Raw genomic sequence first — 72,089 nt, forward strand, 5'->3', positions numbered from 1 at the left:
CACTACATATGCTTTACAAATAGTATGATCAAGGTTATGATGGCATGTCACTCCAGAAATTATCTTTGTTATCGTTTTACCTGCTCGGGACGAGCAGAACTAAGCTTGGGGATGCTGATACGTCTCCGACGTATCGATAATTTCTTATGTTCCATGCCATATTATTGATGATATCTACATGTTTTATGCACACTTTATGTCATATTCGTGCATTTTCTGGAACTAACCTATTAACAAGATGCCGAAGAGCCAGTTGCTGTTTTCTGCTGTTTTTGGTTTCAGAAATCCTAGTAACGAAATATTCTCGGAATTGGACCGCGCGCCGACCTATGGTGTGGGCCCCTCGTGCCGCCTCTTTACCTGCCCTTCCGCCTACAAATAGCCTCCATCGCGAAACCCCCAGTACCGAGAGCCACGATACGGAAAACCTTCCAGAGACGCCGCCGCCGCCAATCCCATCTCGGGGGATTCAGGAGATCGCCTCCGGCACCCTGCCGGAGAGGGGAATCATCTCCCGGAGGACTCTTCACCGCCATGGTCGCCTCCGGAGTGATGAGTGAGTAGTTCACCCCTGGACTATGGGTCCATAGCAGTAGCTAGATGGTTGTCTTCTCCCCATTGTGCTTAATTGTCGGGTCTTGTGAGCTGCCTAACATGATCAAGATCATCTATCTGTAATTCTATATGTTGCGTTTGTTGGGATCCGATGAATAGAGAATACTATGTTATGTTGATTATCAATTCATGTCTATGTGTTGTTTATGATCTTGCATGCTCTCCGTTACTAGTAGATGCTCTGGCCAAGTAGATGCTTGTAACTCCAAGAGGGAGTATTTATGCTCGATAGTGGGTTCATGTCTCCGTGAATCTGGGGGAGTGACAGAAACCTCTAAGATTATGGATGTGCTGTTGCCACTAGGGATAAAACATTGGTGCTATGTTCGAGGATGTAGTTACTGATTACATTACGCGCAATACTTAATGCAATTGTCTGTTGTTAGCAACTTAATACTGGAGGGGGTTCGGATGATAACCTGAAGGTGGATTTTTTAGGCATAGATGCATGCTGGATAGCGGTCTATGTACTTTGTCGTAATGCCCAATTAAATCTCACTATACTTATCATGACATGTATGTGCATTGTTATGCCCTCTCTATTTGTCAATTGCCCAACTGTAATTTGTTCACCCAACATGCTGTTTATCTTATGGGAGAGACACCTCTAGTGAACTGTGGACCCCGGTCCTATTCTTTACATCGCATACAATCTACTGCAATACTGTTCTACTGTTTTCTGCAAACAATCATCTTCCACACAATACGGTTAATCCTTTGTTACAGCAAGCCGGTGAGATTGACAACCTCACTGTTTCGTTGGGGCAAAGTACTTTGGTTGTGTTGTGCAGGTTCCACGTTGGCGCCGGAATCTCTGGTGTTGCGCCGCACTACATCCCGCCGCCATCAACCTTCAATGTGCTTCTTGACTCCTACTGGTTCGATTAAACCTTGGTTTCTTACTGAGGGAAACTTGCTGCTGTGCGCATCACACCTTCCTCTTGGGGTTCCCAACGGACGTGTCAACTACACGCATCAAGGAGGAGGAGGAGAACTTTGAGAACCACCAAGGCAAGCTAATATTCTTGCAAAGTGCAAAGCCCTTTGGGGCAAGGCACCATTATTCTTATCTTTTCTTACCATAAGCCTATCCCAAGTTTCTACCTTACAAGTTTTACTTGTTGTTTTCCAAGAGTTACTTTTATAGTTAACTTTGGTCTAAGTTAAAGATGGTTACTAGAGTAGTAAAGTTAGTCTCAATCTAGCAAAGCAAGATAGCACCCCTCATGATTTAGAGCTAGTGATAATGAATTAAAACTTGACTACTCTAGATGGGAACAATGTGACTTGAACTGAATTTTCAAACCTTGGAATGAGAAAGCATTCCATTGAATGATTTTTAAAGGTGAATATGACCAAGAGAAGATGGTGATTTTTGATAAAATGATATTGGTTTGAATGCGATACCTTTCCAATATTGAGTACCCCCACAATACCTGATTATGGGTAGGGCTTAACTGGAATTTTATGCATCTTAGTATGGGTTCCCTCTGAACACACATCATAGGGGTTATGCTTGAGGCTGCCTCCGTTGTTGAGAAATGATGTGAATTGAGGTGAATTGTATGGCCAAGCCCTGTGCAGTTCCCAGGTTGACAGTTGGTCTTCACTGGGAGGCCAAGCTCATGGGGAGAGGTGCTCATACTAGGATTTGTAAGTGAAAGGTTATGGTTGATGATCCGCGTACTGTGTTACGAGGATTCGGGGTAATCTCGACGGATGAAATCAAATGTTGTGGCACAAGTGTGCAACCTCTGCAGAGTGTAAATATATTCGAATAGCCGCGTCCACGGTTACGGACGGTTGGAAAGGCCATACAGTTTCCGATGTCAAATATTTGAAAATGATGGTGAAATGAATTGTGAAGTGGTGAATTGAATTGAAATCACCACTTGAATGGTGGGAATGACACTAATGTTCCCACTTGAGTTAGTTAGCACATGAATAAGCTTTTTCTCAAATACTTGTGAACAAAAATTGGCTTTATGCAAATAAACTAGAGCTTAGCAAACTTTACTAGAAATGTCTAGCACTTACACTAGTATTAGTTTGCGAGTACTTGAAGTACTCACGGCTTTGTCCCTGGCTATTCAAATGGCCAGAGTATGCAGATGAACAAGGAGATGACCAGCAGGACGCCTACGACAACTAGGAGTCTTCCGACGTCAAGCGTTGGCCTGTGGACTAGAGAGTCCTTGTATCTTACGCTTCCGCTATGAACTTGTGTTTGTTCGTTGATCAATAGATCAACTATTCGTGTAATATGGATGATGTGATTCCAATTGAAAGACAATATGGTTTGTAATGAATGATGACTATGATACTTAACTATTATGCCTCGCAACAACAATATTCCTGGGATTGCGATGTATGACATAATAGGCATCCGGGCTTAAAAATCCGGGTGTTGACAGAGAAATCCCCTTCAAGTCATCAAGAGTATAGCCAATAGCTCCTCGGTGTTTCTTCAGTATTTCCAATAACCTTTCTTCTTCAATGTCTCTGAAAGCTTAGAACTAATAATAATAGGATATATTTTTTTATCATCAATATGAGCATATTTAAGATTATCAGGCAGTGGTTTTAAATCAAAAACAGGATCTTCCTTTGGCGGTAGTGTTGTACCTAGATCTTCTACCGGCAAGTCATGTTTAAGAATAGGTTGACGAAGGAAAATTTCATCAAGCTCATTTCTTTCTTCCCTAAAAACTTCACTCTCACTATTCTCCAAATGTTGCTGCAAAGGATTATTAGGAGCAAGAGCAATAGATGCACACTGTTCAACTCTAAAATCATTATTAGGCGAATCAGCTTTATAAGGAGTTTTGGCAAATTTAGAGAAATTAAACTCATAAGATTCACCAGCAAATTTAGTCAAAATTTTCTCTTTCTTGCAATCTATTACAACTCCACAAGTATTTAGAAAAGGTCTACCAAAAATGATAGGACAATACTTACTAGCAGCAGAACCAAGTACTAAAAAGTCAGCAGGATATTTAATCTTACCACATAGAACTTCCACATCTCGAACAATACCAATTGGAGAGATAGTTTCTCTATTAGCTAGCCGAATAACAACATCAATATCTTCAAGTTCACAAGAACCAATTTCATGCATGATCTGCGTGTAAAGCTCATAAGGAATAGCACTAATACTTGCACCAATATCGCATAAACCATAATAGCAATGATCACCAATTCTAACAGATAGCATAGGAACACTAGTTTTCCTAGACTTATTAGGATGTGAAACAATATTAGAAGCATCTTCACAGAAAATAATATGACCATCTTCAACATTTTCAGTCACAAGATCTTTAACTATTGCAATAGCAGGTTCAACTTTTATTTGCTCTTCAGGTTCTATAGGTTTCTTTTCACTTTTATTAACCGCACTATTTATAACAGAATACTCCTTCATTTTAGCAGGGAAAGGAGTTTTTTCAATATAGGCTTCAGGAATAACATGATCAACAGTTTCAATTACAAAACATTTATTTATAGATGAATCAATTTTATCTTTATACGGTTCATGATACTTATCAAAATTCTTCTTAGGCAATTCATAATGAGAGGCAAAAGCTTTATAAAGATTTGCAATGTCGTCGTGGTGAACGAGCAGATGCCATAGGATGGCTTAGATTGGGGCCGAATGGACGCAAGAGGATTCGGGGGAGGGTTTGCGATCAGGTGGGAAGAGATTCCGGATGGTTTCCTCAAGAACTTGGCCAAGGCCAGAGGTTGAAGAAGAAAGGCACAAGGAAGAACTCCCTCTAGATCACCATGTTCATAGATTCACACAAGTTACAGGCTCTGCCTTCCTACATACACGCGTACATACTTTTTTTGTGAAGATGAGCTGCCCCCTCTCCTTATATAGGGGAGAGGGTGGCTTACACTGCAAGAAACCCTAATGGCATCTTTGACTGGACAAACTACTTTACAGAGTTACTGTACAAAGCTACTTTAGCGCTCTTGTACAAAGCTACTTTAATCATAGATGACACCGGGACCTTCTTTTATCATAGAAGCTGACGTCCCCCGGCTTCTTTCTCCGTCACCTCTCTCTTTGGCGCCAGGGCTCTGAATAAAGTTACTTGGCTTAGCTCATCCTTGTCTTCTTGCTCTGAAGAGAATCTTTGACCAGTCCTGCCGACAGGCTCTCCTTTCCGGTATCTTTTATACCGGGTCCCGGCATACCCCTTTGGGGATACCGGCTTAGCCTTGCTCTCCCGGATTCCTACTAGGCTTCCGGCAAGAACATTAAACCGGTATCTCGATGGCTCAAACCATCCGGTTTGGCATGCCTTTGGCATACCGGGGGTTATCCCCCCAACATTAGTCCCCGAAGCTGGTATAGCCTGGAGGATTCTATCCTACAGACCATGCCAGGTTTTCATCTTTCTAAGATACCGGTTTAGTCACTCATCTCTTGAGCTTAGTTCCGGCACCTTTACCCTTGTTCCTTTTCTTCTCTTTGCAAGGCTCGTTCCGGCATCTCTTTTTTCCGGCACCACGTGTCTTTGCTCCTTCCTCGGCGAAGTCGAGAATATATCGGGCCCCGCGCCTGTCAGTGACATGCGCACTGTAACTGACGCGCCAGTGTCCGCTGTCACATCGTTTCGACTCCCGCGCACGCATTTAATGCACCGCAGCGGATCCCACTACCTCTTCGGGATCCCGCGTGCGCCTCCGTGTGGCCTCCGTTTTCGCGCGTGTATCCCTCCGCCACGTGGCGGCCCAAGGCGCGAACCGTCGCGGGCCGCGAGGCGAACCGCCGCGGCCCAGCGGTTCCACGCCCACTTTCTCTCTCTTATATAAGCACAACTGCCCGTTCCCCTTCATCTTCTTCGCATTCTCCTCCTTCGCGCACAGAGCTCCACGCCTCTGCGCCTCCGCCGCTCTCCGTCCGCCGTCGCCCGTTCAAGCTCCGGCGCCGGCGAACTTACGCCGCCCTCCGCCGAACTTCGCCGTGCGGAGTTCTTTGGCAGCACCTTCCTCGCGTCCGCCGCATTTGTGCTTCTTCGCGAGCTTTTCCGCTTCGCCATCGACGGAGCTCGCCGGCGACCGCAGAGCCGCTCCACCGCCAGCAAACACTCCCCTCAGCGTCCGCGCCGCTCAAGGTTGGTATCAATTTCGCTTTACTCGCCGTTCGCTTGCTTTCCAGATCTTGAGCCTTTGGTGTTCTTATTTGCTCCTTTTCTTTGGTTTTCTTCTTACTCGTAGATCTTCACACGGGGTTGAAGTTTGGGATTCCTGTTTCTCCGCCCATCCTTGCGATGTCTGACGAGGGATCTTCCTCTGCATCCTCTTCTTCTCTTTCTCTCAAGCGCCGTAGACCTTCTCCCGGTGAATCTACGGCCTCAGATCCAATGGAAACCGATTCCGGCAACCAGCAGGAATCCGGTGACCCCCAAGAGTCCGGCGGCCACCTAGAATCCGGTAGCTTTAGCCAAGCTTCCGGTAGCCAAGAGGCCAGTGGCTCTGGTCAAGCCTCTAGCAGCTCCAGCCAATCTTCCGGCGAGGAGCCTTCCCCAACCACCCGCGGAGCCTGGATGGGCTCCTACGTTACTGAGTTTGAGATCGATTGGCTGTACCGGTCTCGGAGGATTCCGGAAGGAGTTGCCTGCCGGATTCCGGATAACGAGATCGAACCGGATCCGGAAGACGACGAGCATGTTGTTTTTCTCGCTCACTTTGAGCGCGGCTTCGCCTTCCTGCCTCTACTTTTTCCGGGATTTCCTGGATTTCTACGATCTCCAACCTCACCACCTTCCTGGCAACGCCCTTTTCTATCTTTCTTGTTATGCCACCTTCATGGAGGCTTACATCGGCATTCGTCCCACTCGTGAGACGTTTGCCCGTTTCTTCAACCTGCGGATCAACTCTGTCCAGGGCAAGGAGATCCCCAAGCCCAAGCCGCCCGTGCAGTGCGGCTCCTGCATCGTCGGCTCCCGCCAAGGGAGCACTTTTCTTAAGCTTTCCGGCCTCGAGTCTTGCCGCACCTGGCAAGGAACTTTCTTTTACGTGAAGAACACCGGCCGCGCTGATCGCATCAATCTTCCTCCATATCAAGCGGGGCCCCCAGTAGAACCAGCTGGAGCTACAACCCAAGGACGGAACACACCGAAACCAACCGGGTAGTGCGTTTCTTGGCCTCTCTCGAAGAAGGAGACCAACATCTGTTACGACGATATCATCCGGACTTTCATATCGCGCCGGGTGCTTCCTCTGAAGCGCCGCGCACATAGGATGAGCGAGATGTATGGCCCAGGCGATCCTACCAAGATCACAGGCCGCGCTCTCAGCAAGAAAGACGTTGTTCTCAAGGCCAAGCAGATTTGTCAAACTGCTATGCCTTTTGCGTGGGAATGGGGCCTCCTTCCCCTCAGTTTCTCTAACCGTCCGACCCAAGAAGTAAGAGATTGCGCAATTTGGGGTTGTCTTTGCCGGTACGTTTCTGCTTTTGCTAACCATCTTTTTTACCTTGTTTCAGGCCAGGGACCGCTTCCCCTCTATCCGGGCAGAGCCGCGAGGACCTCTCCGGAAGCGTGCCTTTGACTCCTTCGACCCGGATCCCTACATCTTTTGGAAGGATCTGAAGATGGGGAAGACTCCGGCTGCGCGCCTTGGCCGGGACCCGCCGGAGCCCACCGGAAATCCGGAGGAGCTGGTTGTGCTCGAGGTATTTTCTTTTCCGGCTTCTTATACTTTGCCATTATCGCTTTCTTGCGAATTGCTTCTTAGCCATATCCAACTCACAGATCCACGAGCGCGTGCCGCCCCTGCGCGCCGAGGCCGGCACTGAGTTTGTGGACAAACTCATGGCCCAGGGCCAGAAGAACAAGCAGCCGGCATCTACTGCCGGCTCCAGCCATGCTCCTCCCTCCAAGCGCTTCCGGACGGAGCCCGTGGGGGAGAAAGAAGTGGGCGTGCGCCGCTACGGGCGCAAAGTGATGCCAACCGCTTCCGGGTAATTTCATTTTCCGGCTTGCCTCCTTTTTTGCTAAGTTCTTTTTCCGGTTGCTTCTTCTCAACCACTTGTCTTTTTTCTTTTTCTCAGCCCCGCTCTCAAGCTTGGCCCAAGGCCATCGGGCTCTGAGGGATCCGCAAGGACCTCAACCCCTCCTCCTCGTTCAAGCCCGGCACCATCTGGTGCCGGCAACACCTCTGCCTCCCTTTCGGGGGGCACAACAAATTCGGGGCGTGCGGCCCCTTCACTGTCAGATCACCGCACGGAGGAGGATCTTTCCTTCCTCCCGGAACACCAAGACACCGGCGCCAGCAACACCGGCGCCGGAGAAGAAGAAGCTGCCGGGCGGGCGGAGCCTTTTGCTCCTCCCGTCCTCGAAAAGACAACTTCCGCGCCGGAATCTTCCGCGCCGGAAGGCTCCAAGACGGGTGACGCTCCTAGCGCTCCCCCTTCTCCACGCACCATCCTCATGCCTCCGCCTGAGGCTCCTCGCGCCCAGCCCTCCAAGGCCGCTCCTGGCGCGCCGCCGGCTAAGACTTCCGGGGCCTCTTCTACCGCGCCGCCGCCCAAACCCTCCAAGCTCATCAAGGGGAAGGCGACGGCCTCCAGCGCCCCTTCGGGCGGCCAGCAGCCCTTGGTGCTGCACGTCTCCAAGGCTGCCAAAAGCGCCAGCATGAAGGCCACCGGCCTCCTCGGCCGCATTACGGAGTTCCAGCGCCAAGGCCGGGACCTGGGGCACCTCCTGCCGTATGCCCAAAAGTGGAACGCCGCGGACATCACTCCGGCGACCCGCGGCATGGGCAAGGATCGGCTGCCGGCACCTGATCCTGTCGGGGATCGGTGTTCTGAGGAGCACTTCATGCGGCTCCGGGCTGCCGTAAAAGAGCTTGACAGCGCGTGGTACGATTCCACGAACAATCTGACGGTATGTTCTATTAACTTTCAACCTTTGCCGGTTTCTTTGTTTCCGGTTCTGCTTTATCTTTTCCTTAGTTTCATGCCGGTTTCTCTCTTGTCTATCTTCCCAGTCCCCGAGTTTTGTGGTGAGAGCGCAGCTCTTAGCGCAAAACTTAACTTAAGTTTTTAGCGTGAAACCGGCACTTCCGATCCCGAGTTTCGGGTTAAACATCTTCTCCTTAACACATAATTTACCTTAGAAATGCGCAAAACCGGCACTTTGCCCGATCCGAGTTTCGGGTTAAGAACTTTGTTCTTAGCGCAAAACTTAACTTAGAAACGCAAAACCGGCACTGCCAGTCCCCGAGTTTCGGGTTAAGAACTTGGTTCTTAGCACAAAATTTTACCTTAAAAATGCGCAAAACCGGCACTGCCAGTCCCCGAGTTTCGGGTTAAGAACTTTGTTCTTAGCGCAAAACTTAACTCATTTTTTCTTTTTCTTGAACAGGTCACCGCTGACACCCGGAAGGCCCTCTTCGAGGAGCTTTTATGGGAGCACCGGGAGCTCGCTGAGGCACACGACAAGTGCCAAGGTGAGTTTTTTTATTCTACCGGCATCTTTGCTACCGGAAACCTTTTTTCCTTGTGACACTTACAATTTCTGTTCAACAGTGATCCCGGAAGCTTCCATCGATGCTCTCAAGGAGCAGCTCGCCACGGCCCAACGTACTATTTTTTCCTTTCTCCTTTGAACTTGGTTTCTTTTCAGTTTTACTAGTGTAACCTTGCTAACACTCATTTTTCCGGTTACAGGGGAGAAGGATGAGCTCAGCCGGCAGCACCAGGAGGAGCTAAACGCCCTCAAGACCAGCTACCAGGAGCTCAAGTCTCAGTTGATTCAGCTGGGGCTTGACCACGCCAAGGCCCTCAAGGCCGCTGAAGTGACCGCAGCGGCCAAGTTGGACGAGGCTCTGGAGAATGCCTGCAATGCCACTGTGGTGTTGCGGGCAGAGCTGGAGGAGATGACCAAGGCCCGGAAGGGTGCCGAGGAGAAGGCCGCGCGGCTGGAGGAGGGGCACAAGGAGTGCGATCAGCTGATCCTGCAGACCGACACACTTGCCCTCCGTAAGTTGTTTTCTTTTACACTTTGACTACTGCATACGAGCCTTTTTTCCTTCGACCCCATTCTTGTTTCCGCTATCTTTCCGTCCGGTCTCTCTTCTTCCGGATTCTTTTCTCTCCGGTCTCTTTTTCTTCCGGTCTCTTTTTCTTCCGGTCTCTTTTTCTTCCGGACTCTTTTCCTTAAGCTTTTTCTTTCTTTGCACAGGCCTCTTTCCGGACTCGCAGAGGTATGCCGTCAAGAAGGTCGACGCGCAGCGCAAGGACAAAGGCCAAGCGGATCTTACCGTGCCATGGACGCCCAAGGACCATCTGGTCGCGCTTAACGCGCGGGTGTCCCATATGCGCTGCATAGACCGCAATCTTTCGGACATCCCTGATGTAGCTACCCAGCTATACAGGACTTTATGGCCTGGCGAGGAGGTGCCGGACACCTTCTCCCTCATCAACGACCGTCTGAAAGGTGCCGGCAGGAGGATCCGCGAGTGGCAGTGCTCTGCTGCCCGCGCTGGAGCGGACTCCGCCCTCCGCGTCGCCTGCTCCTGGTACCCGGAGCTCAATCTGGACGCCCTTACCGGCGTGCGCGAAGGCGCAGAAACGGATCTGGACCCGATCCTCTCCGCCAAGCGGCAGGATCGCGCGTACCGCATCGCGGAGTATGCCGACATGCGCACCTTCATCCCTCCCCCTCCTGGCGTCACGGATTATCTCGACGAGGAGGAGGGTGAAGCCGAAGAAGAGGTCCTGGGCGATGCTGGTGCCGGCGATGCTCCTCCGGAAGCCCCTGCTGCATGATGATTTCCTTTGAAGTGTTTGCTCATTATATCTGTTGGTCCTGTTGCTTTAAAACAATATCTATTAAATTCTGCCCCGGAATGCCGGGGCTTATGATGTAAAACTTAAGTTTGCCTGTGGTTGTGCTACAGCATTTCCTGCCGGTAAGTTATACCGGTAGCTAAGTACTTATGAGTTTGCCTTAGCATATTTTGCTTTTGGTTCCGCTTTTATCCTGCACTGCAAAGATTTCTTAATTGCTTCCGCATCCAATTTGATGCATACTTGGTTCTTTTGCCTTGGCTCTGCCTGCCTTCTCTGGGCGTTCTTTGGCGTATGAGCACAAGGTTCTTTCACCAAACAAGCATCTTCTTGAACTTAGAAATAACTTTGAAATTTTGCAAAAAACCGGTTTAACCGGGGTTAATTAAATTTTTCAGATTGTTCTTTCCTGCACTCCCTTTTCGCAGTTCATGTGCTTATCCCCTACCGGTTTATCTTGCTTGCCATGAAGCCGGTTTGCGGACAGCAGCAGAGTCGAAGACTCCGGTAGGATTTAGCACACTACTAAACCGGAAAGAAAAAACATTCAATAAGCAACCGGTAAACTGAAAAAATAGACAAGTTACATGCAACTTAAGTTGGGGTAGTCCCCGAGATTCACTCAAGGTTCCGGCATCTTTTATTCATAGCATATAAGGTACAAAAAGGAACTTCTTACACCACCACTTCAAGAGTAGAAAGGACGCAATGAGCTACGTTCCATGGACGCTTGCTCTCCTCGCCGGACCTGTCCGCCTTTCCTTTCTTCCATTCCTGTGCATCTATCAAGTAGTATGCATCATTGTGAAGCACCTTGCTTACAATGAAGGGACCTTCCCACGGTGGCAAAAGCTTATGCCGGCCTTCAGTGCGCTGCACCATTCGAAGTACAAGATCTCCTTCCCGGAAAACTCTTGGGTTAACCTTCCGGTTATGATAGCGTCTTAGGTTTTGCTGGTAAATGGCTGTTCTTGCCAAAGCCAGCTCTCTTGCTTCTTCTAGCAAGTCCACATCGTTTTCTCTGGCCTCTTTGACCTCTTGCTCAGTATAGAGCTGTACCCTTGGTGAATCATGGATGATATCGGTTGGTATCACCGCTTCGCTCCATAAACCATGAAGAAGGGAGTGTATCCGGTAGACCGGTTTGGAGTTGTTCTTATACTCCACAAGATCGATGGTAGCTCATCGAGCCAACATCCCGGTGACTTTTCCACCGCATCAATGAGTCTAGGCTTGATACCGGAAAGCACCAAGGCATTCATTCTTTCTACTTGGCCATTGCCCTGTGGATGTGCCACTGAGCACAAATCCAACCGGATGTTCTTTTCTTCACAGAACCTTTTGAACTCACCTTGAGCAAAGTTGGTTCCGTTATCAGTGATGATGCTGTGCGGGTATCCATACCGCAAAATGACATCTTTCAAGAATTTCACAGCTGTATGCCCATCACACTTTGCGATAGGTTTTACTTCCAGCCACTTGGTGAACTTATCCACCATGACCAAGATGTGAGTCATCTTTGCTTCTTGCGCTTTTGAATGGTCCAACCATGTCAAGGCACCAAACAGCGAATGGCCATGTTAGCGGTATTGTCTTTAAACCGGATCTTTGGGGTATGGTTTTGCTTGGCGGACCTGGGGCAGCCGGTGCATTTACTTACCACATCCTCCGCGTCCTCCAAAGCAGTGGGCCAATAGAACCCATGCCGGAATACTTTTGCTACCAAAGCCCTTGATGAAGCATGATGCCCACATTCTCCTTGGTGAATTTCCTCAAGCATTTCTTTTCCTTCCTCCGGTTCCACACATCTTTGAAGGACACCGGTAACGCTTCTCTTGTACACCTCACCATTGATGAATGTGTAAGCTTTGGACCTTCTTTGTATCCTTCTTGATTCATTTTCGTCAGCCGGCAAGGTGCCGCTGATCAGGAATTCCTTAATAGGTTTAACCCATGATGGTATTTCTCGAACCAAAAACACCGGTGCATCTATCTCCATGCTATCTACCAGCATCGTTTCTTCCGGTATGGGTACAGCAGTCCCCGAGCCTACCGGAGCAGTCCCCGAGCTTGCCGGAGCAGTCCCCGGGTTCCCTTCATCGATATCCATGGGTACTACGTGTGACTCTGGTACAAAAATTGATTCTGATTCCGGGCTCGGCTTGATCGATGGCACTCTTAGGTGAGCCAAAGCTATTCCGGGAGGAATTTCTTGCCTAGATGAGCCCAACTTGGACAAAGCATCCGCGGCTTCATTTTCTGCTCGCGGCACATGGTGAAACTCACATCCTTCGAAGAATCCGGCAATCTTTTGCACGTGAAACCGGTACGAGGCCATGTTGGCGTCTTTTGCATCCCAATCTCCTGAGCACTGCTGTACCACAAGGTCTGAATCGCCATAGCAAATGATCCGGTGTGCACCGATTTCTTTTGCGACCTTAAGCCCATGGATCAAAGCTTCATATTCAGCGACATTGTTCGATGCCCTGAAATGTACTTGCAAAACATACCGGAGGTGGTCTCCTTTTGGTGAAGTAAGCACCACACCGGCACCTAGACCTTCCTTGAGCTTAGATCCATCAAAGTGCATCTTCCAGTATTCTATCCTCTGATCTGGCGGTTTGTATTGCATCTCCGCCCAATCAACAAGGAAATCAGCCAAAGCACGTGATTTTATGGCATCTCTTCTTTCATATACCGGCACGTACGGTGATATACGGATCGCCCATTTTGCAATCCGGCCGCTGGCATCTTTGTTGCACATGATGTCGGAAATTGGTGCTTCACTCACCACCTTCATGGGGTGCTCCTCAAAGTAGTGCTTGAGTTTTGTGGCGGCCATGTACACGCCATAAGTCATTTTCTGGAAGTGAGGGTAGTTTTGTTTTGAGAGGGAGAGCACCTCGCTCAAGTAGTATACCGGCCTACGGACGGTTTTTCTTCCTCTTCTCTTTCAACCACAACCACTACACTCACAACCCGGTTTGTTGCTGCTATGTATAACAGCATAGGCTCCCTTTCTAGAGGTGAAGCCGGTATGGGTGCTGTGGCTAGGATCGTTTTTAGCTCCTTTAACGCTGCGTGTGGGTGAGGGGTCCAGACGTTGGTGTCTGATTTCTTCTTGAGAGCTTTGAGTGGCTGAGCTTTTTCTCCAATCCTGCTTACAAACCGGATCAGCGATGCCAAGCTTCCGGTAAACTTTTGCACATCTTTTAACTCTCGAGGGATAGCCATTCTTTCTATCGCCCGGATCTTTACCGGATTAACCTCTATGCCCCGGCTTGAAACCAGGAAACCGAGCAGCTTGCCGGCGGGGACACCAAAGGTGCATTTTGCCGGATTGAGTTTCATCCGGAACCGCCTTAGGTTATCGAATGTTTGCCGGATGTCATCGATTAAAGTGTTTTTTACCTTAGTTTTTATCACGATGTCATCCACATAGACTTGCACATTTTTTCCAATTTGATCAAACAAGCATTTTTGCATACAGCGGTACGTTGCACCAGCGTTGCGCAACCCAAAAGGCATAGTGACATAGCAATAAGCCCCGTGCGGGGTAATGAACGCAGTTTTTATTTGATCTTCCTTTTTTAAGGGAATTTGGTGGAAACCGGAATAGGCATCCGGGAAGGACAACAACTCACACCCAGCAGTTGAATCAATCACTTGATCGATTCGTGGCAAAGGAAAAGGATCTCTTGGGCAAGCCTTGTTCAGGTTGGTGTAGTCGATGCACATGCGCCACACCTTCGGAGCTTTTGCCTCCAGGTTCTCATCTTTCTTCTTTTCAACCATTACCGGATTGGCCAGCCACTACGTGTGCGTGACCTCCACAATGAATCCGGCAACAAGCAGCTTGGTTACTTCTTCTCCTATGATCTTTCTTCTGTCTTCAGCGAACCGACGCAGTGGTTGCCGCACCGGCTTGGCATCTTTCCGGACGTTTAGAGAGTGCTCAGCCAGCTCCCTCGGAACACCTACCAAATCATCGGGTGACCAGGCAAAGATATTCCGATTCTCACGGAGGAAGGCGACGAGCGCGCTTTCCTATGCTTGATCAAGGCCGGCGCCGATACGAACGGTGCGCTGCGGGTAAGCCGGATCCAGCACAATGTTCTTTGTTTCATTGGTTGGCTTGAATGCCGGTGTGCCCATGTTTTCACTCATTGCCGCCAAAATCATTTGTGAGGATTGAGCCAGCGCAACATCTGTCTGCATTCTTTTCTTTTCCTCCGCGATCCCCGGCGATTCTGCTAGGTTTGATCCGGCAGATGCGATTTCCGGTGAGATCTTATAGTTTCCCACCACAGTCAATGGCCCACGAGGTGCCGGCATCTTCATCTTGAGGTAAGCCGTATGAGTGGTGGCCATGAAAGCAGCCAACGCCGGTCTCCCCGGCAATGCATGGTAGGGACTGTCCGGATCCACCACCTCAAACTCCAGATTTTCCACCCGGCAATTGTCACGTCCTCCAAATGCCACGTCCACCCGAACTTTTCCTATCGGGGCACAGGACAAGCCAGGGACGATCCCATGGAACGTTGTGCGCGTTGGCTGAAGCATGTTTTCTGTTATGCCCAGCGTTTGCATGGTGTGCTTGTACATGATGTTGATGCTACTGCCATTGTCTATCAGCACCTTGCTGAACTTCACTCGAGTTTGCGGCCCTTTCATGATCGGGTCCACAACAAGAGCATATCCACCCGGATTCGGCATGATCTTTGGGTGATCCTTGGATGACCAGGTAATTTCCTGATTGGACCACATCATGTACTTGGGAACTGCCGGCATCACAGCATTGACCTCCATGGAGCGCCGGTGTACACTTTGCCGGTCTGTTGGCTCAGTGACAAAGACAACACAGCACAGATGCGGATCTTCGTAAACATTCCGGCCTAAAGGTGCCGGTGGAGGTGGCTGGTTATCATTTTGCTCCACCCGGTTAACTTGCTGGTACTGCTGCCGGTTTGGTTGCACCGGTAAGGCGTTTGCCCCGGTAAGTGGTGGTGGTGGCGGTAGCTGTTGTTGCTGCCGCGGCATGTCTTGCGGTGGCCGCGCATCTTTCACTGTTCCTTTTTGCATCAAGTACTTGGTCCAGGTACAATCCTTCGTCAGATGGTTTGACGGATGTGCCGGATTCGGCGTGTGCCACCGGCAAGGTTGATCCATGGCAGCTTCCATGGTGTATTTCGCGGGTTCTTGCCAGTTCTTCTTCTGGACCCAGGGTTTCTTTTCCACCCATTGTTTCTTAGGACCCGCCCATGGCTGCGATCCGGTTTTTTGCCTCTGGCTGTCGCTGGCCTCAAAGTTTTCCTGCACAGCAGCAACTTGCTGCGGACCGTACCTTCGATCCGGAAAATCTTCCCTTCTTTTGTTATTCCGGTTGTCCCGGTGTTGCTCGTGGCGCAGCTGTTCCGGCTCCGGTTGCACTGCCGGTTGCGTTGGGTCCCCCAACGCATAGCTATCCGCCACACGTATCATCTCTGCCAACGTTGTCGGCATGTTGCGCTGCAACTTTTGCCACAACGGTGAACCTCTTCTGCATCCACTGCTAAACCAAGCAATGGCTTGTGCCTCGATCACCCCCTCACAGGAGTTCCTTGTGGTGTTCCACCGGGCTAGATAATCCCGGTCTGTTTCGTTCGGGCGCTGCACGCACAGAGCAAGTTGCTGCGGCCTGTTTGGCCTCTGATAGGTGCTGCTGAAATTGCTCACAAAGGCCTCCTCAAAATCCAGCCAGCCATTTATGCTTCCTGCCGGCAAGTTGTTTAGCCAGATTCTTGCCGGTCCAACCAAAAACGATGGTATGATCCTCACGGCCCAACGCCGGTTTCCTCCTCCTGCTACGGTTCCTCCACCGCCTGCGACGTATACCGCGGTCACGTAATCCGCGAGCCAATCTTCCGGCTTCGTGGTGCCGTCATACGTCTTTGTGTCACGGGGCAACATAAAGTTGCGAACTGGTGGTTTTTCTTTCATGATCCTTGGGCCAAAACACTTTGGACCTGGAGGACCTTCCTCCTCGATCATTTCTGACAAGTATACTCTATCCAGACGGTGCCTCGCATCCCGTTCCGGTAAGTATCTCTCTCCCAGGCGTTCTCCCAATGGGTTCCGGTATGCTGCCAGTCTCGTGGAATCGGCTTCATCGTGACATTCCGGTACCGCGGCCCTTGCCTGCCGATACCTTGGGGGATCTATTTCCTCCTCCTCGTACGCTGCCCTTGCAGCTCGATAGTTTTGCCCGGTCTCATATCTACCGGCATGATTGTTTCCGGCATAGCCTCTGGCGTAGCCTCGCTCTGCCCCTTGGCTTTTTCTACCGGCATCGTGTTGCCCGGCTTGTTGCTTTCCGGCAAGAACCGGATCGTACACAGTCATCTGCTGCGCATTCACTTCTTTTTCTCTCCTTCTATCCGGATGGGGGGACGAAGCCTGCCCATGGGATTTGCTACCGGCATTCTTTGTTGAACGCGCGGATTTTGAGGCCGCTGCCTTGTTCAGCTTAGCCAGCTGCTCAGCATTTTGCTGCTCAATGGTTTCCAGCAGCTCTCTAACACGCTCTTGCTGCTTTACCAAAGCCTCTCCGGAAAGCGACTCGCACAGCTCTACAGCGGCCTTAGCAGCTTTTATAGTTTTATCCGGGCTGCTATACTTAGGCTTTTCCACGATGCTAACAGATGCAGAGGCGCTCTTGCCGGTAAGAATCTCTTTGCGCAAATCTTGATCTAGGTTGCGAGCTTTTAGCCGGTTTTCCGGCATCCTAGCAGCATGCGCGCTAACAGAAGCAAAGCCATGGGCAGCGTTATACTCACGTACGGTTAGGTTCAGCTCGCGCTGCGCCCTGACGATGTCCTTGCCGCTCTCCAGCATCTTCTGGCGCTGCGCCTCCAGCTCCGCCTGAGCCGCTGCCGGATCGATGTTCTGCGCGATGGGGGTGGCGAGGACGTTCATCGCCGCCTGGAGCGGTGTCTCCGGTGGCGCGGATGATGCTCCCGCTGCGCCTGCGCCGCGCTCCAGCGGTGGCTTAGCCGCACGGGTCGAAACCGCGCGACCGGCACCTTCAGCCGCAACCTCCTTTCCTGCACCAGCCACACCGGTCATCATTACCTCGACGCTGCCGGCGGCGCGGCCAGCACAGAGCCATCTTGGCGAGTCCGGTGCCACCAGCACTGGCGAGAGGCGCTGGCGCACGGGGACGGTGCCGAAGTAGACGCGATGGCTGCCGAACTCGATGATGCGGCCGTTCTTGGGGAAGACGCCGCCGTTGGCGAAGCAGCCCGCGTTGTCGTTGATGAAGTCCATGGCGTAGATGCTCTGCACCAACGCGGACACCGTACGCTCGCCGGAGATCTCGAGAACGCCCGCCCGAATGTGAACTCCATCAAGCGCCACTTCATGCCCCACGGTGGGCGCCAACTGTCGTCGTGGTGAACGAGCAGATGCCATAGGATGGCTTAGATTGGGGCCGAATGGACGCAAGAGGATTCGGGGGAGGGTTTGCGATCAGGTGGGAAGAGATTCCGGATGGTTTCCTCAAGAACTTGGCCAAGGCCAGAGGTTGAAGAAGAAAGGCACAAGGAAGAACTCCCTCTAGATCACCATGTTCATAGATTCACACAAGTTACAGGCTCTGCCTTCCTACATACACGCGTACATACTTTTTTTGTGAAGATGAGCTGCCCCCTCTCCTTATATAGGGGAGAGGGTGGCTTACACTGCAAGAAACCCTAATGGCATCTTTGACTGGACAAACTACTTTACAGAGTTACTGTACAAAGCTACTTTAACTGGCTACTGTACAAAGCTACTTTAATCATAGATGACACCGGGACCTTCTTTTATCATAGAAGCTGACGTCCCCCGGCTTCTTTCTCCGTCACCTCTCTCTTTGGCGCCAGGGCTCTGAATAAAGTTACTTGGCTTAGCTCATTCTTGTCTTCTTGCTCTGAAGAGAATCTTTGACCAGTCCTGCCGACAGGCTCTCCTTTCCGGTATCTTTTATACCGGGTCCCGGCATACCCCTTTGGGGATACCGGCTTAGCCTTGCTCTCCCGGATTCCTACTAGGCTTCCGGCAAGAACATTAAACCGGTATCTCGATGGCTCAAACCATCCGGTTTGGCATGCCTTTGGCATACCGGGGGTTATCCCCCCAACATGCAACGACTTGAGAATCAAGACCATAAGTAGCACTCATATTACGAAATTTATCAGTATCCATAAAAGTTTCAATGCATTTATAATCATAATTTATACCTGACTCTCTATCTTTGTCGTTCTCCCATCCTTCAGTATTCTCCTGGATCCGATCAAGAAGGTCCCTTTTAAACTCTTCTTTGTTGCGTGTAAATGATCCAGAGCAAGAAGTATCCAGCAAGGTCTTGTCTTGAAAAGAAAGTCTTGCATAGAAATTATCAATGATAATATTACCAGGAAGCTCATGAATGGGGCATTTGAGCATTAAAGACTTCAATCTCCCCCACGCTTGGGCAATACTCTCTCCATCATGAGGCCAGAAATTATATATGCGGTTCCGATCTTTGTAAATTTCACTTGGAGGATAGAACTTAGAAGGGCACAATATCATTCCATTCAAGAGAATCCCCATTATTCAGTAATTTATACCAATACGCCGCTTTACCAGACAGCGATATAGAGAATAGCTTCTTCCTCACTTGATCCATAGCAATACCTGCACAATTGAATAAACCGCATAATTCATGTAAGAACAGTAAATGATCTCCAGGATCGACAATTCCATCCCCTGCATAACGGTTATCCACAACACGTTCAATAATTTTCATAGGTATTTTGTATGGAACATCTTCCTCACCTGGCGCCTCATCCACTACCTTTGCAGTAGTAGTAGATTTTCCAAATAAAAATTCAAGAGAAGATCTCTCCATAATGAATTATAGCAGCAGGCAGGAATAAAATCAGCACTAACAGTAAAAGTTTCCCTTACCAATTCCACTTACCAATAGCGCTTCACTCCCCGGCAACTGCACCAGAAAATAGTCTTGATGACCCACAAGTATAGGGGGTGTATCGTAGTATTTTCGATAAGTAAGAATGTCGATCCCAGCGAGGAGCAGAAGGTGTTGACAAGCAGTTTCGATAAAGGATTCACTGTAAATGCTCACAGACAAGTATTCAGGGGGTTTTGATGTAGCAGATGAATAAAGTACGAGTAAGTAAAATGCGAGAGTAACAATTGCAGCGAGTGGCCCAATACTTTTTAGCACAAAGGACAAGCCGGTTTGTTTACTTATAATGACCAAATGTTCTTGAGGACACACAGGAATTTAGTCTAGTGCTTTCGCTTCATATAGCCGATTAATCTTCATTGTTTTGATAAGTGTTGTGTGGGTGAACCTATGCTAATGCACTGCCCTTCCTAGGACTAATACATACTTGTGATTATACCCCTTGCAAGCATCCGCAACTACAAGAAAGTAATTAAGATAAATCTAACCACATCATTAAACTCTGAGATCCTGCTATCCCTCCTGCATCGATATACCAACGGGGGTTCAGCTTTCTGTCACTCCGGCAACCCCGCAATTGGCAAACGAGTACAAGATGTATTCCCCTAGGCCCATAAAGGTGAAGTATCATGTAGTCGACGTTCACATGACACCATTAGAAAAATAACACCACAACTTAAATATCATAACATTGAATATTACTCAACCATAATTCACTACTAACATTTAGACTTCACCCATGCCCTCAAGAACTAAACGAACTACTCACGAGACATCATATGGAACATGATCAGAGGTGATATGATGATGAATAAAAATCTGAACATAAACCTTGGTTCAATGGTTTCACTCAATAGCATCAATAACAAGTAGAAATCAATACCGGGAGAGTTTCCCCTATCAAACAATCAAGATCCAACCCAAATTGTTACAGCGGTGACGAGGTGTGATACGTCTCCAACGTATCGATAATTTCTTATGTTCCATGCCACTTTATTGATGATACCTACATGTTTTATGCATACTTTATGTCATATTTATGCATTTTCCGGCACTCACCTATTAACGAGATGCCGAAGAGCCAGTTGCTGTTTTTGGTTTCAGAAATCCTAGTAAGGAAATATTCTCGGAATTGGACGAAATCAACGCCCAGGATCTTATTTTTCCACGAAGCTTCCAGAAGTCCGGAGAGGAAACGAAGTGGGGCGACGAGGCGGTGACACGCCAGGGCGGCGCGGCAAACCCCCTGGCCGGGCGGCCCTGTTGTGTGGGCCCCTCGCGTCGCCCCCTGACCTACCCTTCCGCCTACTTAAGACTTCGTCGATGATAACTCCAGTACCGAGAGCCACGATACGGAAAACCTTCCAGAGACGCCGCCGCCGCCAATCCCATCTCGGGGGATTCAGGAGATCGCCTCCGGCACCCTGCCGGAGAGGGGAATCATCTCCCGGAGGACTCTTCACCGCCATGGTCGCCTCCGGAGTGATGAGTGAGTAGTTCACCCCTAGACTATGGGTCCATAGCAGTAGCTAGATGGTCGTCTTCTCCTAATTGTGCTATCATGGTTGGATCTTGTGAGCTGCCTAACATGATCAAGATCATCTATCTGTAATGCTACATGTTGTGTTTGTTGGGATCCGATGAATAAGTGAATGCTATGTTATGTTGATTATCAATATTATCTATGTGTTGTTTATGATCTTGCATGCGCTCCGTTGCTAGTAGAGGCTCTGGCCAAGTTGATACTTGTAACTCCAAGAGGGAGTATTTATGCTCGATAGTGGGTTCATGTCTCCATTAAATCTGGGGGAGTGACAGAAACCTCTAAGGTTGTGGATGTGCTGTTGCCACTAGGGATAAAACATCAATGCTATGTCTAAGGATATATTCGTTGATTACATTACACACCATACTTAATGCAATTGTCTGTTGTTTGCAACTTAATACTGGAAGGGGTTCGGATGATAACCTGAAGGTGGACTTTTTAGGCATAGATGCATGCTTGATAGCGGTCTATGTACTTTGTCGTAATGCCCAATTAAATCTCACAATACTCATCATAATATGTATGTGCATGGTCATGCCCTCTTTATTTGTCAATTACCCAACTGTAATTTGTTCACCCAACATGCTTATTCTTATGGGAGAGACGCCTCTAGTGAACTGTGGACCCCGATCCATTGTTAATATCGAATACAATCTACTGCAATACTCGTTCTACTGTTTTCTGCAAACAATCATCATCCACACTATACATCTAATCCTTTGTTACAGCAAGCCGGTGAGATTGACAACCTCACTGTTACGTTGGGACAAAGTACTTTGGTTGTGTTGTGTAGGTTCCACGTTGGCGCCGGAATCCCTGGTGTTGCGCCGCACTACACTCCGCCGCCATCAACCTTCAACGTGCTTCTTGACTCCTACTGGTTCGATAAACCTTGGTTTCTTACTGAGGGAAACTTACTGCTGTACGCATCACACCTTCCACTTGGGGTTCCCAACGGTCGCGTGCTGTACGCGTGTCAAGCTAAATTTCTGGCGCCGTTGCCGGGGAGATCAAGACACGCTGCAAGGGGAGTCTCCACCTCCAATCTCTTTACTTTGTTTTTGTCTTGCTTTACTTTTATTTACTACTTTGTTTGCTGCATTATATCAAAATACAAAAAAATTAGTTGCTAGTTTTACTTTACTTGCTATCTTGTTTGCTATACTAAAAACACAAAAAAAATTTAGTTACTTGCATTTACTTTATCTAGTTTGCTTTATTTACTATTGCTAAAATGGGTACTCCTGAAAATACTAAGTTGTGTGACTTCACAACCACAAATAATAATGATTTCCTATGCACACCTATTGCTCCACCTGCTACTACAGCAGAATTCTTTGAAATTAAACCTGCTTTACTGAATCTTGTTATGCGAGAGCAATTTTCTGGTGTTAGTTCTGATGATGCTGCTGCCCATCTTAATAATTTTGTTGAACTATGTGAAATGCAAAAGTATAGAGATGTAGATGGTGATATTATAAAATTAAAATTGTTTCCTTTCTCATTAAGAGGAAGAGCTAAAGATTGGTTGCTATCTCTGCCTAAGAATAGTATTGATTCATGGACTAAATGCAAGGATGCTTTTATTGGTAGATATTATCCTCCTGCTAAAATTATATCTTTGAGAAGTAGCATAATGAATTTTAAACAATTGGATAATGAGCATGTTGCCCAAGCATGGGAAAGAATGAAATCTTTGGTTAAAAATTGCCCAACCCATGGACTGACTACTTGGATGATCATCCAAACCTTTTATGCAGGACTGAATTTTTCTTCGCGGAACCTATTGGATTCAGCTGCTGGAGGTACCTTTATGTCCATCACTCTAGGCGACGCAACAAAGCTTCTTGATAATATGATGATTAATTACTCTGAATGACACACGGAAAGAGCTCCACAAGGTAAGAAGGTAAATTCCGTCGAAGAAACTTCTTCCTTGAGTGATAAGATTGATGCTATTATGTCTATGCTTGTGAATGGTAGGACAAATATTGATCCTAATAATGTTCCGTTAGCTTCATTGGTTGCTCAAGAAGAACATGTTGATGTAAACTAGATTAAAAATAATAATTTCAACAACAATGCTTATCGGAACAATTCTAGTAACAACTATAGACCATATCCTTATAATAATAGCAACGGCTATGGTAATTCTTATGGGAATTCTTACAACAATAATAGGAATTCACCCCCTGGACTTGAAGCCATGCTTAAATAATTTATTAGTACACAAACTGCTTTTAACAAATCTGTTGAAGAAAAGCTTGGGAAAATTGATATACTTGCTTCTAAAGTCGATAGTCTTGCTGCTGATGTTGATCTTTTGAAATCGAAAGTTATGCCTAATGAAAATATTGATATTAAGTCATTTGCTACAGCAAACGCCATCCAAGTTAGAATTAATGAGAATATAAGATTGATGGCAGAATTGCGTGCTAGGTGGGAAAAAGAAGATACTGCTAAAGAAGATAATATAGCTAAAGTTTGGACTATTACCACCACTAGTAATGCTAATTCTCCACATGTTGTTGCACCTCCTACTATTAATGGTAAAATAATTGGTGTTGGCAATGTTTCCACTTCTAATGCAAAGCGTGAAAAACTGCCTGAAACTGCCTGTGATAAAACTGCTGAATTTTTTTCCAACATTGGGGACAATGACCCCATTGCTTTAGACTATAATGGTTTGGATTTTGATGATTGTCACATCTCTGAAGTTATAAAGTTCTTACAAAAACTTGCTAAGAGTCCTAATGCTAGTGCTATAAATTTGGCTTTCACAAAACATATTACAAATGCTCTCATAAAAGCAAGAGAAGAGAAATTAAATCGTGAAGCTTCTATTCCTAGGAAGTTAGAGGATGGTTGGGAGCCCATCATTAAGATGAAGGTCAATGACTTTGATTGTAATGCTTTAAGTGATCTTGGTGCAAGTATTTCCGTTATGCCTAGAAAGATCTATAATATGCTTGACTTGCCACCATTGAAAAAATGTTATTTGGATGTTAATCTTGCTGATAATTCTACAAAGAAACCTTTGGGGAGAGTTGATAATGTTCATATTACGATTAAAAATAACCTTGTCCCCGTTGATTTTGTTGTCTTGGATATTGAATGCAATGCATCTTGTCCCATTATATTGGGAAGACCTTTTCTTCGAACTGTTGGTGCTATTATTGATATGAAGGAAGGTATTAAATATCAATTTCCTCTCAAGAAAGGTATGGAACACTTCCCTAGAAAGAGAATGAAGTTACCTTTTGATTCTATCATTAGAACAAATTATGATGTTGATGCTTCGTCTCTTGATAATACTTGATACACACTTTCTGCGCCTAGCTGAATGGCGTTAAAGAAAAGCGCTTATGGGAGACAACCCATGATTTTACTACTGCAATTTTGTTTTATATTCGAGTCTTGGAAGTTGTTACTACTGTAGCAACCTCTCCTTATCTTAGTTTTGTTGCATTGTTGTGCCAAGTAAAGTCTTTGATAGTAAGGTTCATACTAGATTTGGATTACTGCGCAGAAACAGATTTCTTGCTGTCATGAATCTGGGCCTAATTCTCTGTAGGTAACTCAGAAAATTATGCCAATTTACGTGAGTGATCCTCAGATATGTACGCAACTTTCATTAAATTTGAGCATTTTCATTTGAGCAAGTCTGGTGCCTCTTAGAAATTCGTATTTACGGACTGTTCTGTTTTGACAGATTCTGCCTTTTATTTCGCATTGCCTGTTTTGCTATGCTTGATGGATTTTTCTATTCCATTAACTTTCAGTAGCTTTGTGCAATGTCCAGAAGTGTTAAGAATTATTATGTCACCTCTGAACATGTGAATTTTGATTGTGCACTAACCCTCTAATGAGTTATTTTGAGTTTGGTGTGGAGGAAGTTTTCAAGGATCAAGAGAGGGAGATGATACAATATGATCAAGGAGAGTGAAAGCTCTAAGCTTGGGGATTCCCCGGTGGTTCACCCCTGCATATTTCAAGAAGACTCAAGCGTCTAAGTTTGGGGATGCCCAAGGCATCCCCTTCTTCATCGGCAACATTATCTAGTTCCTCTAGTGAAACTATATTTTTATTCCATCACATCTTATGTACTTTGCTTGGAGCGTCTGTTTGCTTTTGTTTTGTTTTGTTTGAATAAAATGGATCCTAGCATTCATTGTGTGGGAGAGAGACACACTCCGTTGTTGCATATGGACAAATATGTCCTTAGGCTTTACTCATAGTGTTCATGGCGAAGGTTGAAACTTCTTCGTTAAATTATTATATGGTTGGAAACGGGAAATGCTACATGTAGAAATTGGTAGAATGTCTTGAATAATTTGATACTTGGCAATTGTTGTGCTCATGTTTAAGCTCTTGCATCATATATTTTGCACCTATTAATGAAGAAATACATAGAGCTTGCTAAAATTTGGCTTGCATGATTGGTCTCTCTAAGGTCTAGATAATTTCTAGTAAGGGTCGAACAACAAGGAAGACGGTGTAAAGTCTTATAATGCTTACAATATGTCTTTTATGTGAGTTTTGCTGTACCGCTTCATACTTGTGTTTGTTTCAAATAGCCTTGCTAGCCTAAGCCTTGTATCGAGAGGGAATACTTCTCATGCATCCAAAATCCTTGAGCCAAACGCTATGCCATTTGTGTCCACCATACCTACCTACTACATGGTATTTCTCCGCCATTCCAAAGTAAATTGTTGAGTGCTACCTTTAAATTTCTATCCTCTATCTTTGCAATATATAGCTCATGGGACAAATAGCCTAAAAACTATTGTAGTATTGAATATGTACTTATGCATTTTATTTCTTATAAGTTGCTTGTTGTGCGATAACCATGTTCCTGGGGACGCCATCAACTACTCTTTGTTGAATATCATGTGAGTTGCTATGCATGTCCGTCTTGTCTGAAGTAAGGGCGATTTACCATGAGTTGAATGATTTGAGCATGCATATTGTTAGAGAAGAACATTGGGCCGCTAACTAAAGCCATGATCCATGGTGAAAGTTTCAGTTTTGGACAAATATCCTCAATCTCATATGAGAAAATTAATTGTTGTTGAATGCTTAAGCATTAAAGAGGAGTCCATTATCTGTTATCTATGTTGTCCCGGTATGGATGTCTAAGTTGAGAATAATCAAAAGCGAGAAATCCAATGCGAGCTTTCTCCTTAGACCTTTGTACAGGCGGCATAGAGGTACCCCTTTGTGACACCTGGTTAAAACATATGTATTGCGGTGATAATCCAGGTAATCCGAGCTAATTAGGACAAGGTGCGGGCACTATTAGTATACTATGCATGAGGCTTGCAACTTGTAGGATATAATTTACATGATGCATATGCTTTATTACTACCGTTGACAAAATTGTTTCTTGTTTTCAAAACCAAAGCTCTAGCACAAATATAGCAATCGATGCTTCCCTCTGCGAAGGGCTTTTCTTCTACTTTTATGTTGAGTCAGTTCACCTATTTCTCTCCATCTCAAGAAGCAAACACTTGTGTGAACTGTGCATTGATTCCTACATACTTGCATATTGCACTTATTATATTACTTTATGTTGACAATATCCATGAGATATACATGTTACAAGTTGAAAGCAACCGCTGAAACTTAATCTTCCTTTGTGTTGCTTCAATACCTTTACTTTGAATTATTGCTTTATGAGTTAACTCTTATGCAAGACTTATTGATGCTTGTCTTGAAAGTACTATTCATAAAAAGTCTTTGCTATATGATTCAGTTGTTTACTCATTGCATTTACATTGCTTTGATCGCTGCATTCATTACATGTGCTTACAATAGTATGATCAAGATTATGATGGCATGTCACTTCAGAAATTATCTTTGTTATCGTTTACCTACTCGGGACGAGCAGGAACTAAGCTTGGGGATGCTGATACGTCTCCAATGTATCGATAATTTCTTATGTTCCATGCCATTTTATTGATGATACCTACATGTTTTATGCATACTTTATGTCATATTTATGCATTTTCCGGCACTAACCTATTAACGAGATGCCGAAGAGCCAGTTGCTGTTTTCTGCTGTTTTTGGTTTCAGAAATCCTAGTAAGTAAATATTCTCGGAATTGGACGAAATCAACACCCATGATCTTATTTTTCCACGAAGCTTCCAGAAGTCCGGAGAGGAAACGAAGTGGGGCAACGAGGCGGCGACACGCCAGGGCGGCGCGGCCCACCCCCTGGCCGCGCGGCCCTGTTGTGTGGGCCCCTCACGTCGCCCCCTGACCTACCCTTCCGCCTACTTAAGCCTTCGTCGATAATAACTCCAGTACCGAGAGCTACGATACGGAAAACCTTCCAGAGACGCCGCCGCCGCCAATCCCATCTCGGGGGATTCAGGAGATCGCCTCCGGCACCCTGCCGGAGAGGGGAATCATCTCCCGGAGGAATCTTCACCGCCATGGTCGCCTCCGGAGTGATGAGTGAGTAGTTCACCCCTGGACTATGGGTCCATAGCAATAGCTAGATGGTCGTCTTCTCCTAATTGTGCTATCATGGTTGGATCTTGTGAGCTGCCTAACATGATCAAGATCATCTATCTGTAATGCTACAGGTTGTGTTTGTTGGGATCCGATGAATAAGTGAATGCTATGTTATGTTGATTATCAATATTATCAATGTGTTGTTTATGATCTTGCATGCTCTCCGTTGCTAGTAGAGGCTCTGGCCAAGTTGATACTTGTAACTCCAAGAGGGAGTATTTATGCTCGATAGTGGGTTCATGTCTCCATTAAATCTGGGGGAGTGACAGAAACCTCTAAGGTTGTGGATGTGCTGTTGCCACTAGGGATAAAACATCAATGCTATGTCTAAGGATATATTCGTTGATTACATTACGCACCATACTTAATGCAATTGTCTGTTGTTTGCAACTTAATACTGGAAGGGGTTCGGATGATAACCTGAAGGTGGACTTTTTAGGCATAGATGCATGCTGGATAGCGGTCTATGTACTTTGTCGTAATGCCCAATTAAATCTCACAATACTCATCATAACATGTATGTGCATGGTCATGCCCTCTTTATTTGTCAATTGCCCAACTGTAATTTGTTCACCCAACATGCTTATTCTTATGGGAGAGACGCCTCTAGTGAACTGTGGACCCCGGTCCATTCTTAATATCGAATACAATCTACTGCAATACTCGTTCTACTGTTTTCTGCAAACAATCATCATCCACACTATACATCTAATCCTTTGTTACAGCAAGCCGGTGAGATTGACAACCTCACTGTTATGTTGGGACAAAGTACTTTGGTTGTGTTGTGCAGGTTCCACGTTGGCGCCGGAATCCCTGGTGTTGCGCCGCACTACACTCCGCCGCCATCAACATTCAACGTGCTTCTTGACTCCTACTGGTTCGATAAACCTTGGTTTCTTACTGAGGGAAACTTACTGCTATACGCATCACACCTTCCACTTGGGGTTCCCAACGGTCGCGTGTTGTACGCGTGTCAAGGTGCAGCGGTGGAGACGGCGGTGATGATGATGGAGATGATGGTGATGATGATGGAGATGATGTCCAGCTTGATGTCGGTGACGATGGCGTCGATTTCCCCCTCCGGGAGGGAATTTCCCCGGCAGATTTCAGCCTGCCGGAGAGCTCTTTTCTCTCTGGTGTTTTCCGCCCCGCAGAGGCGGCTGTGACTCTTCGCGACTATCCTCCGGAGGTTAGGTTTTCGGGACGAAGATGTACGCGAAGGAGAGGAGGCCGGAGGGGGTTGTGGGCCCCCTCCCCACATGGCGGCGCGGCCAGGGCAGGGCCCGCGCCGGCCTATTTGGGGGGCCCATGGCGGCCCTCCTTGGCTCCTCCTTTTGGCTCTCTTCGTCTTCTGGAAAAATAGGATTTTTCATATAATTTCCGTCAATTGTTGATCTTCCGAAATATTGCATTCTGACGGCGCTTTTTCCAGCAGAATCCTGACTCCGGTGCGCGATCCTCCAATAATCATGAAACATGCAAAATAGATGAAATAACATAAGTATTACCCTAAATATGAAATACATCAACGAATAACAGCAAATTATGATATAAAATAGTGATGCAAAATGGACGTATCAGGCGCCGCCACAACAGGGCCGCGCGGCCAAGGGTGGGGCCGCTCCGCCCTAGCGTGTGGGGCCCTCGCGTCGTCTCCTGACCTACCCTTCCGCCTACTTAAAGCCTTCATCGCGAATACCCCAGTACCGAGAGCCACGATACGGAAAACCTTCCAGAGACGCCGCCGCCGCCAATCCCATCTCGGAGGATTCAGGAGATCGCCTCCGGCACCCTGCCGGAGAGGGGAATCATCTCCTGGAGGACTCTTCATCGCCATGATCGCCTCCGGATTGATGTGTGAGTAGTTCACCCCTGGACTATGGGTCCATAGCAGTAGCTAGATGGTCGTCTTCTCCTCATTGTGCTATCATTGTTCGATCTTGTGAGCTGCCTAACATGATCAAGATCATCTATTTGTAATGCTACATGTTGCGTTTGTTGGGATCCGATGAATATGGAATACTATGTTATGTTGATTATCAATCTATCATATATGTGTTGTTTAAGATCTTGCATGCTCTCCGTTGCCAGTAGAGGCTCTGGCCAAGTTGATACTTGTAACTCCAAGAGGGAGTATTTATGCTCGATAGTGGGTTCATGCCTCCATTTAATCTGGGACAGTGACAGAAAGTTCTAAGGTTGTGGATGTGCTGTTGCCACTAGGGATAAAACATCAATGCTTTGTCTAAGGATATTAGTGTTGATTACATTACGCACCATACTAATGCAATTGTCTGTTGTTTGCAACTTAATACTGGAAGGGGTGCGGATGCTAACCTGAAGGTGGACTTTTTAGGCATAGATGCATGCTGGATAGCGGTCTATGTAATTTTTCGTAATGCCCAATTGAATTTCACACTACTCATCATAATATGTATGTGCATTGTCATGCCATCTTTATTTGTCAATTGCCCAACTGTAATTTGTTCACCCAACATGCTATTTATCTTATTGGAGAGACACCACTAGTGAACTGTGGACCCCGGTCCATTCTTTTACATCGAATACAATCTACTGCAATACTTGTTCTTACTGTTCTTCGCAAACATCATCTTCCACACTATACATTTAATCCTTTGTTACAGCAAGCTGGTGAGATTGACAATCTCACTGTTATGTTGGGGCAAAGTACTTTGATTGTGTTGTGCAGGTTCCACGTTGGCGCCGGAATCCCTGGTGTTGCGTCGCACTACACTCCGCCACCAATAACCTTCATGTGCTTCTTGACTCCTACTGGTTCGATAACCTTGGTTTCTTACTGAGGGAAAACTTGCCGCTGCACGCATCATACCTTCCTCTTGGGGATCCCAACGGACGTGTGCTGTACCGTCACAAGCACACACTAGTAGAAATGGGCCTCTCGTCCGGAGCTTTAGTCCCGGCCGTGTTTGGACCTGAGACCAATGTGAGCACTAGTCCCAGTTCCAATGGCTAGAATGCTGCACGGGCATGGCCAGCTCTAGTCCCGTGTCAAATGGGACCTTTGGTCCTGGTTGGAGATACCAACCGGGACTAAAGTCTGTCGTCCCTGTCCGAGCTACCAAAGGAACATTTAGTCCTAGTTGGAGACATCAACCGGGACTAAAGTCTTCCCTTTATATATATCGAGGAAAATGCAAAAATAGTGCAATTTCTCTCACCTTGCACGAATCTCAATGGCAGTGTGTGGTGAGAGATGCGGTCACCACGGTTACCGCACATACATATAGTTATATATATATATAATATCTTTGCATTCTACATACGCATAATTTTTTCATGAAAATGAACTTATCGTTTAGGCTATGCAAAAAGATAAAATTTGGTGCTAAAAATAAAAGTTTTTGTGAGATATATTTTTATCTTTTTTTTATGTCAAACATAAAAAACATCATTTTTCACGAAATTGTATGAGGCACTTAGATTGTTGAGATGTACATGCCAATTTTTTTTTGGAAATTTATAATAATTTGAAATATATTTATTTGGGTGGAGAGAGCATATGCACCAGGTGTCGAACTGAATTTTCTGGCTTTGTTTTAGTCTTTCTATTTTCTTCGGACCGAAAGGACAAGCTTAGTTGCTCGACCCGATTAAAGGAGTTAACAAATACCGTTGGAATTGATTGAAGTCGTTACTAGCCTCGTCAGGGAAGAATCGGCGTGCCATATCACACCTAGCAGATGGATTAATTCAGTAGGGAATGCTGACGATTCATAGGACCTAACAACGAACAAATTCATAGCACTGTTACCGATTAATGAAATATCTACTTGGCGTGCTAGCTACGCTAGTGAAAAGGTATCGACAATTGCTTTACAATACCATAGTCCTAGCTGCGGGATTAATTAAACTATTTATCACGAAACTGTACAATTATATATGCAACAAACGTGAGGTGCCGTAGCTCGACCTAGACTTTTTTTCTTTGCATAATTTCAGCTTTTCGTGGACATAAGTTTTCTTTTTCAAATTAGAACCAAGACAATGGCCAATATTTTACGGTACAATTAATTGAGTTTCAACCTGGTACCACTGGAATTTCGATAATTTGAGGAAGTTTCACTGAAGTACTGATCACAGTTAGTGCACACATAGTATATGTCAGCTAGTTTATGGCTCACTTGTGATGTAGTCTGCCGTGAAGAACAGTTGGGTCGAGTTAGTTAGGTAGACCTTTAAGTAAGGTTCCACTTGCATAGTATATGAAGTGCCATGTCATACATTTACGATAGCAAATGATGGTGCTAAGGTGAAATCGTTCGCCCAAGCACAATAAGAAGCGAAGGACGCAGCCAACCGCGCCATTAATCCTTTGCGCGTCATCCCTACTAATCCTCCTGAATTTTATCCTATCTCACGTCGCCAGTACAAACCTGGCACTTGACCATCTAGTTATCTTCCCCAAGTCCTACTCCTGGGTTGTTTCCTTATGCCATGTCTGAGGTGATCTTGTTCGGATGCCGGTGACCAATTAGTCATTTTGGATGGAGCCAAAGGGCTCCATCAAGCCTCTGAGATGGCGTTTTTCCTGCGAAGTTAATTACTGGCCTGGCCAGCCATTCTTTTTCCTCAAGCTGCTGCATTGGATGGCTACCGATTGTTCACTCCATCATCCTAAGACCAAAGACCGGATCGAGCAGAAGGTCTCATATACAGATTTTCTAACAAGTAGTGGATTATATATTTTCCAGAACACACAGGAGAATTGCGCGCGCGTCTTCATATTAAGCTTGAAAGTGATGACAATTCAAAAGGATCTTAAGAGAAATAATGACAAGTACGATCAGACGCTCACTTTTAATTAAAAGGTACAAAATCCCAACTGCCAACGACTTGCCAGAGACAGGTGGACGGCCAAAAAACTGATCGTCCAATCATGCACGCCATGCACCTCCCTGCTATTTATACCCCTCCAATCCAACTCCTCTCTTCCACCAACGTACGCCAGTACACTCACTTAGCAACGCAGAGAGATCGATCTCGTCAGATCATCGATGGCGGCTAGCAGCAAGGCCACCGCCTTCCTGGCCCTGGGCGCGTTTGTGGTGGTGTTGATGGCGGCGGGGGAGGCGTCGGCGGCGGTGACGTGCGGCCAGGTGGGATCGTCGCTCGCGCCGTGCATCCCGTACGCGACGGGGAAGTCGGCCACGCTGTCGCAGGGGTGCTGCAGCGGCATGAAGAGCCTCAACGCCATGGCCCGCACGAGCGCCGACCGCCAGGCGGTGTGCCGCTGCCTCAAGAGCCTCGCCGGCAGCGTCAAGTCCGTCGACCTCGGCGTCGTCGCCGGCGCGCCCGCCAAGTGCGGCGTCAGCGTGCCCTTCCCCATCAACATGTCCACCGACTGCAACAAGTAAGTTGATCTATGATTCTCGATCTCTCACGTTTTCTTTGTTTCTCGATGGATCCATGACGACTGTTTCTTGTTCTGAATGTGATGCAGAGTTAACTAGATGGGATCAGTCGATCAACGACTTCCTAGTTCCTACGCGTGCAAGATTACGAATCACTATTCACTAAGATGAAATAAAACGTGCGTGCGTGCATTCATGTGTGTTGCACGTACACAGTACGTACGTCTGATGTGTCGTGATGTACGTGTACCGGTGCAGCTGCTTCCGGTTGCGCGTATTTCAACTGTGAACTCCTACTAGTGATCTGTGGTTATGTACTCGTACTTCAGTGTTTTATCGACCTAATCCTACTTGATGGGTGAATTAATATATATACTCCAAGTCAGTAATTTTCTTATCATTTCGTTGGTGGTCGTTTTCTATCAAGAACTTTCCTACTTGTTCATATATAACGTTGTCTATCAAAAGTTCAAAACGGGTCCATCTAGATTGTACACCACGACCCTAGCTACAAGGCCGCATAAAAGAAAATTGGAATCAAAACTTGTAAAACTTTGACTATGAAAAGATTGTGAGGGCGGGTGCAGGATTTTCACAATGGGTATTCAATGTAAAAAAAAAAATCGCAAGTTGAATGTTCACATTTTTTAAAGAACACAATAGACAAAAAGAATCACAACATGACTTTGCGATGACATCATCAATTAATTAAATCAATTTATTCACCAATTAGTCAGTATCTAATCAAGATTGTTAAAAATACTGATGATTAACTGGCTCCTAGACTGGAACAAAATCAGGCAAGGAGGCTACGCTCGATCCACGCCTTGTGAACAAAAAAATAGCAAGGACTTGCTCACTGCCGAGTGCTGCACGCTTCATATACAAAATTGTCAGTTCATGCTTCCCTATTTTTTTTTAGAATTGTGAGTTTATGTTTGCTGTGTACATTGTCGCTAGTTGGAGACTTAAGTTCTTTTTTTTTTTTGGGTGAGTTGGAGGCTTAAGTTGTGCTAAATGGAGTTGTGACAGTTTAGTTGATCCATGGGCCGGTGTATGGGAGGAGAATAAGTTGGCCAAACAGGCCATGAAGGTTTGGTTCTACTGTTCGAAGTCCAAGAGGAAGATACAAGCTACTACATCCGTTTCCAAAATATAAACGTTTAGTTTTTTTAAAAAAGGCCTATATTTTAGAATGGAGAAAATAAATAATGATTGAAAATACCGGGAGCTCCTATTCGGCGCTCGTTGCGTCAGTTACGCGCGCAGCGCTTCAAACGTAGTTTCGCGTGGGCCGGCCCATTAGCACCAGCTCCTCCCCAGAATCCCAGATCGGTTGATAGTTTGTTTCCGTCCCTGTCTGGTAAAACCTCGGGTTCTCCTCAGATCGGTTAATTTTGAATCTTTTTTCATGAAATAAAGTATTAAGATTTTAAAAAGTGTAAATGTTAAAAAATAGATTTTGAGAAATTTTTCAGATTTTAGAAACATCTAGAATTTTGAAAATTGTTCGGACTTAAAAATATTCGAATTTTTAAATCTATGCATACTCGAAAAATATTCAGATTTTCAAAACCTTTTCGGATTTGATAAATGTGCAGTTCAAAATTTTCAGATTTTCAAAAATTGTTCAGATTTAAAAAACGTTCATATTTAAAAACAATCATATTTTTAAAATTGTTTGGATTTGAAAAATGTTCATTATAAGTCATATTTTGAACATTTGTTCAGATTCGAAAATTGTTCATATTTGAAAAAAATATATATATTTTGAAATTTTATTTGGATTTGAAAAATTGTTTAGTTTAAAAGTTTATATTTTGAAATTTTGTTCAAATTAGAAAATTATTCATACTTTTAAAAATGTTCGTATTGTGAAGAAACAACAAAAGAAAACAACAAAAAATGAAAAAGAAAACAGAAAAACAGAGAACCGAAGAAAAAACAATTGAAAGTCGGCCCAGAAAAACTAACAGAAAGAACAGCAAAAGCCCGACCGAAAGGTTCTAGGAAATTCCCAAAACCGGAATTAACCAGGAAACACCGGATTCCTGTGCCGGCCCATTTAGTGGTATTTGTGATGGGAGAGGATACGCGTTTCGTGGCTAATGGACGCAAAGAGCGTCAAATAAGGATTGCATGTACATACACGGTATATCTAAATTCTATGTGACAAAATTTATGTGAGTAGCCATGAATTGAGCTGGGCCCGCCCCCTTATTGTGTAGCTTTCGATAAAAATGATGCAGGTGTGCAAAGTTGACCCATAAGTACCGTAATTTTGTTCGGTCTGCATCACTAGCAGATGCTCCATGGCACTCCATGCATAGGGCTTCCACCCCAAGAGCCGACCAAAAGAGCAACGGGCATCAGAAGAAAAGCAAAGCTCTGTTGAAGAAGAGCTTCATGCTGCCTAGCATCACAGTAATGTTCCATCATAAGAAGAAGAACAATGCTGATGGCAGTTCACCCTCATAATCTGTCCGAGTTCTTGCTTGAATAGTGGATCCAAACTCCCAACACATTGTTCATCTGTGCGAGTATTTTTCATCTATGGGTTTGACTATTTCTAAGTCCATTGAGAACTAACTTCGTTCTCAGTCTGATGATATTTTCAAACCAACGCATTTCGTGTCGATGCACCAGATTCTCTCCAATGGAACAGGATCTACTTCACCCCCTCTCCAAAGAAGCCGATCTATTTCACCGACTACCTCGGTGCGGCGGCTGTATCAACTTCACCAAGCCCTTGCCAACCAACCAGATCTGCTTTACTAACGTCCGCTTCTCCTGAAACAAAGTCGATTCATCGTCTCCCGTGTTCGCCGCTGTTGGAATGCAAGCTGCCGCCCCCGTCCACCCCGCGGTAGCTTGGTAAGTACTCTGACCCGTTTGATTGATGTGTTTCTTTAGTCATGTTGACGCCCCAAAACCGGTACGATGAGGATCCTGATACGCGTAAAGCACACGTCCGTTGGGAACCCCAAGAGGAAGGTGTGATGCGTACAACAGCAAGTTTTCCCTCAGTAAAAACCAAGGTTATCGAACTAGTAGGAGTCAAGGAGCATGTGAAGGTTGTTGGTGACGGAGTGTAGTGCGGCGCAACACCAGGGATTCTGGCGCCAAGGTGGAACCTGCACAACACAATCAAAGTACTTTGCCCCAACGTAACAATGAGGTTGTCAATCTCACCGGCTTGCTGTAAACAAAGGATTAGATGTATAGTGTGTAAGATGATGTTTGTTTGCGAGGAACAGTAAAGAACAATGTTTGCAGTAGATTGTATTTCAGATGTAAAAGAATGGACCGGGGTCCACAGTTCACTAGTGGTGTCTCTCCAATAAGAAATAGCATGTTGGGTGAACAAATTATAGTTGGGCAATTGACAAATAAAGAGGGCATAACAATGCGCATACATATCATGATGAGTAGTGTGAAATTCAATTGGGAGTTACGACAAAGTACATAGACCACTATCCAGCATGCATCTATGCCTAAAAAGTCCACCTTCGGGTTAGCATCCGCACCCCTTCCAGTATTAAGTTGCAAACAACAGACAATTGCATTAAGTATGGTGCGTAATGTAATCAACACAAATATCCTTAGACAAAGCATTGATGTTTTATCCCTAGTGGCAACAGCACATCCACAACCTTAGAACTTTATGTCACTGTCCCAGATTAAATGGAGGCATGAACCCACTATCGAGCATAAATACTCCCTCTTGGAGTTACAAGTATCAACTTGGCCAGAGCCTCTACTAGCAACGGAGAGCATGCAAGATCATAAACAACACATATATGATATATTGATAATCAACATAACATAGTATTCCATATTCATCGGATCCCAACAAACACAACATGTAGCATTACAAATAGATGATCTTGATCATGATAGGCAGCTCACAAGATCTAACATGATAGCACATGAGGAGAAGACAACCATCTAGCTACTGCTATGGACCCATAGTCCAGGGGTGAACTACTTACACATCAATCCGGAGGCGATCATGGTGATGAAGAGTCCTCCGGGAGATGATTCCCCTCTCCGGCAGGGTGCCGGAGGCGATCTCCTGAATCCCCCGAGATGGGATTGGCGGCGGCGGCGTCTCTAGAAGGTTTTCCGTATCGTGGCTCTCGGTACTGGTGTTTTCGCGATGAAAGCTTTAAGTATGCGGAAGGGCAGGGTTGGAGGCGGCGCGAGGGCCCCACACAACAGGGCAGCGCGGGCCCCACCTTGGCCGTGCGTCCCTGGTGTGGTGGCGCCTCGTCGCCCCACTTCGTAATCCTTTCGGTCTTCTGGAAGCTTTGTGGAGAAATAAGACCCTGGGCGTTGATTTCGTCCAATTCCGAGAATATTTCCTTTGTAGGATTTCTGAAACCAAAAACAGCAGAAAACAACAACTGGCTCTTCGGCATCTTGTTAATAGGTTAGTGCCGGAAAATGCATAAATATGACATAAAATGTTTATAAAATATGTGAGTATCATCATAAAAGTAGCATGGAACATAAGAAATTATAGATACGTTTGAGACGTATCAAGCATCCCCAAGCTTAGTTCCTACTCGCCCTCGAGTAGGTAAACGATAACAAAGATAATTTCTGAAGTGACATGCTATCATAATCTTGATCAATACTATTGTAAGCATATGAGATGAATGAAGCGATTCGAAGCAATGGTAAATACAATGAGTAAACAACTGAACCATATAGCAAAGACTTTTCATGAATAGTACTTTCAAGACAAGCATCAATAAAATTTGCATAGGAGTTAACTCATAAAGCAATAGATTCTTAGTAGAAAGTTTTGAAGCAACACAAAGGAAGATATAAGTTTCAGCGGTTGCTTTCAACTTTAACATGTATATCTCATGGATAATTGTCAACACAAAGTAATATGATGAATGGAAATAAGCAAGTATGTAAGAATCAATGCACAGTTAACACAAGTGTTTGCTTCTAAGATAGAAAGAAGTAGGTAAACTGACTCAACATAAAAGTAGAAGAATGACCCTTCGCAAAGGGAAGCATGGATTGCTATATTTGTGCTAGAGCTTTTATTTTGAAAACATAGAAACAATTTTGTCAATGGTAGTAATAAAGCATATGTGTTATGTATAAGATATCCTATAAGTTGCAAGCCTCATGCATAGATTACCAATAGTGCCCGCACCTTGTCCTAATTAGCTTGGATTTACATGGATTATCATTGCATAACATATGTTTTAACCAAGTGTCACAAAGGGGTACCTCTATGCCGCCTGTACAAAGGTCCAAGGAGAAAGCTCGCATTGGATTTCTCGCTTTTGATTATTCTCAACTTAGACATCCATACCGGGACAACATAGACAACAGATAATGGACTCCTCTTTAATGCATAAGCATTCAACAACAAATAATATTCTCATAAGAGATTGAGGATTGTTGTCCAAACTGAAACTTCCACCATGGATCATGGCTTTAGTTAGCGGCCCAATGTTCTTATCTAACAATATGCATACTCAAACCATTGGATCATGATAAATCACCCTTCCTTCAGACAAGACGAACATGCATAGTAACTCACATGATATTCAACAAAGATGAAATAATTGATGGCGTCCCCAGGAACATGGTTACCGCTCAACAAGCAACTTATTAAGAAATAAGATACATAAGTACATATTCAATACCACAATAGTTTTTAAGCTATTTTTCCCATGAGCTATATATTGCAAAGACAAAGAATAGAATTTTAAAGGTAGCACTCAAGCAATTTACTTTGGAATGGCCGAGAAATACCATGTAGTAGGTAGGTATGGTGGACACAAATGGCATAGTTTTTGGCTCAAGGATTTGGATGCACGAGAAGTATTCCCTCTCAATACATGGCTTAGGCTAGCAAGGTTGTTTGAAGCAAACACAAGTATGAACCGGTACATAAAAACTTACATGAGAACATATTGCAAGCATTATAAGACTCTACATTGTCTTCCTTGTTGTTCAAACCCTCACCAGAAAATATCTAGACTTTAGAGAGACCAATCATGCAAACCAAATGTCAACAAGCTCTACGGCATTTCTTCATTAATAGGTGCAAAGTACATGATGCAAGAGCTTAAACATAATCTATTTGAGCACAACAATTGCCAAGTATCAAATTATTCAAGACATTATACCAATTACCACATGTAGCATTTTCTGTTTCCAACCATATAACAATTAACGAAGCAGTTTCAACCTTCATCATGAACATTAAGAATAAAGCTAAGAACATATGTGTTCATATGCAACAGCGGAGCGTGTCTCTCTCCCACACAAAGAATTCTAGGATCCAATTTTATTCAAACAAAACAAAAACAAGAACATAAAGACGCTCCAAGTAAAGCACATAAGATGTGACGGAATAAAAATATAGTTTCACTAGAGATGACTTATAAGTTGTCGATGAAGAAGGGGATGCCTTGGGCATCCCCAAGCTTAGATGCTTGAGTCTTCTTGAAATATGCAGGGATGAACCACGGGGGCATCCCTAAGCTTAGAGTTTTCACTCTCCTTGATCCTATTGTATCATCCTCCTCTCTTGATCCTTGAAAACTTCCTCCACACCAAACTCAAAACAAACTCATTAGAGGGTTAGTGCATAATCAAAAATTCACATGTTCAGAGGTGACATAATCATTCTTAACACTTCTGGACATTGCACAAAGCTACTGAAAGTTAATGGAACAAAGAAATCCATCAAACATAGCAAAACAGGCAATGCGAAATAAAAGGCAGAATCTGTCAAAACAGAACAATCTGTAAAGACGAATTTTTCTGGGACACTTAATTAACTTGATCAGATGAAAATGCTCAAATTGAATTAAAGTTGCGTACATATCTGAGGATCACTCACGTAAATTGGCAGATTTTTCTGAGTTACCTACAGAGAATACTACTCAAATTCGTGACAGCAAGAAATCTGTTTCTGAGCAGTAATCCAAATCTAGTATCATCTTTACTATCAAAGACTTTACTTGGCACAACAATGCAATAAAATAAAGATAAGGAGAGGTTGCTACAGTAGTAACAACTTCCAAGACTCAAATATAAAATAAAAGTGCAGAAGTAAAATAATGGGTTGTCTCCCATAAGCGCTTTTCTTTAACGCCTTCCAGCTAGGCGCAGAAAGTGTGAATCAAGTATTATCAAGAGATGAAACATCAACATCATAATTTGTTCTAATAATAGAATCAAAAGGTAATGATGACCCACAAGTATAGGGGATCGCAACAGTCTTCGCGAGAAGTAAAACCCAATTTATTGATTCGACACAAGGGGAGACAAAGAATACTTGAAAGCCTTAACAGCGGAGTTGTCAATTCAGCCACACCTGGAAACAGATTTGCTCGCAAGAGTTTATCAGTAGTAACAGTTTTATAGCAGTAGCAGTAGTAAAATAACAGCAGCAGAGTAACAAAGACAGCAGTAGTTATTATAGTAAACAGCAGGATTAAAATACTGTAGGCACAGGGATGGATGACGGGCATTTCATGGATGAGAGAAACTCATGTAACAATCAAAGCAGGGCATTTGCAGATAATAATAAAACGGTGTCCAAGTACTAAGCAATCCATAGGCATGTGTTTCGTATATAGTCGTACGTGCTCGCAATGAGAAACTTGCACAACATCTTTTGTCCTACCAGCCGGTGGCAGCCGGGCCTCTAGGGAATCTACTAGAGATTAAGGTACTCCTTTTAATAGAGTACCGGAGCAAAGCATTAACACTCCGTGAACACATGTGATCCTCACATCACTGCCTTCCCCTCCGGTTGTTCCAATTTTTGTCACTTCGGGGCCTCGGGTTCCGGACAGCGACATGTGTATACAACTTGCAGGTAAGATCATAAAACAATGCATATCATCATGAAACAATAACATGTTCAGATCTGAGATCATGGCACTTGGGCCCTAGTGACAAGCATTAAGCATAACAAGTTGCAACAATATCATCAAAGTACCAATTACGGACACTAGGCACTATGCCCTAACAATCTTATGCTATTACATGACCAATCTCATCCAATCCCTACCATCCCCTTCAGCCTACAGCGGGGGAATTACTCACACATGGATGGGGGAAACATTGCTGGTCGATGGAGAAGCGTCGGTGGTGATGATGGCGATGATCTCCTCCAATTCCCCGTCCCGGCGGAGTGCCAGAACGGAGTTTCTAGTCCCGAGACGGAGTTTCGCGACGGTGGCGGCGTACTGGATGGTTTCTGGCGACTTCGACTTCTCGTCTCGTGTTTTTAGATCGAAACCGTTAAGTAGTCCAGAGGGGGCGTCAGAGGCTGACCGAGGGGGCCACACGCTAGGGCGGCGCGCCCCCCCTCCAGTCCGCGCCGGCCTGTTGTCTGGGGGGCCTGGGCCTCCCCCAGGTCTGCCCTTCTGGCTCCGTGATTCTTCTGGAAAAATAGGCCCTTCGACATAAATTCCGGGGATTTTCCTGAAAGTTGAATTTCTGCAAAAAAACGAGACACCAGAGCAATTCTGCTGAAAACAGCGTTAGTCCGTGTTAGTTGTATCCAAAATACACAAATTAGAGGCAAAACAATAGCAAAAGTGTTCGGGAAAGTAGATACGTTTTGGACGTATCAACTCCCCCCAAGCTTAGCTTATTGCTTGTCTTCAAGCAATTCAGTTAACAACTGAGTGCGATAAAAGAACTTTCACGAACACATTTGTTCATATGATGTAAATATTCTCATGATATGGACAAGTACTTAGGCAATTTATAATAAGATACATGCAAGTAAGATCATCTAATAGCTATGTCAATCATGAAAAGGTACCAACAAATTAATAATAAGCATCATGAATCATGTCTATCAGCAGGATTGCAATGTTCATAAAAGGATATGATAAAGTGGTATCTCGCTTGCCCGTATTTGTACAGCAAAATATAAATGCTCGGGCACCTCTGAAGTTCATGGAAAGACTAGAAGTAGAGATTGTCAAAGATAAAAGCATCAAAGTTATACCACAATTAATCACATTTTGGGACAAGCATATTATACTAAGAATGACAGTTGTGCTCTGATGACCCACAAGTATAGGGGGTGTATCGTAGTATCTTCGATAAGTAAGAATGTCGATCCCAACGAGGAGCAGAAGGTGTTGACAAGCAGTTTTGATGAAGGATTCACTGTAAATGCTCACAGACAAGTATTCAGGGGGTTTTGATGTAACAGTTGAATAAAGTACGAGTAAGTAAAGTGCGAGAGTAATAATTGCAGCGAGTGGCCCAATCCTTTTTAGCACAAAGGACAAGCCGGTTTGTTTACTTATAATGACCAAACGTTCTCGAGGACACACGGGATTTTAGTCTAGTGCTTTCGCTACATACGGCTAAATAATCTTCATTGTTATGATAAGTGTTGTGTGGGTGAACCTATGCTAATGTACCGCCCTTCCTAGGACTAATACATACTTGTGATTATACCCCTTGCAAGCATCCGCAACTACAAGAAAGTAATTAAGAATAAATCTAACCACAGCCTTAAACTCTGAGATCCTGCGATCCCTCCTGCATCGATATACCAACGGGGGTTTAGGTTTCTGTCACTCCGGCAACCCCGCAATTAGCAAACGAATACAAGATGCATTCCCCTAGGCCCATAAATGGTGAAGTGTCATGTAGTCGACGTTCACATGACACCACTAGAAGAATAACACCACAACTTAAATATCACACCATTGAATATTACTCAACCATAGTTCACTACTAACATTTAGACTTCACCCATGTCCTCAAGAACTAAACGAACTACTCACGAGACATCATATGGAACATGATCAGAGGTGATATGATGATGAATAACAATCTGAACATAAACTTGGTTCAATGGTTTCACTCAATAGCATCAACAACAAGTAGAGATCGATACCGGGAGAGTTTCCCCTATCAAACAATCAAGATCAAACCCAAATTGCTACGGCAGTGACGGTGTCCAGCGGTGATGACGGCGGTGATGATGGTGGAGATGATGATGATGGTGATGGCGATGATGTCCAGCTCGATGACGGTGACGATGGCGTCGATTTCCCCCTCCGGAGGAATTTCCCGGCGGATTCCTGCCCGCCGAAGAGCTCTTTTCTCTCTGGTGTTCTCCGCCCCGCAGAGGCGGCTGTAACTCTTCGCGAGGTACCCTCTGTGGCTTAGGTTTTCGGGACGAAGGATTTCGCGAAGAAAAGGAGGCGAAAGGGGTCGTGGGCCCCCCAGACCACATGGCGGCGCGGCCAGGGCATGGGTCGCGCCGCCCTAGGGTGTGGGCCCACCCTGGGTCCTCCTGGCCCCTCCTTCTGGCTTCCTTCGTCATCTTGAAAAATAGGATTTTTGGTATAATTTTCTCCCACAGTTGATCTCCCGAAATATTGCGTTCTGACGGTGCTTTTTCCAGCAGAATCCTGGCTCCGGTGCTTGATCTTCCAATAATGATGAAACATGCAAAATAGATGAAATAACATAAGTATTGTGTCCCAATATGAAATATATCAATGAATAACGGCAAATTATGATATAAAATAGTGATGCAAATTGGACGTATCAACTCCCCCCAAGCTTAGACTTCGCTTGTCCCCAAGCGAAACTGAGCTCGATAGACAGGACCACATGTTTATGGAGTGAAGAGTCGATAAACAAAATACGGACAAGAAGCATCATATTCATTCACACAGGACATTATAGTAAACAACCTCTTATAACTCATCTTGAAACAAGTATAAGGTAATCACAAGTAAAGGTGCATAAGAAATCATAATTGGTGATGGCAAACTTAGTTCTTGGTCGGAGAACAATTAACAGATTATATTTATCTCATTGAGCAGCGCTTTCATGTTAAAGTTTATAAGGCACAACTTGCATACTCAATCATAATGGTCTTCTCATGATCATTGATAACTTGCGAAGCTATATTCATTCAGATAAAACTTGTACTAAACAAGGAAGAATAAAAGACATGATGAAGCAAATCACAATATAATGGTTTGATCACAACTACTCAAATGCTTGCTTGAGATGGAGGGAAATAGGTTTACTGACTCAACATAAAGTAAAAGACAGGCCCTTCGCAGAGGGAAGCAGGGATTAAATCATGTGCTAGAGCTTTTTCAGTTTTGCAATCATATAAAGAGAATAAAAGTAACATTTTGAGAGGTGTTTGTTGTTGTCAACGACTGGTAGCGGGTACTCTAACCCCCTTGCCAGACAACCTCCTAAGAGCGGCTCCCATATTATTTTCATTTTGTGTGGCACTCCTTCCAACCTTTCTTTCACAAACCATGGCTAACCGAATCCTCGGGTGCCTGCCAACAATCTCATACCATGAAGGAGTGCCTTTTTATTTTGGTTTTATTATGATGATGACACTCCCCCCAACCTTTGCTTACACAAGCCATGGCTAACCGAATCCTTCGGGTGCCGTCCATCAATCACATACCATGGAGGAGTGTCTATTTAGTTTAATCAATTTGGGACTGGGAATCCCATTGCCAGCTCTTTTTTGCAAAATTATTGGATAAGCGGGTGAAGCCACTAGTCCATTGGTGGAAGTTGCCCAACAAGATTGAAAGATAAAACACCACATACTTCCTCATGAGCTATGAAACATTAACACAAATAAGAGATAATAAGTTTTGAATTGTTTAAAGGTAGCACATGAAGTATTTACTTGAAATGGCAGAAAATACCATGTAGTAGGTAGGTATGGTGGACACAAATGACATAGGTTTGGGTTAAGGTTTGGATGCATGAGAAGTATTCCCTCTCAGTACAGGTCTTTGGCTAGCAAGGTTAATTAGCAAGCATAAGAGTCGAGGGAAACAAACAAATATACATATGATAGAAACAATCATGCATCTTCCTTGTAAGCACAAACAATTTTAACTTCAGAATAATAAGCTATGAGCTAACAAGAAAGACAATGAAACAACTACATGTATTTCTCTTTCTTATTTAAACCTCAAAGTGTTGTTGCTATTGACCAATGCTAAGTTTGCCAAAACCAAATAGATTTATTCAATGCTCCCAAAGTGATACCAATACTAACAACAAGGTAAATCATATGATAGAAATTGCAAACTAGAATAAGATGTGCAATATGTAAATGATAAGACTTCTCATTAATATTTCATAACGATAACTCACACCAAGGGATACATAGACAACCAACTAAAGAGAGATACTTCCAACTGCAACCCATCTTATATGATAACTTCCCTACTCATGATATGACACTACTTGACAATAAAAAGTAAAAGGTAGTGATAATGTGATACCGCGGCACTCCCCCAAGCTTGGAACAAACCAAGGGGATGCCAATACCGATGATGAATTACTCCTTTGGTGATGGTGGTGATGAATTCCTGACAAGCTTCTCAATAAGCTCCTGAAGCTCGTCAATCCTGTATATGAGATTGCGAATCATCTCTGAATTGTGCTCGACGCGGTTAAGGAGTCTGTCCGACGGCGAGTCCCAGCTCTTGGAGTTATTTCCCCACTCCTCAGCCTCAGGCTCCTTCTCTCCTGCAGTGTTAGAGCGATCTATATCCCACTGGCTAGGCAATGCTGCCTTGGGAGTCCCTTCAATTTGATTATTGAAAATTAGATTATGGAAGGGGTGAGGAGTGCCTGATGGAGATGTTTTCGGAGCTAGGTAATGATGTGGAACCCCTCCTCCAGTGCGAATTCTTGCGCTCTTGTTTGCACTAAAAGAGTTGTCCACCACCTTGATGCTTGCGATAGTAGCACGCGGGTGTGTGCGCGAATCTTCTTCCACCTCTTCTGCATCCTCTTCCTTGACGTCCTTGTCTTCCTCTTTCCACCCAAGATCTCGATCATCTTCATCCGGAAACTCCTTGCCCTTGTTCTTGGAAACCATGGTGCTCCTAAACTGAAAACAGATCCTGGCAGAAACAGCTCGAAACAAAACACGTCGAGAACACGATATATGGACCTCCAGGGGTCCGGGGGATTATATAGCAAAATTTTTCGCGACAAAAGGAAAGTACCAGATCGAACCAGAGTCGGAAAGGGGCGACGGGGCGGCCAGACCATAGGTCGGCGCGGGCCCAGGCTTGGCCGCGCCGGCCTATGGTGGCGCCCCCTCGTGCGTCCTTTCCACTCTGTTTCGAACTCGTAATTTCTCATATTTTCCAAAAACAGCGAAAATATTGTTTGGAAAGTAAATTGCGTACTTTTCATTACCAGTACTGTTACCTATTCAAAGTCGAGTTCTGGCGGACTGTCAATTTGCCCTTTGATGAAAGCCTCCGGTGTTTCCACTTGAATAATATCAACATCAACATTATAGGAATCACCTGAGATATAATGCTTGAGTCTTTGTCCATTCACCACTTGCATAGCATTGCCTTGGAGAGAGCTAATTTTGATTGCTCCTGAACGATACACCTCCTCGACAACATATGGTCCTTCCCATTTTGAGAGTAATTTCCCTGCAAAGAATCTGAGACGAGACCGATACAATAGGACTTTATCCCCAATATTAAATTCTCTTTTGATAATCCTCCTATCATGCCATTTTTTAACTTTCTCCTTAAAGAGTTTAGCATTTTCATAAGCTTCACTTCTCCATTCATCTAGAGAACTCAATTGCAACAACCTCTTATCACCGGCAAGTTTAGGATCTTTATTTAATTCTCTAACAGCCCAATAAGCTTTGTGCTCTAGTTCTAAAGGTAAATGACAAGCTTTCCCATAAACCATTTTATAAGGTGACATTCCCATGGGATTTTTATAAGCAGTTCTATAAGCCCATAGTGCATCCTTCAATTTACTAGCCCAATTCTTTCTAGTTTTATTAACGGTCTTTCCCAAAATAGATTTAATCTCTCTATTTGATAATTCTACTTGACCACTAGTTTGAGGATGATAAGCGGAAGCAATTCTATGATTAATACCATACTTAGCAAGAGTTTTTCTAAAACCTCCATGAATAAAATGAGAACCTCCATCAGTCATAATATATCTAGGCACTCCAAATCTAGGAAAAATAATATCTAAAAGCATTTTTAAAGAGGTCTCACCATCAGCACTTTTTGTAGGTATAGCTTCCACCCATTTAGTAACATAATCAACAGCAACAAGTATGTGAGTGTTACCTTCTGAAGACGGAAAAGGTCCCATGAAGTCAAATCCCCAACAATCAAACGGTTCAATAACAAGAGTATAATTCATGGGCATTTCATTGCGTCTGGAGATATTACCAACCCTTTGGCATTCATCACAAGATAAAATAAACTTTCTCGCATCCTTGAAGAGAGTTGGCCAATAAAAACCTGATTGTAGAACCTTTTGCGCGGTTCTTTCTCCGGCGTGATGTCCTCCATAAGCACTACCATGACATTTACTCAATATCTCCTGTTGTTCATATTCGGGAACACATCTTCGCATAATACCATCCACTCCTTCTTTATATAAGTGTGGGTCATCCCAGAAATAATGCCTCAAATCATAAAAGAATTTCCTCCTTTGCTGAGCTGAAAAGGTTGGAGGCAAGTACTTGGAAACAATAAAGTTAGCATAATCAGCATACCAAGGACTGTCTCGCGAGCTCACCTTTATTACAGCCAATTGTTCATTTGGAAAACTATCATTAACAGGAACAGGATCATAAGCAATATTTTCCAATCTAGACAAATTATCAGCAACAGGATTATCAGCACCTTTCCTATCTACAATATGTAAATCAAATTCTTGCAAAAGAAGTACCCATCTAATAAGCCTCGGCTTAGCATCTTTCTTTGTCATTAGGTATCTAATTGCAGCATGATCAGTATGAATAGTAACTTTTGAATCAACAATATAAGATCTAAATTTATCACAAGCAAAGACTACAACTAATAATTCCTTTTCAGTTGTAGCATAATTTCTTTGAGCAGCATCAAGAGTTTTACTAGCATAATGAATAACATTCAGTTTTTTATCTACTCGCTGTCCAAGAACAGCGCCTACAAAGAAAATCACTAGCATCACACATAATTTCAAATGGTAAGTTCCAATCGGAGGTTCAACTATAGGAGCAGTTGTTAAGGCTTTCTTAAGAGTTTCAAAAGCTTCCTTACAATCATCATCAAAAACAAATGGTACATCTTTTTGAAGAAGATTAGTAAGAGGTTTTGAAATCTTGGAGAAATCTTTAATAAACCTCCTATAAAACCCAGCATGACCAAGAACACTACGAATACCTTTAACGTCCCTCGGATAGGGCATCTTCTCAATTGCTTCAACTTTAGCTCTATCAACTTCAATACCTCTCTCAGAAATTTTATGTCCCAATACAATTCCTTCATTAACCATAAAGTGGCATTTTTCCCAATTAAGAACAAGGTTAGTTTCTTCACATCTCTGCAAAACTTTATCAAGGTTTCGCAAGCAACTATCAAAAGAATTCCCATAGACGGAAAAATCATCCATGAATACCTCTACAATACTTTCACAAAAACCATGAAAAATAGCAGACATGCATCTTTGAAAAGTAGCAGGAGCATTACATAAACCAAAAGGCATGCGTCTATAAGCATAAGTTCCATAGGGACAAGTAAAGGTGGTTTTCTCTTGATCTTTAGCTTTAACAGCAATTTGTGAAAACCCAGAATAACCATCAAGAAAACAAAAATGAGTATTTTTAGATAATCTTTCTAGCATTTGATCAATAAATGGTAAATGGTAATGATCTTTCTTAGTAACTTTGTTAACTTTTCGAAAATCAATGCACATTCTATACCCTATAACTACTCTTTGAGGAATGAGCTCATCATTATCATTAGGCACAATAGTCATACCTCCTTTCTTGGGAACGCAATGCACAGGACTAACCCATCTACTATCAGCAATAGGATATATAATACCAGCTTCAAGAAGTCGTAATACCTCATTCCTTACCACTTCCTTCATCTTCGGAATTAGACGACGCTGATGTTCAACAACAGGCTTTGCATCATCTTCCATATTAATAGCATGTTGGCAAATAGAAGGAGAAATCCCTTTCAAATCATCAAGAGTGTAGCCAATAGCTCCTCGGTGCTTCTTCAATATTTCCAATAACCTTTCTTCCTCAATCTCTGAAAGCTTAGAACTAATAATAACAGGATATATTTTCTTATCATCAATATGAGCATATTTAAGATTATCAGGTAAAGGCTTTAAATCAAAAACAGGATCTTCCTTTGGTGGCGGTGTTGTACCCAAATCTTCCACCGGTAAATCATGCTTGAGAATAGGTTGGCGAAGAAAAATTTCCTCAAGCTCATCTCTTTCTTTCCTAAAAATTTCACTCTCGCTATCCTCCAAATGTTGCTGCAAAGGATTGTTAGGAACAAGAACAATAGATGCACATTGCTCCATTTTAAAATCATTACTAGGCAAATCAGCTTTATAAGGAGTTTTAGTAAATTTAGAGAAGTTAAACTCATAAGATTCACCAGCAAATTTAGTCAAAATTTTCTCTTTCTTGCAATCTATAATAGCTCCACAAGTATTTAGAAAAGGTCTACCAAAAATAATAGGACAATAATCACTAGCAGCAGAACCAAGTACCAAAAAGTCAGCAGGATATTTAATCTTACCGCATAAAACTTCCACATCTCAAACAATACCAATTGGAGAAATAGTTTCTCTATTAGCCAGCTGAATAACCACATCAATATCTTCAAGTTCACAAGAATCAATTTCGTGCATAATCTCCGTGTAAAGCTCATAAGGAATAGCACTAACGCTTGCACCAATATCACATAATCCATAATAGCAATGATCACCAATTCTAACAGATAGCATAGGAACACTAGCTTGTTTGGGTTTATTAGGATGTGAAACAATATTAGAAGCATCTTCACAGTAAAATAATATGACCATCCTCTACATTTTCAGTCACAAGATCATTAACTATTGCAACAACAGGTTCAACTTTTATTTGTTCTTCAGGTTCTACAGGTTTCTTTTCACTTTTATGAACCGCACTATTTATAACAGAGTACTCCTTCATTTTAGCAGGGAAAGGAGTTTTTTCAATATAAGCTTCAGGAATAACATGATCAGCAGTTTCAACTACAACGCATTTATTAATAGATGAATCAATTTTATCTTTATACGGTTCATGATACTTATCAAAATTCTTCTTTGGCAATTCATAATGAGAGGCAAAAGCCTTATAAAGATTTACAGCAACTTGAGAATCAAGACCATATGTAGCACTCATATTACGAAATTTATCAGTATCCATAAAAGCTTCAATGCATTTATAATCATAAATTATACCCGATTCTCTATCCTTGTCGTTCTCCCAACCTTCAGTATTTTCTTGGATTCGATCAAGAAGGTCCCTTTTAAACTCTTCTTTGTTGCGTGTAAATGATCCAGAACAAGAAGTATCCAGCAAGGTCTTGTCTTGAAAAGAAAGTCTTGCATAGAAATTATCAATAATAACATTACCAGGAAGCTCATGAATGGGGCATTTGAGCATTAAAGACTTCAATCTCCCCCAAGCTTGGGCAATACTCTCTCCATCATGAGGCCAAAAATTATATATGCGATTCCGATCCTTATGAATTTCACTTGGAGGATAGAACTTAGAATAAAACCGGGGCACAATATCATTCCATTCAAGAGAATCCCCATTATCCAGTAATTTATACCAATGCGCCGCTTTACCAGACAGCGATAAAGAGAATAGTTTCTTCCTCACTTCATCCATAGCAATACCTGCACATTTGAATAACCCGCATAATTCATGCAAAAACAGTAAATGATCACCGGGATGGACAGTTCCATCCCCTTCATAGCGGTTATCCATAACACGTTCAATAATTTTCATAGGTATTTTATATGGTATCACTTCCTCACCTGGCGCCTCATCCACTACCGTTGCAGTAGTAGTAGATTTCCCAAATAAAAATTGAAGAGAAGATCTCTCCATAATGACTTATAGCAGCAGCAGAAATAAAATCAGCACAACAGTAAAGGTTTTCCTTACCAATTCCACTTACCAATAGCGCTTCACTCCCCGGCAACGGCGCCAGAAAATAGTCTTGATGACCCACAAGTATAGGGGGTGTATCGTAGTATCTTCGATAAGTAAGAATGTCGATCCCAACGAGGAGCGAAGGTGTTGACAAGCAGTTTCGATGAAGGATTCACCGTAAATGCTCACAGACAAGTATTCAGGGGGTTTTGATGTAACAGTTGAATAAAGTACGAGTAAGTAAAGTGCGAGAGTAATAATTGCAGCGAGTGGCCCAATCCTTTTTAGCACAAAGGACAAGCCGGTTTGTTTACTTATAATGACCAAACGTTCTCGAGGACACACGGGATTTTAGTCTAGTGCTTTCGCTACATACGGCTAAATAATCTTCATTGTTATGATAAGTGTTGTGTGGGTGAACCTATGCTAATGTACCGCCCTTCCTAGGACTAATACATACTTGTGATTATACCCCTTGCAAGCATCCGCAACTACAAGAAAGTAATTAAGAATAAATCTAACCACAGCCTTAAACTATGTGATCCTGCGATCCCTCCTGCATCGATATACCAACGGGGGTTTAGGTTTCTGTCACTCCGGCAACCCCGCAATTAGCAAACGAATACAAGATGCATTCCCCTAGGCCCATAAATGGTGAAGTGTCATGTAGTCGACGTTCACATGACACCACTAGAAGAATAACACCACAACTTAAATATCACACCATTGAATATTACTCAACCATAGTTCACTACTAACATTTAGACTTCACCCATGTCCTCAAGAACTAAACGAACTACTCACGAGACATCATATGGAACATGATCAGAGGTGATATGATGATGAATAACAATCTGAACATAAACTTGGTTCAATGGTTTCACTCAATAGCATCAACAACAAGTAGAGATCGATACCGGGAGAGTTCCCCCTATCAAACAATCAAGATCAAACCCAAATTGCTACGGCGGTGACGGTGTCCAGCGGTGATGACGGCGGTGATGATGGTGGAGATGATGATGATGGTGATGGCGATGATGTCCAGCTCGATGACGGTGACGATGGCGTCGATTTCCCCCTCCCGGAGGGAATTTCCCCGGCGGATTCCTGCCCGCCGAAGAGCTCTTTTCTCTCTGGTGTTCTCCGCCCCGCAGAGGCGGCTGTAACTCTTCGCGAGGTACCCTCTGTGGCTTAGGTTTTCGGGACGAAGGATTTCGCGAAGAAAAGGAGGCGAAAGGGGTCGTGGGCCCCCCAGACCACATGGCGGCGCTGCCAGGGCATGGGCCGCGCCGCCCTAGGGTGTGGGCCCACCCTGGGTCCTCCTGGCCCCTCCTTCTGGCTTCCTTCGTCATCTTGAAAAATAGGATTTTTGGTATAATTTTCTCCCACAGTTGATCTCCCGAAATATTGCGTTCTGACGGTGCTTTTTCCAGCAGAATCCTGGCTCCGATGCTTGATCTTCCAATAATGATGAAACATGCAAAATAGATGAAATAACATAAGTATTGTGTCCCAATATGAAATATATCAATGAATAACAGCAAATTATGATATAAAATAGTGATGCAAATTGGACGTATCATGCTCTCAAGAAAGTGCTCAAAGAAAAGATTGACCCTTCGCAGAGGGAAGCAGGGATTAACATGCGCTAGAGCTTTTCATTTTAAAACAGGAGTAAAATTATTTTGAGAGGTGTTTGTTGTTGTCAATGAATGGTAATGGGTACACCAACTACCTCGCCAACAAGACTTTCAAGAGCAGCTCCCATGAAGGACGTTATTTCTACCAGCAAGGTAGATCATCCCTCTTCTCTTTTGTTTACACATGTACTTTAGTTTTATTATAGGTGACACTCCCCCCAACCTTTGCTTACACAAGCCATGGCTAACCGAATCCTCGGGTGCCTTCCATCAATCTCATACCATGGAGGAGTGTCTATTTGCAAAATTAAGTTGCTTACTGATGAATCAGGGCAAAACATGTGAAGAGAATTATTAATGAAGTTATTAGTTGGGGCTGGGCACCCCGTTGCCAGCTCTTATTATGAAAGTCTGTCAAAAGCAAATGACAAGGTTGAAAGATAGACATCACATACTTCCTCATGAGCTATAAAACATTAACACAAATTGAGAAGCATTTTGAAGGTTTAAAGGTAGCGCATGAGAATTTACTTGGAATGGTTCGAAATGCCATGCATAGGTATTTATGGTGGACACTTTGGAACAACTTGGTTTTAAGGGGTTTGGAAGCACGAGCAGCGTTCCCGCTCAGTACAAGTGAAGGCTAGCAATAGACTGGGGAGCGACAATCAAGAGAGCAGTCACTGTCATAATCATGCTTGCGGCAAAATAAATTAACGGAGGCATAAAAGTGATACAAGAACTCTGAAGCAAAGTAAATCATCGAGGCTTAATTGACTTTTGTTTAGTCATATGCATGCGTGAGCATGTGCCAAGTCGATTCGAATGAGTTATTCAGAGGAGGATACCACAATGTCATACCTATTTATGAATAAAACAATGCAAGCAAACATCCATGACATGCTACTCATATTAATAAACTGGAGCTAAACATGAGAGATCATGAACTACTAGACTTTCTTAAATGACATATACCTCACATGAACCAACTAAGCATGCTCACATGGATGAGTATATGTACAAAAAATGAAAACAAATAGAGTTCATACCAGCCTCTCACCACAGTCGAATTGTCGTAGATCGTCATTATTGCCTTTCACTTGTGTAGCTTGAATAATATGAAATGAAAACCACGCTCCAGCCACCGAAGACCATTGAACTCATAATGAACTTTACAAAACCAAAGAAGAACAGCAAATATTTTTGGTGTTTTCGAATTGGAAACAAGACCAAAAGGAAACAAGCAAACAAAGCAAAATGTTTTTGGGTTTTCTTATAGCAAACCAACGATAGCAAATAAAGCAAAATAAGAGCAAGAAACCAAAATAAACAAGTGGTGAAGAGAAACAACAGAAATATTTTTGATCTTTTTGTGTTTTAGGAAAGAAACAAAGCAAAAACAAGAAAATGAAAACTAGAAGAGTCACATAAACACAAAGCAACAGGAATTCGTCAAACTTGACAGCAGTATAGTAATCGATTTTTATGAAATTCTTCCGCTGCACAGCTCGAAAAGTGTTCAACTAATGAAAGTTAGATAACAACCTGGGGAATATGCACAAAAATTGGCTTCACAAAATAACTTTCTGGCTGTTTTTGAGAATTTTTTTGGTAGCACTTCCCCAAATATCATCTCCCTCTTATTAGAAAACCACTTTAAGAAACTAAACAAGTATATACAAGTATCCAGCAACTATAATATGCAAAGAATGAGTGATGCCGGTATACCTCCCCCAAGCTTAGGATTTTGGCCTAAGTGGAGTTCAACCCCATGGTGCCCATGAAGTAGCACCTCCGTAGTACGACGAAGATGGATCATGTTCCGGGTATGTGCTGGAAGAACCACCAGGATACGTGACGGTGTAGTCGTAGGAGGGCTCGGCGTCCTCGGAGTCATGCTGCTGGTGGAAGCCCTGTATCTTCTGTTGCTCATCCACCTCCTCCTTAGAGCGCGACCATGGTTTTCTGTCAACACTGAACAAATCTGGCTGCGGCAAAGGGATTTCCCTCTCATCCCCGTCAGCAAACAACATTCTATAGACCATATTATCTAAACTAGAGTCAGTTGTAACAAATTGATGACTCTTCATAGCAGCAATATCAAGCCTTATAGGAGTTAATTTCACATCAGTAGGGTCAAGAGGGAGATCTAGATATGCTAAAATGCGTGATGCAATAATTTCTCCAAAAATAGGCCCCTTGTTAGACAAACGGCGAGCAACAAGAGCACCAAGATGATAAGGTGTCTCTCCAGTAAGTGCAGCAATCAAGAAAGCTAGATGATAGCTAGAAATATTGCTAGTGTTCTCCCTACCAAGAATGCTAGTAGCAAGGTAATAAGCAAAATACTTAATGGCGGGGAGTTGAATGTTTCTTATCTTGCCACGCTGAATGGTGCGACAATCATCATTGGTGATTTCTCGATAGAGCTCCAGCAAAGCCTTGGGGTTGTCCTCGATCTTCTTCGCTGAACCTACAGGGGCAATATCCAATGCAGTACAAAAATCCTTCAACTTCATAGTAATAAGATTACCATAGATCCTGAATGCAACTGTCGGGTGATAGTGCTTGTTGTTGAACTTAAAGCTCTCCACAAAGATTTTAGTGAGCATGTGGTATTGCTCCCTCTCATCTCCCATGTAGGTGGTTAAGCCCGCCTTACCGACGAGGGTCAAGAAATCATCCAGCAACCCTGCATTACTCAAAAAGTTATAACATGGGAAAGATGAAGCGTTAGGGACTCCATTGTCCTCCTCGGGTTCGAAGCTCGGTGCGATGACATCCTCATTATAGGATCGCCTGAATCGGGTGGCGGTCCTAGAAGGCCTCCCCGTGCTTGTCGTCTCTCTTTCAAACACTTCTCCAAAGTTATAATTATCCATCATCCTTTTCTGAAATTTTTCAACAACCATTATAAAATTTGATTTGGTGACATATAATTGAGGGAAACTACTATAGGAACTTGCTAGAGTACTAAACATGCATCAAAACTAGTTTCTACAACTTAGAACAAGCATGCAAGCTCACTAAACATGTTACCTACAGCAGCAAAATATTCAAGATATGCTCAACCAAACAAAATTCTACTTGGATAATCGGAGGAGTCACATACCGGAGAGCAAATGTGCCAAATTTCAGACAGAAATCTGGGCTGAGCAAAGAGATCGAGAAATCTTGAGCTCTTGAGCAGAAACGCGAGTGAGAGAAAACTGGTGCGAGTTTTTTCGGGAGAGAGAATGAGATGGGAGAAAGAGATGAAGAAGTGGGGCAAGGAGGGGCCCACACACCAGGGTGGCGCGCCCCCCTTGCTAGCCGCGTCGGCCTGTGGGGTGCCACCCTGGGGTGCCCCACTGGTCATCCCCAGGTGCCTCTTCGAAAAATAAGACCAACGGTATAATTTTTGTGAATTTTTGAAAACTTTGAAAAATGCACATTTTTGGGTATTAAATTTATTATTACTGTGCAGAAAAAGATTTTTGAAATCTCTATACAACTAAAGAACTTTGCAAACAAAAAGTGCTACAGCAAGTAAAACAAGTAGAGGAAGAAAGAAATGCTGTTTAGCTCCTCTATGTATATAAAAAGTATTTGTTAACAAGGTTGATCAAGTCTTTCCACCAAATAAATTTTACATAGCATAAGAAGAAATAAACCTCAAATCAATCATGTTACCTTGAATTGTATTGATATGGATCCAATCATAATATTTTGATATCCTTCTTTAGGCTCATATATAGGACAATCAATAGCTCCAACTTTGATAGTTCTCACATTAGAAATTGTATTAACTTCACATACTTTATCAATCCTCTTGGGAAAATAAACGGTGTGCTCCTTATCATCAACATTGAAAGTAACTTTTCCTTTATTGCAATCAATAACAGCCCTTGCGGTGTTAAGAAAAGGTCTCCCAAGAATAATAGACATATTATCATCTTCAGGCATTTCCAACACAACAAAATCAGTTAATATCAAGCAGTTATTAGTAACTTGAACAGGAACATCCTCACATATACCAACAGGAATAGCAGTAGATTTATCAGCCATTTGCAAAGATATATCAGTCGGTATCAATTTATCTAAATAAAGTCTCTTGTAAAGAGAAAAAGGCATAACACTAACACCCGCTCCTAAATCACATAGAGCAGTTCTAACATAATTATTCTTGATAGAACAAGGAATAGTAGGTATACCTGGGTCGCCCAACTTCTTTGGAACTTTGCCATTGAAAGAGTAATTAGCAAGCATAGTGGAAATCTCCTCATTACGAATTTTCCTTTTGTTAGTGACAATATCTTTCATATACTTTGAATAAGGAGGCAATTTAATAGCATCAATCAAAGGGATTTGCAAGAATAAAGGTTTCATCCAATCGCAAAATTTATTATAGTGTTCTTCTTCCTTTGATTTTAGTTTCTTAGCAGGAAAAGGCATTTGCTTTTGAACCCAATGTTCTCTTTCATTACCATGTTTCTTAGCAATAAAATCTTCTTTAGTAAACTTTTTATTTTTAGCATGCTTTTCAGGTTCATCTTCAACTTCTTCTTTATCAGAAGCATCATTCTTATCATTATCTTTATCATGTTCATTACCACTTTCAGTTTCAACATCATAAATAGAAATACTATTAGGATCATTAACAGGTTCAGAGGATTCTACAACATTTTTATGTTTCTTTTTCTTTTTCTTAGAAGGAGCACTAGGTTCAATTCGTTGAGAATCTTGTTCAACTCTTTTGGGATGCCCCTCAGGATATAGAGGATCCTGGGTAGAAACACCGCCTCTAGTTGTTACTTCATAAGCATGTTTCTCTTTAGAATTATTTTTTAACAAGTCATTTTGCACTTTAGTGAGTTGATCAATTTGAGTTTGAACCATATGAAAATGTTTAACAAGCATCTTAACATCATTGGAGGTTCTCTCCACAATATCATGCAAATTACTAATAGCTTGAGAATTTTCCATTAGATGATTCTCTACTCGCATATTAAAATTTTCTTGCTTAACAATATAATTATCAAACTCATCTAAGCATTGAGCAGGAGGTTTTGAATACGGAATATCTTCCCTAGTAAAGCGTTGAAGAGAGTTTACCTCAATCATGGATGAAGGGGGAATTATCTTACATAAATCTTCTATGGGAGGTAAGTTCTTCACATCTTCAGATTTAATACCTTTCTCCTTAAGAGATTTCTTGGCTTCCCTCATATCTTCATCATTTAATTTAATCAAACCCCTCTTCTTCAATATTTGCGTTGGGGTTGGTTCAGGTGTAGTCCAATCATCATGATTCTGGCCTGTTTTAGCCAATAATTCTTCAGCTTCGTCTGGAGTTCTTTTCCTGAAAACACAACCGGCACAACTATCCAAATATACTCTAGACTCAATGGTTAGTCCACTATAAAATATATCAAGTAAATCATGATTTTCCAAATCATGTCCAGGTCGAGCTCTGATAAGAGAACAAAATCTTGCCCAAGCCTCAGGCAATTTCTCTCCATCTCCCTGGTCAAAGCTATAAATTTTCTGCAAAGCAGCATGTTGAGCACTAGCAGGAAAGTATTTCCGAAAGAAAACATCAAGCAAACAACTTGGACTATCAATAGAACCAGGAGGCAAACTATTATACCAAGTTTTAGCATCATCCTTTAATGAGAAGGGGAAAATTTTAGCAACAAAATAAGTACGCATCTTGACATCATCAGAAAACAAGCTACTCAAAGTAGAAAGTTCATTCATGTGTTCTACAGCACTTTCTTTTTCAGTACCACAAAAGGGTGTTTTCTCAACAATAGCTATATGAGATAGATCAAGAGAAAAATCATAATCTTTATCCTTAATGTTTATAGGAGATGTGGCAAATTTAGGATCAGGAGATAGCTTATATCTAACAGTATGTTGTGCAAGCAACTTTTTAATTTTTCTTCCATCAGTAGTAGCATTGCATTTATCAATAAAATCATCATCAAGTTCCACATAATCTTCATCAGGATCATCACTAGAGTATTCAACAGATTCAGGTGAATTAACAGGTGTAGCAGCATTTTCATTAGGAGTTTCAGTATTTTCAATTTGTCTAGACCTAGCAATTGTAGCATCTAGAAAGGATCCCAATGAACCACTATCATCAAGCACGGCAGAAAGATCATCAATATTATTAGAATTTTCAGATTCAGCAGAAGTACCAGCAAGTGAAGCTTGTGGTGGTGAAACAAGTTGACTTATCACAGATGGTGAATCAAGAGCAGCAGAGGTACTCAGAGGTGTACCTTTTCTTGTAGTGGATGGTAATATGGTGACTTTAGGATCGCGAGATTTACCCATGATGGAGAATTTGCAGCGAACAATATGAATCCAAGTGAACTTCCAAATAAAGCTATGCTCCCCGGCAACAGCGCCAGAAAATAGTCTTGATGACCCACAAGTATAGGGGATCGCAACAGTCTTCGCGGGAAGTAAAACCCAATTTATTGATTCGACACAAGGGGAGACAAAGAATACTTGAAAGCCTTAACAGCGGAGTTGTCAATTCAGCTGCACCTGGAAACAGACTTGCTCGCAAGAGTTTGTCAGTAGTAACAGTTTTATAGCAGTAGCAGTAGTGAAATAACAGCAGCAGAGTAACAAAGACAACAGTAGTGATTATAGTAAACAGCAAGATTAAAATACTGTAGGCACATGGATGGATGACGGGCGTTGCATGGATGAGAGAAACTCATGTAACAATCAAAGCAGGGCATTTGCAGATAATAATAAAACGGTGTTCAAGTACTAAGCAATCCATAGGCATGTGTTCCGTATATAGTCGTACGTGCTCGCAATGAGAAACTTGCACAACATCTTTTGTCCTACCAGCCGGTGGCAGCCGGGCCTCTAGGGAATCTACTGGAGATTAAGGTACTCCTTTTAATAGAGTACCGGAGCAAAGCATTAACACTCCGTGAACACATGTGATCCTCACATTACTGCCTTCCCCTCCGGTTGTCCCAATTTGTGTCACTTCGGGGCCTCGGGTTCCGGACAGCGACATGTGTATACAACTTGCAGGTAAGATCATAAAACAATGCATATCATCATGAAACAATAACATGTTCAGATCTGAGATCATGGCACTCGGGCCCTAGTGACAAGCATTAAGCATAACAAGTTGCAACAATATCATCAAAGTACCAATTACGGACACTAGGCACTATGCCCTAACAATCTTATGCTATTACATGACCAATCTCATCCAATCCCTACCATCCCCTTCAGCCTACAGTGGGGCAATTACTCACACATGGATGGGGGAAACATTGCTGGTCGATGGAGAAGCATCGGTGGTGATGATGGCGATGATCTCCTCCAATTCCCCGTCCCGGCGGAGTGCCAGAACGGAGTTTCTAGTCCCGAGACGGAGTTTCGCGATGGTGGCGGCGTACTGGATGGTTTCTGGCGACTTCGACTTCTCGTCTCGCTTTTTTAGATCGAAACCCTTAAGTAGTCTAGAGGGGGGTGTCAGAGGCTGGCCGAGGGGGCCACACGCTAGGGCGGCGCGCCCCCCTCCAGGCCGCGCCGGCCTGTTGTCTGGGGGGCCTGGGCCTCCCCCAGGTCTGCCCTTCTGGCTCCGTGATTCTTCTGGAAAAATAGGCCCTTCGACATAAATTCCAGGGATTTTCCTGAAAGTTGAATTTCTGCACAAAAACGAGACACCAGAGCAATTCTGCTGAAAACAGCGTTAGTCCGTTTTAGTTGTATCCAAAATACACAAATTAGAGGCAAAACAATAGCAAAAGTGTTCGGGAAAGTAGATACGTTTTGGACGTATCAGGTAACTTCATTCTCTTTCTAGGGAAGTGTTCCATACCTTTCTTGAGAGGAAATTGATATTTAATATTACCTTCCTTCATATCAATAATAGCACCAACAGTTCGAAGAAAAGGTCTTCCCAAAATAATGGGACAAGATGCATTGCATTCAATATCCAAGACAACAAAATCAACGGGGACAAGGTTATTGTTAACCGTAATGCGAACATTATCAATCCTCCCCAAAGGTTTCTTTGTAGAATTATCAGCAAGATTAACATCCAAATAACAATTTTTCAATGGTGGCAAGTCAAGCATATTATAGATTTTCTTAGGCATAACGGAAATACTTGCACCAAGATCACATAAAGCATTACAATCAAAATCATTGACCTTCATCTTAATGATGGGCTCCCAACCATCTTCTAACTTCCAAGGAATAGAAGTTTCAAGTTTTAATTTCTCTTATCTAGCTTTAATGAGAGCATTTGTAATATGTTTTGTAAAGGCCAAATTTATAGCACTAGCATTGGGACTTCTAGCAAGTTTTTGTAAGAACTTTATAACTTCAGAGATGTGACAATCATTAAAATCTAAACCATTATGATCTACAAAAATGGGATCATTGTCCCCAATATTTTGAAAAATTTCAGCAGTTTTATCACAAGCAGTTTCAGCAGTTTTGGTAGTTTCAGGCAGTTTTACATGCTTTGCATTAGGAGTAGAAACATTGCCAACACCAATTATTTTACCATTGATAGTAGGAGGTATAGAAACATGTGAAGCATTATCATTACTAGTGGTGGTAATAGTCCAAACTTTAGCTACATTATTCTCTTTAGCATTTTCTTCTTTTTCCCACCTAGCACGCAATTCAGCCATCAATCTAATATTTTCATTAATTCGAACTTGGATGGCATTTGCTGTAGCAAAAGACTTAATATCTTTATTTTCATTAGGCATAACTTTCAATTTTAAAAGATCAACATCAGCAGCAAGACTATCAACCTTAGAAGCAAGAATATCAATTTTACCAAGCTTTTCTTCAACAGTTTTGTTAAAGGCAGTTTGTGTACTAATAAATTCTTTAAGCATGGCTTCAAGACCAGGGGGTACACTTCTATTATTGTTGTAAGAAATCCCGTAAGAATTACCATAACCATTACCATTATTAGAAGGATATGGCCTATAGTTGTTACCAGAATTATTCCTATAAGCATTGTTGTTGAAATTATTATTTTTAATGAAGTTCACATCAACATGCTCTTCTTGAGCAACCAATGAAGCCAAAGGAACATTATTAGGATCAATATTAGATCTACCATTCACAAGCATAGACATAATAGCATCAATCTTATCACTCAAGGAGGAGGTTTCTTCAACTGAATTTACCTTCTTAGCTTGTGGAGCTCTTTCCGTGTGCCATTCAGAGTAATTAATCATCATATAATCAAGAAGCTTTGTTGCGGCGCCTAGTGTGATGGACATAAAAGTACCTCCAGCAGCTGAATCCAATAAGTTCCGCGAAGAAAAATTCAATCCTGCATAAAAGGTTTGGATGATCATCCAAGTAGTCAGTCCATGGGTAGGGAAATTTTTAACCAAAGATTTCATTCTTTCCCATGCTTGGGCAACATGCTCATTATCCAATTGCTTAAAATTCATTATGCTACTTCTCAAAGATATAATTTTAGCAGGAGGATAATATCTACCAATGAAAGCATCCTTACATTTAGTCCATGAATCAATACTATTCTTAGGCAAAGATAGCAACCAATCTTTAGCTCTTCCTCTTAAAGAGAAAGGAAACAATTTTAATTTTATAATGTCACCATCTACATCCTTATACTTTTGCATCTCACATAGTTCAACAAAATTATTAAGATGGGCAGCAGCATCATCAGAACTAACACCAGAAAATTGCTCTCTCATAACAAGATTCAGTAAACCAGGTTTAATTTAAAAAAATTCTGCTGTAGTAGCAGGTGGAGCAATAGGTGTGTATAAGAAATCATTATTATTTGTGCTAGTGAAGTCACACAACTTAGTATTTTCAGGAGTACCCATTTTAGCAATAGTAAATAAAGCAAACTAGATAAAGTAAATGCAAGTAACTAATTTTTTTGTGTTTTTAATATGGAGAACGCAAACAAGATAGTAAATAAAGTAAAGCAAGTAACTAATTTTTTTGTATTTTGATATAAGAAAGCAAACAAAGCAGTAAATAAAGAAAAGTAAAGCAAGACAAAAACAAAGTAAAGAGATTGGAAGTGGAAGACTCCCCTTGCAGCGTGTCTTGATCTCCCCGGCAACGGCGCCAGAAAAAGAGCTTGATACGTGTAAAGTACACGTCCGTTGGGAACCCCAAGAGGAAGGTGTGATGCGTACAGCAGCAAGTTTTCCCTCAGTAAGAAACCAAGGTTATCGAACCAGTAGGAGTCAAGGAGCACGTGAAGGTTGTTGGTGACAGAGTGTAGTGCGGCGCAACACCAGGGATTCCGGCGCCAACGTGGAACCTGTACAACACAATCAAAGTACTTTGCCCCAATGTAACAGTGAGGTTGTCAATCTCACCGGCTTGCTGTAAATAAAGGATTAGATGTATAGTGTGGAAGATGATGTTTGTTTGCGAGGAATAGTAAAGAACAATGTTTGCAGTAGATTGTATTTCAGATGTAAAAGAATGGACCGGGGTCCACAGTTCACTAGTGGTGTCTCTCCAATAAGAAATAGCATGTTGGGTGAACAAATTACAGTTGGGCAATTGACAAATAAAGAGGGCATAACAATGCACATACATATCATGATGAGTAGTGTGAAATTCAATTGGGCATTACGACAAAGTACATAGACCGCTATCCAGCATGCATCTATGCCTAAAAAGTCCACATTCGGGTTAGCATCCGCACCCCTTCCAGTATTAAGTTGCAAACAACAGACAATTGCATTAAGTATGGTGCGTAATGTAATCAACACAAATATCCTTAGACAAAGCATTGATGTTTTATCCCTAGTGTCAACAGCACATCCACAACCTTAGAACTTTCTGTCACTGTCCCAGATTAAATGGAGGCATGAACCCACTATCGAGCATAAATAATCCCTCTTGGAGTTACAAGTATCAACTTGGCCAGAGCCTCTACTAGCAACAGAGAGCATGCAAGATCATAAACAACACATATATGATAGATTGATAATCAACATAACATAGTATTCCATATTCATCGGATCCCAACAAACACAACATGTAGCATTACAAATAGATGATCTTGATCATGATAGGCAGCTCACAAGATCTAACATGATAGCACGTGAGGAGAAGACAACCATCTAGCTACTGCTATGGACCCATAGTCCAGGGGTGAACTACTCACACATCAATCCGGAGGCGATCATGGTGATGAAGAGTCCTCCGGGAGATGATTCCCCTCTTCGGCAGGGTGCCAGAGGTGATCTCCTGAATCCCCCGAGATGGGATTGGCGGCGGCGACGTCGCTGGAAGGTTTTCCGTATCGTGGCTCTCGGTACTGGTGTTTTCGCGACGAAAGCTTTAAGTAAGAGGAAGGGCAGGGTTGGAGGCGGCGCGAGGGCCCCACACAACAGGGCGGCACGGGCCCCACCTTGGCCGCGCGGCCCTGGTGTGGTGGCGCCTCGTCGCCCCACTTCGTAATCCTTTCGGTCTTCTGAAAGCTTCGTGGAGAAATAAGACACTGGGCGTTGATTTCGTCCAATTCTGAGAATATTTCCTTTGTAGGATTTCTGAAACCAAATACAGCAGAAAACAGCAACTGGCTCTTCGGCATCTTGTCAATAGGTTATTGCCGGAAATGCATAAATATGACATAAAGTGTGTATAAAACATGTGAGTATCATCATAAAAGTAGCATGGAACATAAGAAATTATAGATACGTTTGATACGTATTAGATCCCAGCGGATCCGCCGAAATCCGCACGATATCGACCCAGAGACGCCCTCCGACACGACGTGCGCGATGAATCACGCACGTGATGCCAGAGGAATTAACATGAGCGGTAACATTACAACAGGATTACAATAGTGTCCACAAGAAACAGATATATTACAACAACGACTCCAACGAGTCGAGATTTAAATATACAAGATCTGAATGATGCAGAAAGTTGAATACGTCCGAGTATGGACAAGATACAAATTAGACTAAGAGTTCTGAAGATAACCAGTGGCGTCCTTAACCTTGCCCAGGCAAAGCCGGAAGGGTAACCTTGCTAGCGTCGTCTTCATCGTTCAGATCTTCATACCTGCCTGGTTATGTCCCAAAGAAGCAGCAATAAGTACGGGTTCGTACTTAGCAAGACTTCAAGACGTATAGCATTCGTCAACCAGTCGTCCTTTGTACTTGAGGCACGCAGGGGACTTAGAGGACACAAGAGGAACGTCATAGGCAATATGGTGGGGTTAAACCGCAGCGTGCAAGCACTAAAAACCTATAGAGACACTCTACAACAGTCATCTAATCAGAGAAGATGAGAGAGCGCACAACTAATAGTTCTATACTCTGCAAACATAACACAACCGATGTGTTTCCCCTTCGCAAAGATATCAAGTTTTAACCATTTATATTGAAGTTGTGCTAACTTACTTCGCCAGTTATTATTAATGAACAACAGGTGTAAGTTGTCTATGGTCGAGTTATACAGCTCCAAGTTGTCCATAACCACGGACACGGCTTATCGATAAGATGTAACCCTGCAGGGGTGCCCAAATGTGCCCACACGCACGATCAATCCAACCTGGCGAGGGAAAGATATCACGACTCGCACTCTTCTTCACGACAACAATGTCCAGGAAGCCACCTAACCAAGTTGAACCCGTATCGAAGTCCGATCATATCTCCGAAGCGGACCTAGCTGTTTGCGACAGCGTACTAGGTTGTTTAAACACACACTAGGGTGATAAACCACTTCGCAGCGGCTCCACAACCTATACGTGCATACCAGAAACAAGGGATACAAGTCACCCAGGGGCTTCCCAAAGATAAAGAAGTAATAGGTTGGCATGCACGCAAACAACAAATGGTAAAACATTGCAAACTAGTTGTGGCCACTGGACAAGGCTGTAGATTCCGGCATTGGTCGAGGGGAGACCCAATAACCATACCCACGTGTGGTTAGAGCGCTCAGTCTCGGAACAGATAACAAGAACTCGGGTCCTATGGGACATTAGTGAGTCAAAGTTCCGATGCTTTCGCAAAGGGGCTCACAGATGCCTTTTCTTACCATTTTAGTGTTAACAATAAGTAAAGCATGATTATCTCCAACAAATATATCCATAGAGCATGTGTCATGATTCCCAACTGATAACCCGATAAAATAGCGATAACGGTAACACGATATAAATATCACTAGCATGCACTACGACTCGCAAGACATACCCGATAACCAAACAACAGCTGTAGGAGGTTGGTGGAGGCAATATAGGCTGCTTGAGGTAACAGGTGGATAGAACACGTGACAAGAACGCATCTCAAGGATAGCGTGAGGGAGAAGGCAAAATAAAATAGGTGAGCGACTTCTGCAGAGGCAGAAGTATGGAAAATGATTGCCTATTAAAGCTTGCTGAGGAACATCCGAAGAATTTGTCGTATCTTACAACACCACTTCGCGATCCTATCCGGGAAGAAGTAAATGCTGGAACATACATCGGATGCAAATCTTACTACTACAGAAGAACAACCGGCATGAGCAAGATGCATGCATGCATGACATGGCAACGATGATGCGATGCAACTTATCCATACTAAGCGGGATCGGACACCCGGGCAAACAAGTTAGGGTTAGAGTTGCATATCTACCGACAATATTAAATGGTTATTAGCATGGCAGCAGCATGTCAAGGGTGATCTATTTCAATATCAAGCGGAGCGGGGAAAACCATATTCGGAATCCGAAATACTCCGCATATATGTGAGGTGAATTGCACAAACTATCACGGCTTGAAATCATGCGAGATGCAAACAGATGAATGGATGGCATATTCATGTTGCTTATGTTTTTCTGATCAATTTTCATATATAAAACATTTTATTTCGAGTTATATATTAGGAGATGTGATTTTAGTAAAACAACACATTTCCTGAAAAACAAAAGAGGAAGGAACTGGCAGGGGGATGAGTTGGGATCGACATGCGATGTCCTAGGCCAGAACCTGGCCTATGCCAGTGACCAGAGGCTACTGAACGCACGGTGCAAGGAGCTTGACCGGGAAGATATGGGCCAAGGCCCGTCTGTGTGTCGGATCTGCTTCATCAAACACGGAAACAAAAAAAGGTGGGGACTTGATCCCGTGATCTGCTGGGTAAGGATCAGAGGTCTTCCCACAACGATGTTGCTTAAGATGGTGACAAGAGCTGGGCGCGTGAAAACTTGAACAAGAAGAGGCGGAGCTCAAGGCTACAACTGGCCATGGCGGATGAGATCAGACGAGCACGGATCTGTCGACTCGATATGAACTAGGATGCAGGAGACGGCGTCGAGCGTGCGCCTCGGCGTGGGGAACCTGATGGTGGTGGTGCCGGGTCCAGGGGCTCACCGGAAAGCCACCGGCGACGAGTGCCTGCAGTGGAAACGGCGGTCAATGTCGGCAGCTCGAGAGGCCCTTGAGAACGAGGAGACTACCAGGAAGCCCATGGAGGGTTCGGTGATGGCGGGGGGGGGGGGGGGGGGTGGCCGGAGTGGCCGGAATCGACGAAGAAGCACGCCGACTGGCGTGGAGAATCGGTGACCTTGCGGTTGATCCGAGAGCTCCCGGCTCGATTCCTTGGAGGAGGAGGACGAGGACGTCGTGGCGCATCTTTCGGTGGTCTCATCTTGGCAAGGGAGCGTCTGTGGCAACAACACGGTCGAGGTTTGTGAGCAACAACATTGAGTGGTGGTGGTCGCTCCTCTTGGTGGCTCACAGAAATAGAAAAGGGAGAAGGGGCGGCGCGAGGAGGAGGAGAGCAAGGGCTAGGGTTTCTAGGGGAGGGATAAAGAAGGGAGGAACAGGTGCGGTGGTGGCGTGGTGGTGAGGTGATGTTGATAGGGACCTCACGCCCTTTTCGTGAGGGGAAGGAAGAGGGGAACTGCTATACGCCGACCTGGTCGGCTCGTGCGGGGCGCCGCACACCCCAGCGACCAGGTTGGGTAGGCTGGGCCTCGAACCAGTAGCCTCAGGTACGGTTTTTTCCTTTTTTCTGTTTCTTTTCTGTTACTAATATTTCCTTTTCCATAATCTAACATTTTTTAGAAAAATAAAAATTCGAGATTTTTTTTGAAATATGAACAGTTTTAAAACTTGAACAATTTTTAGATCTGAACGGTTTTAAAATTTGAACGGATTTTCAAAATCTGAATAATTCAGAAAATCATAATTTGAATAGTTTTTGAAGTTGTATATTTTTATTGAACAAACCAAATTTCAAATTTGAACATTTTTAGATATGAACAATTTTCAAATTTGAACATTTTTTTAGAAAAGAACAATTTCAAATTTGAACAATTTTTAGATATGAACAATTTTTAAATTTGAACAATTTTCAATTTTTAAAAACTTACAAAAATTCGGAACTGTATTTTTTATCATTTGTTTGAATTCTAACGTTTTTAAATCCTACAAGAAAAAACAGAAAAGAAAAAAAAAACAGAAATAAAAAAACAGAACAGAAAATGACTAAAAAAAGAAACGGCCAACTGGCCCAACACCCGAACGGGCCGGCCCGTACCGCACGCGGGGGTGTGCGGCGCGCTGTACGCGTCGACCTGGTCGATGTATAGGAAATCCCAAGGAAGAGGACACGAGGAGGAGCTCAATCTCCTCGCGCTGAAGGGGTACGGGCCTGGTAAGGGAGGGATCAGGATGGGCCTTCGGTGGAGAGGGAGAGATGCCACTATGCCAGGTTGGGTTGGGCCGCATGAGAGAGAGGAGCGATAGGGAACTGGGGTGCCGGGTAGGTTTAGGGTTTTCCTGTTTTTTTTTCTTTTAATTTTGTAAACTGTTTTGAACCCACCAAAACGGAGATAAAGTTTATTTGTTAAATGAAAATAGAAGGGGGGTTTATTAAACCATATGAGAAGAAGAAACAAATAATTAGGGTTTATAAAAAATAATTTTGTTTATTAAAATCATGGATGATATGATGCATGAATGCAATATGAATCAAAGCGATTGCCAGATATCAGCGTGTTATTGATGATGCTAATAGAAGCCCTCCATGATTATAAGTTATTTTTTTATTTAGGCACATTAATTGCCTTGTAATTTTCCTAATTATTTTATTTGTTTAAATTAATTGGACACAATGCTACAATGTGTATGTAATTGCGTATATCATTAATATCAGCTTTTAACTATAATTGGCTTTCGTAATAAGTTTAGCAGGCCCCATGAAATTTAACGGGCCTTCTCATAAGCCTAACTAGGCCGGCCCAGAATGCAAGTTGACTAGTCAAACGACCAGAGCCCTACCTCTTACTTACTAGGCCGACCCACTTAATGTAATGTGGGCCCCACTTTTATTTTGGGCTGGTCCACTTATTTTTTCGGCCAGCCCACTTGCTTTAAAGTGGACCGCACTTACTAACTGGGTCGTCCCAATAACAGAAAATTGGGCCCCACGTGCTTATTGGGCCGGACCGTTTATCCTATTGACCGGTCAAACAAAGACATTCGGCCGGCCCACATGCTTATTAGGCAGGCCCGTTTGTCTGTTGACCGGTCAAACAAAGACATTTGGTCTGGCCCACATGCTTATTTGGTCGGCCTGATTTGCCCGTTGACCGGTCAGACAAAGACATTCGGCCTGGCCAACATGACTATTGGGTCGGCCCATTTATCGTGTTGACCGATCAAATGAAGACATTCGGCCCGGCCTACTTGTTCAGTGGGCCCGCCCAGCTATCCTTTTAACCGGTCAAACGAATGCATTTGGCCTAGCCCACGTGCTTACTGGGTCTGCCCATTTAAGTTTTGATGAGTAAACCTTAGAGGTTAGGCCCGACCCACGTACCTAATAGACCAGTTCAGTTATATAGTTGACCAGTCAAACTGTCAGCTGGCCCGGCCCGCAAACTAAATGGGCCGGCCTGCTTAAGGCGTGGCGGGCCTTGTGTGGGCCTACCATCTACCACGGGGGTTCAGCCGGTTAACGACGTTAACTTACAGTTAATGAAATCTACCACGTGTCAGTTTGCATGATGTCAGTAGTCAACAGCCTCCCGAAAACTCTTCTGCAACGGTCTGATTTTTCAGGGCCAAAGGGCGTCCAAATGGGACGGACCGAAAAATTTGTGGTAGGCCTTTACCTGACGCAGTATGCACCACAGAACCCATATCGTCGGGTTAGGCCCATAGGCGATTAAAAAGTGCCCATACCTGACGAAAATTTGATGTTGAGGATGAGAACTTTTCTTGTAGTGCGATAGAGAAGATTTTGAGATAGAATAAGGTAAGAATATAATTGATTGGGTGTTTGGGTTAATTGATAATGTGCTAGAGAATTATTCAAAAAATGTGTTCATCGATGGATCACTAGTAGAAAACTGACCTTTCGTCCAGGCCTTTTGTCCCGGCCCAGTCTGGAGCCGGGACAAATAAGCTGGCCACGTCGCCCCGAAATCACCGAGAAGCTACGTGGCCTTTTATCGCGGTTCTTTAAGGCCTTTTGTCCTGGTTTGTGTAACATCCCAAATTTCTATAAAAAGAAAGTTAGAGAATTCCAGAGAGCAAAATTTCAAACAAACAAAAACTTTTTAAATTGCATATAGTGCCATGCATAGGACTTGTGCATTTGAGTGATATGCCATGATAAGTGTTATTATTTGTTTGTGCTACACTCTAAAACCCTAATGTGATCATATGAAGATCACCAACCAAATAAAACAAAGAGGAAGAAAATCCATTAAATGAAAAACCATAAAACCCTCACATATGCCCTATGGCATTTTTATACATTTTGACCCTAGACCAATTTGGTCTTCACCATTAGTTGAATAATGCTACTAAGCACTTATTACAACTTTTGGAATCAAAGAATCACAATTCAAATAATTTTCAAATGCAAAACTAGCTCACATATGATAATGGTCAAAACTGAAATTTATAGCCTGATCACTACTTTGAGCCATTGCCATTCAATTTTCTCAAACCAAATCTTGCTAACTCTTTGCACCATTTCAAAGTCAACATCAAGGTGAACAACTTTTGTAAAGATCACCATGCCAAAATCATTCTTGATCAAGAGCTATGCTCATCCAAAGATTCAACTTTTTCACATACTCAACAATCTCCAACTTAGCCAATTTTGCAAATTCTTGAATTCTACAATTCCACCACTGATACGTCTCCGACGTATCGATAATTTCTTATGTTCCATGCCACATTATTGATGTTATCTACATGTTTTATGCACACTTTATGTCATATTCGTGCATTTTCTGGAACTAACCTATTAACAAGATGCCGAAGTGCCGATTCTTTGTTTTAGCTGTTTTTGGTTTCAGAAATCCTAGTAAGGAAATATTCTCGGAATTGGACGAAATCAAAGCCCAGGGGCCTATTTTTCCACGAAACATCCAGAAGTCCGAAGGAGAGACGAAGAGGGGCCACGGAGGGGCCACACTATAGGGCGGCGCGACCCCCCCCCCCCTTGGCCGCGCCGGCCTGTGGTGTGGGACCCCCGTGCCGCCTCTTGACCTGCCCTTCCGCCTACAAAAAGTCTCCGTGACGAAACCCCCAGTACCGAGAGCCACGATACGGAAAACCTTCCAGAGACGCCGCCGCCGCCGATCCCGTCTCGGGGGATCCAGGAGATCGCCTCCGGCACCCTGCCGGAGAGGGGAATCATCTCCCGGAGGACTCTACGCCGCCATGGTCGCCTCCGGTGTGATGTGTGAGTAGTCTACCCCTGGACTATGGGTCCATAGCAGTAGCTAGATGGTTGTCTTCTCCCCATTGTGCTATCATTGTCGGATCTTGTGAGCTGCCTAACATGATCAAGATCATCTATCTGTAATTCTATATGTTGCGTTTGTTGGGATCCGATGAATAGAGAATACTTGTTATGTTGATTATCAAAGTTATGCTTATGTGTTGTTTATGATCTTGCATGCTCTCCGTTATTAGTAGATGCTCTGGCCAAGTTGATGCTAGTAACTCCAAGAGGGAGTATTTATGCTCGATAGTGGGTTCATGTCTCCGTGAATCTGGAGGGGTGACAAGAACCTCTAAGGTTATGGATGTGCTGTTGCCACTAGGGATAAAACATTAGTGCTATGTTCAAGGATGTAGTCACTAGTTACATTACGCGCAATACTTAATGCAATTGTCTGTTGTTAGCAACTTAATACTGGAGGGGGTTCGGATGATAACCTGAAGGTGGACTTTTTAGGCATAGATGCAGTTGGATGACGGTCTATGTACTTTGTCGTAATGCCCAATTAAATCTCACTATACTCATCATGATATGTATGTGCATGGTCATGCTCTCTTTATTTGTCAATTGCCCAACTGTAATTTGTTCACCCAACATGCTGTTCGTCTTATGGGAGAGACACCTCTAGTGAACTGTGGACCCCGGTCCAATTCTCTTACTGAAATACAATCTACTGCAATACTGTTCTACTGTTTTCTGCAAACAATCATCTTCCACACAATACGGTTAACTCTTTGTTACAGCAAGCCGGTGAGATTGACAACCTCACTGTTTCGTTGGGGCAAAGTATTTTGGTTGTGTTGTGCAGGTTCCACGTTGGCGCCGGAATCACTGGTGTTGCA

General features: G+C 43.5%; 2 protein-coding genes across 2 annotated transcripts; both read left to right on the forward strand.

Annotated features, from left to right (window-relative positions):
* Nucleotides 1–8,747: 8,747 nt before the first annotated feature.
* On the forward strand, nt 8,748–10,445 carry LOC127347348 (uncharacterized). The gene is made up of 5 exons (XM_071829236.1): nt 8,748–8,785; nt 8,957–9,078; nt 9,158–9,211; nt 9,299–9,610; nt 9,813–10,445. Exons 1-5 carry the CDS (start codon nt 8,748–8,750, stop codon nt 10,397–10,399), a joined length of 1,113 nt encoding a protein of 370 aa, XP_071685337.1. The 3' UTR covers nt 10,400–10,445.
* Nucleotides 10,446–32,440: 21,995 nt separating this feature from the next.
* Nucleotides 32,441–33,269, forward strand: LOC127294383 (probable non-specific lipid-transfer protein 3). The gene is made up of 2 exons (XM_051324186.2): nt 32,441–32,868; nt 32,959–33,269. The coding sequence occupies exons 1-2, from the start codon at nt 32,513–32,515 to the stop codon at nt 32,966–32,968; spliced, it is 366 nt and encodes a 121-aa protein (XP_051180146.1). The 5' UTR covers nt 32,441–32,512; the 3' UTR covers nt 32,969–33,269.
* Nucleotides 33,270–72,089: the final 38,820 nt, after the last annotated feature.

This window comes from Lolium perenne, chromosome 4, assembly GCF_019359855.2.
Source record: "Lolium perenne isolate Kyuss_39 chromosome 4, Kyuss_2.0, whole genome shotgun sequence".
In the NCBI taxonomy this organism is placed as follows: domain Eukaryota; kingdom Viridiplantae; phylum Streptophyta; class Magnoliopsida; order Poales; family Poaceae; genus Lolium; species Lolium perenne.

Bases quoted from the DNA above. Each gene is read 5' to 3' on its own strand.
- LOC127347348 (XM_071829236.1), top strand. From the start codon at position 8,748: ATGCGCAAAACCGGCACTTTGCCCGATCCGAGTTTCGG. The intron at 9,079-9,157 runs GTGAGTTTTTTT...TCTGTTCAACAG, and splicing joins GGCACACGACAAGTGCCAAG to TGATCCCGGAAGCTTCCATC. The intron at 9,611-9,812 runs GTAAGTTGTTTT...TTCTTTGCACAG, and splicing joins GACCGACACACTTGCCCTCC to GCCTCTTTCCGGACTCGCAG.
- LOC127294383 (XM_051324186.2), top strand. From the start codon at position 32,513: ATGGCGGCTAGCAGCAAGGCCACCGCCTTCCTGGCCCTGGGCGCGTTT.